The sequence below is a fragment of the Vidua macroura genome, assembly GCF_024509145.1.
Source record: "Vidua macroura isolate BioBank_ID:100142 chromosome W unlocalized genomic scaffold, ASM2450914v1 whyW_random_scaffold_30, whole genome shotgun sequence".
NCBI classification, from domain to species: domain Eukaryota; kingdom Metazoa; phylum Chordata; class Aves; order Passeriformes; family Viduidae; genus Vidua; species Vidua macroura.
In genome coordinates this window covers 3,543,947-3,616,035 of record NW_026530534.1, presented here as the reverse complement: position 1 = coordinate 3,616,035, position 72,089 = coordinate 3,543,947, and positions in this window count along the sequence as shown.

Sequence of the window (72,089 nt, the reverse complement as noted above, 5' to 3'; positions counted from 1 at the left end):
TTGGAGTGAAAGCCTGCCTCTATTTGTGGTCATTAGGGTTCTTCGAAGTTTTGATCGCTTTATGGTCCCTGGAGTTATTTTCTTATCCAGAAGTAGCTCCGGTATTGTCCCTAATACGTAGCTTTTGTAGCAGAGGGGCACTAACGAGAATATTTATCGGGCTGGGCTTGGCTGTAATACTTTGGAAGGGGCTTATAAAAATGTTGTTATCGGCTCCAGGAATGTATAACTCGTGGTTGTGGCTGTGTACTAAATTTGTTATGGGGGAGGAGGTTTTTCAGCCTTTGCTTTCCTTTTCCTCCTCCGAATTGTTTACATCTCTATTAGGAAATGTCCTGTCCTCCCTGACTGCCAAGGATACCATCTTTCTGTTATTTAATTTAATAACCTTTCTCTATACTGTCCGCAGTTTATATAAGATGAAGGCTGAGATTTCTAGAGGGGCTGGTGAGACCTCTGATTTAGGAGTACAGCCAAGGGTGAAAAATCCTGAGTGGTGCGGGAAATGGGAGGATATGGGCCAAATTTTAAAGGAGTTTTCTGATCCTGTAGTTTGGGACTTTCCATCCGAACACATCCAGAACCCAGCTGAGGTGGCGAAGTATTTGAAAGGGAAATGCCAGGATAACCCCAAGGAGAAAAGGATCATTGCAGTGAGCTGGGCCCTGGCATATGCTTATCGTACTCTGCTCGATACTGTAGGGCAGCAGACAGAGGAAGGGGGGCAGGGAGATAAACCAGCAGCAATCCCAGTCACTCAGGCTGCAGCCAACAGCCCAGGTTCGAACCCAGTAGTTAAACCAGACTGTAAGCCTCAACCAATGGCCGTGGCTACTAGCACACGAAGTGGAAAGTGCACAGAGAAGACTGATCGACCCGTGGATGACAATGATGAGTATGATGCAGGAGAAGGACCCTCAACACCTCCTGACATAAAATCAGGAGTCAAAGCAACTGGCACAAGATCAGAGACTAATATTGATTCCTTCTCCCTGAAGGACCTCCGAGGCCTAAGGAAGGATTATCGGCGACAGCCCGACGAATCTATAATTAGTTGGCTGGTCCGCCTTTGGGATGCGGCAGGGGAGGCTACCATTCTGGATGGCACTGAAGCAAGTCATTTGGGGTCCCTGTCACATGATCCTGTCATCGACCAAGGCATGATGAGGGGGGCTAGCCCTCAAAGCCTCTGGGAACGGGTCCTGGACAGCATAGCGCAAAGATATCTGTGTGCTGATGACCTCTATGTCCAGCAGACACAATGGAAGACCATAGAACAGGGGATCCAACGCCTGAGGGAGATGGCAGTGGTGGAGATCATTTTTTCAGAAGACGTAACAATTAGGAATCCGGACCTTGTACCATGCACACCTGTAATGTGGAGGAAACTGGTGCGACTTGGGCCACCTGAATACGCTTCTGCTCTAGCAATAATGAAGCGGGAGGAGGTATATGAGACTGTGCTTGATATGGCAAAGAAGCTTCGGGCATATGCGGATGCCATACATGGCCCGACCCATGCCAGAATTGCAGCTGTGGAGACACGACTGCAGGAATTAGAAGGCAAAATAGAGGAAAGCCGCAAGAAACTCAGGGAAGAGATTAAGGAGGACCTCCTCCAAATCTCAGCTGTGCAAATTAGAGGCCCTGGCACCCAACGCAGACGTTCCTTTGTTGGGGAGAGAAGGTACACCCCACGAGCTGAGTTGTGGTTCTTCTTGCGTGAGTCTGGAGAAAACATGAGGAAATGGGATAGGAAGCCTACTTCTGTTCTGGCACAACGGGTGCGTGAATTGAAGGAAGGTAAGAAAAGGAAAGCAGCCCCAGTTGCCCGTAGCCGAACAGCCAGGTATGATGATGACATGTCTGATCCCCTTGAGGGAACCTCCAAGACATATGCCCAAGGAAAGAAGGATAACCAGGCATAGAGGGGCCCTGCCTCTAGCCAGGTAGAGGCATGGGAAAACCGTGTTTTCTGGACGGTGTGGATCCGATGGCCTGGCGCATCAGAGCCACAAGAATATGATGCTTTAGTGGATACTGGTGCACAGTGTACGCTAATACCATCGGGATATGTAGGGGCAGAGCCTGTTTTCATTGCCGGTGTGACAGGGGGATCACAACAACTGACCCTGGTGGAAGCTGAGGTGAGCCTGACTGGGAAGGAATGGAAGAAACATCCCATTGTGACCGGCCCAGGGGCTCCATGTATTCTGGGCATAGACTTCCTCCGGAGCGGCTATTACAAAGACCCGAAGGGACTCAGGTGGGCCTTTGGCATTGCCGCTGTAGAAGCAGAGAGCATTAAGCAATTAAACACCTTGCCTGGACTGACAGAAAATCCATCTGCAGTAGGGCTCCTAAGGGTGGAAGAGCAACGAGTGCCAATTGCGACCTCGACAGTGCATCGCCGGCAGTATAGAACGAATCGAGATGCCGTGATCCCCATCCACAAACTGATTCGTGAGCTGGAGAGCCAAGGGGTGGTTAGCAAGACCCACTCACCCTTCAACAGCCCTATCTGGCCTGTGCGTAAATCTGAAGGAGAATGGAGATTGACTGTGGACTACCGAGCATTGAATGAAGTGACTCCACCACTGAGCGCTGCTGTGCCGGACATGCTGGAACTCCAGTACGAGCTGGAGTCCAAGGCAGCACAGTGGTACGCCACTATTGACATTGCTCATGCGTTTTTCTCCATTCCTCTGGCAGCAGAATGCAGGCCGCAGTTTGCCTTTACGTGGAAGGGAGTGCAATACACCTGGAATCAACTGCCCCAGGGGTGGAAGCACAGTCCTACCATCTGCCATGGACTGATCCAGGTTGCACTAGAAAAGGGTGAGGCTCCAGAACATTTACAGTATATAGATGATATTATTGTGTGGGGGAAAATGGCAGCAGAAGTGTTTGAGAAAGGAGAGAAAATAATCCAGATTCTCCTGCAAGCCGGTTTTGCCATCAAGAGGAGCAAAGTCAAGGGACCTGCTCGAGAGATCCAGTTCCTGGGAGTGAAGTGGCAAGATGGACGGCGTCAGATTCCTACGGATGTCATCAACAAGATCACAGCTATGTCCCCACCAACCAACAAGAAGGAGACGCAAGCTTTCTTAGGTGCCATAGGTTTTTGGAGAATGCACATTCCTGAGTACAGTCAGATCGTGAGCCCTCTTTACCTGGTCACCCGCAAGAAGAACAATTTCCATTGGGGCCCTGAGCAGCAACAAGCTTTTGCCCAGATTAAGCAGGAAATTGCTCATGCAGTAGCCCTTGGCCCAGTCAGGACGGGACCAGAGGTCAAGAATGTGCTCTACTCTGCAGCCGGGAACCATGGTCTGTCCTGGAGCCTTTGGCAGAAAGTGCCTGATGAGACTCGAGGCCGACCGCTAGGATTTTGGAGTCGGAGCTACAGAGGGTCTGAAGCCAACTACACCCCAACAGAGAAGGAAATTTTGGCTGCCTACGAAGGAGTCCAAGCTGCCTCAGAGGTGATTGGTACAGAAGCACAACTCCTCCTGGCACCCCGACTACCGGTGCTGGGGTGGATGTTCAGAGGAAAGGTTCCTACTACCCACCATGCCACCAGTGCTACATGGAGCAAGTGGATTGCCCTCATCACGCAGCGCGCCCGTATTGGTAAACTGAATCGCCCTGGTATTTTGGAAGTGATTACAAATTGGCCTGAAGGTGAAAACTTTGGTGTCACAGACGAAGAACAAGAACCAGTGACACGGGCTGAAGAGGCTCCACCCTACAACCAATTGCCAGCAGAGGAAACACGCTATGCTCTTTTCACTGACGGTTCCTGTCGCGTCGTAGGAATGAATTGGAAGTGGAAAGCAGCTGTATGGAGACCCACACGACAGGTCGCAGAGGCCACTGAAGGAGAAGGTGGATCAAGTCAACTTGCTGAACTCAAAGCCGTTCAACTGGCCCTAGACATTGCAGAAAGGGAGAAGTGGCCAAAGCTCTACCTCTATACTGATTCATGGATGGTAGCCAATGCTCTGTGGGGATGGCTGGAGAGATGGAAAGGGGCTAACTGGCAGCGTCGAGGAAAACCAATTTGGGCTGCTGAAGAATGGAAAGACATTGCTACCCGGGTAGAGAAACTGCCTGTGAAGGTTCGCCATGTAGATGCTCATGTCCCCAAGAGTAGAGCTAATGAAGAACAGCAAAACAATCAGCAGGTAGATCAGGCTGCAAAGATAGGGGTGTCAAAGATAGATTTAGATTGGCAACACAAGGGGGAGTTGTTCCTAGCGCGATGGGCCCATGATGCCTCAGGCCATCAGGGTAGAGATGCCACCTATAAGTGGGCACGAGACCGAGGGGTGGATTTAACCATGGACAGTATTTCTCAGGTTATCCATGACTGTGAGACGTGTGCTGCCATCAAACAGGCCAAGCGGGTGAAGCCCCTATGGTATGGGGGACGGTGGTCCAAGTACAAGTATGGGGAGGCCTGGCAGATTGACTACATCACACTGCCTCAAACCCGCCAAGGCAAGCGCTACGTGCTCACAATGGTGGAAGCCACCACAGGATGGTTAGAAACCTACCCTGTGTCTCATGCTACTGCCCGTAACACCATCTTGGGCCTTGAAAAGCAGGTCCTTTGGAGGCATGGTACCCCTGAGAGGATTGAGTCAGACAATGGGACTCATTTTAAGAACAGCCTTATCAACTCCTGGGCTAGGGAACATGGCATTGAGTGGGTGTACCATATCCCCTACCATGCACCAGCTGCAGGCAAGGTAGAGAGGTACAATGGACTGTTAAAAACCGCCTTGAAAGCATTGGGTGGGGGATCTTTCAAAAACTGGGAGCAGCATTTGGCACAGGCCACCTGGTTAGTTAACACCCGAGGTTCCACCAATCGAGCAGGTCCTGCCCAGTCTGAGTCCCTGAATATAGTAGACGGAGATAAAGTCCCAGTGGCACATATCAGAGGTTTGTTAGGGAGGACAGTGTGGATCAATTCTGCCTCGAGTACAGACAAACCCATTCGTGGGATTGTCTTTGCTCAGGGACCAGGTTGTACATGGTGGATAATGCAGAAAGATGGAAGAACACGATGTGTACCTCAGGGAGACCTGATTGTGGGGTGAGACTCATATGCAAACATCTCAATTTGCTGGATGTTACTGCCATTGTTTGTACATTAAACCACACAGACATGGGACAGAAGGAAATGTGTAAATGTCGAAAGTCAGAGCAAGTGAGAATGGAAGGGAATGTGTAAGTGTGGAAGGTTTGAGCAGGTGGGAAGGAAGTTCAGTAACATGTTCACGATATGGGATAAGGGGTGGAATGTCGTGGGGACAGGACATTTTCATGCTCATTATCCCAATCGTGGTTTCTGTTCCCTGTCCTCAGTTTGTTTTGTCTTCCTTCCCCCCCCCGGCTGGCTGCTGGCTTGCTGCTTAGCTGGCTTGCTGCTTTTGCTTGCTGCTGACTGCATGCTTTGCTGGCTCTGCTTTCCTCTCTTTTTTTCTCTGCTTTTCGCTGGCTTGCTTTTTTGCCATTTTTTTTTCCTTTTCCCCGGTTTCCGTTGTTCCCTTCCCCCCCCCCCCCCCCCCCCGAAGACATTGGACCTACTCCGGGCAGGAGCTCCCCCGGGGTCTGCGAAAGAAGCTCCGTACCCTCTGCGGCGAAGAGAGATACAGCTCAACCCCTTGGACTGGTGAAAACATCTGTGGTCATCTCGGGCTATTTCTCTTGTGCTGGGGAGTGTTTTTTTGTTGTGCCTTAATAAACAAGTTTTTTCCACTTCCCCTCTGAAGGAATTCCTCCCGAACCCGGTGGTGGGGGGGAGGTTGCGGAGGGTTTGGTTTCCTATAAGGGGCTCCTTTGGAGGTGTTTTCCCCTAATTTGTCCTAAACCAGGACACAACCCCAATGTGAATATTCTCAGCTCAGTCAGAGAGAAAGAGAAAGGTTTTTCTAACCAGGCGAGAGCCTGGGAAGCAGCTGGGAAAGAATGTAAATAATTCTCTAATCTATCTTGTTGTTCACTTTGTTTATAGATATGTTCTGCTACTGTGCGTCATTCACTGCACACCAGTGGTGTGAGATGTTTTTACTCTAAGACCAATGAAATTGGTCCGCACGATGTTCCCTATGTACAGAGCGGTGCATTTGAAATAAAAGAGAGTTCATTTTCTTTGCTTTCTAATCTGGAGTTTTCTGTTCCTGTCCTGCCCAACGGTGTCACCCCAAGACGCTGAATGACATCCAGCGCTTGCGCAGATCATTAAATTGGATCAGGCCTTGGCTGGGACTCACCAAGAGGGAACTATCTCCCCTTTTTGACTTATCAGCAGAAAGGGAGGAGGATGAGGGTTTAAGTTCCCCGAAAGTCCTGACCAGGGAGGCCAGAGCCACACTCAAGAAGGTCCAGACCACCATAGTGAGCAGGCAAGCCCATCGCTGTCAACCAGGGCTGCCTTTCCACTTCATCATCCTAGGTGAGTTACCCCATTTATATGGTATGATATTCCAGTGGGACAAGGGCCAACAGGACCCCCTCTTGATAATAGAGTGGGTGTTCCTTGGCCACAGACAGTCCAAAAGTATCACCAGGCCACAAGAGCTGATGGCGCAGCTCATAATACGGGCCAGGGCTCGTCTGCAAGTACTAGCTGGATGTGACTTCACATATATTCACCTCCCCATCAAAACATCCATGGGGAAAATGACCAAGGAGACCTTCGAACATCTTTTAAGGCAAAATGAGAATTTGCAGTTTGCTCTAGACAGCTTCTCAGGCCAAATTTAAATTGGACATCCTGGCCATCATCTGTTCAACACAGAATTCAAATTGTTACCAAAAGAATTAGAAAGTAAAAAGCCACTTAGAGCACTGACAGTGTTCACGGACGGGTCAGGGAAGTCCCACAAGTCAGTGGTGACTTGGAAGGACCCAGAAACTCAGTAGTGGGAATCTGATGTTAAGGTAGTGGAAGGTTCCCACCAGGTAGCTGAGTTGGATGCTGTCGTGAGGGCTTTTGAAAAATTTGACCAACCTTTCAATCTGGTAACGGATTCTGCGTATGTAGCAGGAGCAGTGTATAGAGCTGAACATGCAGTCATCAAAGAGGTCCCAAATCAGGTCATCTTCAGGTTGCTCACAAAATTGGTACACCTGGTTTCTAACCATGAACATCCCTTTTATGTGGTGCATGTGAGATCACACACGGATCTCCCAGGCTTTATTGCCGAAGGGAACCGCAGAGCAGACGCCCTGGCAGCCCCAGTACAGCTGGGAGGCCAGCCGTACATAGTCGAGCAGGCCAGGCTGAGCCATCAGCAGTTCCATCAAAATGACCCAGGTCTGGTACGCCCGTTCCATCTGCAGCGTGACCAAGCCAGGGAAATTGTGGCCTCATGCCCCAGCTGTCAGGAGGCAGCTTTACCAACACTGGGAGCAGGTGTGAATCCCAGAGGTCTCCACAGTTGTGAGGTATGGCAGATGGATGTCACCAAAGTCCCCAAATTTGGGAAACTCAAGAATGTCCATGTAACCATGGACACCTTCTCAGGAGCTGTTTTTGCCTCAGCCCACATAGGGGAAAGGGCCTCAGACGTGAGAAAACACCTCATACACGCCTTTGCCACCTTAGGGGTCCCAGACACAATTAAAACCGACAGTGGTCCAGCTTATACTTCCAGGGTGCTCAGTAACTTCCTGCAAGATTGGGGGGTCCAACATAAGACCAGGATTCCTCACTCCTCCACCGGCCAGGCCATAATAGAAAGAACACACCAGACGCTGAAGCAGGTCCTTCGGAAGCAGTGAGGGGATGTGCGAGTGCTGTCACCGCACGAGAGGCTCTGCAAGGCATTGTTTACCATCAATTTCCTAAACTGCTCTTTTGGCAGACCAGAACCGCCAGCCCTGATACATTTCAAAAAACATCAGGAGCTCCAACCGGAAGAGAGGCCTCCAGTGTTAGTGAGGGATCTGGACTCTAAAGAAATCCAGGGTCCATTCCCACTTTTGACCTGGGGACGAGGATATGCCTGCATATCCACACCCTCAGGAGTCAGGTGGATCCCCAGGAGGCATGTCAAACCTTACATTCCAGGACAGTCTGTGAGTCGGAATGATACAGTGCCAGTGGATGCAACCAATGATCCCACCAACCAGGGGGTTGCATCCAATCGCAGGCGCCGCAGAGAGGAAAGAGACTCAGCATCTGCCTAAATAACATTCTTCATACCACTACCTCAGTCCAGGTATGTCCCCAGTCCACATGGTTATAATAAAGTTGTTGCCCCAGTTCCCCTATCCCCAAACACCCAGCTCCAGCATCATCTCCAGGCCCTCTCCACCTGCAAAGCTGGGAGAGAGGCCACCGCATGAAGATCCAAGTCAAAGCAACAGTCTTTTTTATATTTTTTAAAGTGGGGATTTGTTGCATCCTGGATTTTAGGTTCAGATTTGGGGTTCTGGTCTTTGTTAGCTTACCGGTTCCATGTATCCTCGTGCATCCCCCGTGTTCCCCCACCCACGGAAGTTAGCCCCAGGCTGCCTGCCATTGGGTTTTCCCCCCTGCCACTCCTATGACCACTCCCCGGTCCAGCCCCGGCAGTTCTGTGCTCGTCACCTCATTCCCGCGATCTTACTCACCCTGAATCCCCGTGTCTGCCCCCGTCGTGTCCTCATTGGTCGCTGTGGCCACGTCACCACCACGGCGTCAGCGCTCATTGGGCGGAGGGTTCCTGTCCTCCCCTGTCCCACCCCTATATCCTTCCGCAGCTCCCCAGCCTCAGGGCCAGATCTGTCCACGCAAGGTTGGGAGCAGCTGCGGCTTCTCCATCGCGGCTTCTGCGACCAATAAAGCATCCAGCTACCAAGCAGACGGATTTGGACAATTCCCTGCCTCTTTGTTTCCTTCCCTCACGCCGATGGCAACGCGCGGCCAGCCCACCCCAGGGCGTAGCCTCAGAAGCACCCGGAAGTAGCGGCAGCACCGACCCTGACGAGAAGCCGAGGCGCCAAGCCGCACTATCGGGAGCCGACCGGGGTGGGAAAAGTAACGCGCAGCCGCTTATTTGTTGTAACACCCTTGATGTAAAATGCGTTCCTCTGTCCGAATCTATCCTATTAAGCATTCCATATCTGGGAATAATCTGTTCCAAAAGGGTTTTACTTACCACATTGGCTGTGGCCTTGGCAATGCGAACTGCTTCCACCCAATGAGTTAGATGGTCTGTTATTACTAATAAATACTTCCATCTTTGAACTTGAGGAAGTTAAGTAAAATCTACTTGGATACTTTGAAATGGTCGAAGAGCTAGCTCACGACCTCCTAATGTGGTTTTCCTCATTACCTTTTTATTTATCCTTTTGCAAGTTATACATCTTTCAGTTACTTGCTTTGCTACTCCAAAAATCCCAATACACCCATAGTTCCTTAAAAAAATGATCACACAAGGCCTGAGTACCCCAGTGGGTTTTCTGATTTATGTCTTCTAATATTCTCCTAGTAAGCATTTTATTAAGTAATTGTCTTGCATAAGGAAGTTTCCATTTCCCTGATTCATCTTGTTCACCTCCTATCTTGTTTAATTCTCTTTTCTCTGCTTCACTAAACTTCGGAATCTCCAATTTTTCCTCATTTGGAATTAATATTAACAGAACTCTCTCAGCTCCATTTTCTGCTGCATCCTTAGCTTCCTGATCTGCCAAATTATTTCCTCTTATTTCTGGGGTCACTCCCTTTTGGTGACCCTTAATATGTACTATAGCTATCTCTTCAGGCAATTTTAGTACCTCTAAAACGAGCCCCTCATGTATTAATCCTTTCCCCCTTGAATTAAGTAATCCTCTTTCTTCCCAAATTTTTCCAAAGGTATGTACCACTCCAAAGGCATACCTCGAATCTATATATAGTTCCCTTCTTGTGTGCTAAATATTCCAGTGCCCTTTTTAGAGCATATAATTCACAGGTTTGAGCTGATCAGTTTGAGGGTAATTTTCCTTTTTCAATAGTTTGCATGTTTTTTCCATCAACTACTGCATACCCTGACATTCTTTTTCCTTGTAGACATCTGGAGGAACCATCCACATAGATTATTTCCCCTTCTGAAAGGGCTTGTTCCTCAAGATCTTCTCGAATTTTTGTCTGGTATTGAATAATTTCTAGACAATCATGTATTAGGCTATCTGCTGGTTCTCCATATAAGAATTGAGCTGGATTTAAACTTCTATTTACTTCTAGTGTCAGGTCATCACTGTCTATCAAGATTGCTTCATATTTTAACATTCTAGAGTCTGTCAACCATTTTTCAGCTTTTTGATTTAACACATTTCGTACTGCATGAGGTGTGCACACAATTAGTTTACCTCCAAAAGTCAGTTTACGACTTTCTTCTACCAGGATTGCAGTAGCTGCTATAGCCTGAACACATACTGACCAGCCGTGACTTACTGGATCCAACATCTCTGATAAATAAGCCACTGGTCTCTTTACTCCTCCCCACTCCTGAACCAGAACTCCATATGCTACCCCATTTTCTACATTCACGTACAGATGAAAGGGTTTTGCTAGTGAAGGTAAGCTTAAAGCCGGTATTGAGGCTAGTTTTAACTTCAGTTTTTCTAATTTATCATCATCTTCTTTGGTCCATTTTATATCATCTCCCTCTGTCAATTTTTCATGCAAAATTTTTACTGCCTGTGTGCATCCCTCAATCCATAATCTACAGTATCCTAACAATCCAAGTAGTTTTCTAATTTCCCTCTTTGAAGAGGGAGGGGGAAGGGATAGAATTCCTGCGATTCAGTCTGGGTTGAGCTTCCGACTACCCTTACTAATCAAGTGTCCAAGATATTTTACCTCTGATTCTACAAATTGCAGCTTCCCTTTTGATACCCTTAATCCTTTTTCCCCAAGAAAATTCAAAAGTTTTATAGTAGCCTCTCTAACTTCACCTTCAACCTCCCCAGATAGTAAAAGATCATTCACATATTGGATAATTTGTATTCCAGGAGGAGTGGGGAAAGTTTGTAATATTGTTTCTAAAGCTTGTCTAAATAAGTTTGGAGATTCAGTAAACCCCTGTGGTAATTTTGTCCATCTTAATTGCTGTTTTCTCCCAGTTTGTGGATCCTCCCATTCAAAGGCAAAGATATCTTGGCTCTCCTGGGCTAATGGGCAAGCCCAAAAGGCATCTTTAAGGTCCACTACACTAAACCACTGATGCTGGGGAGGGACTTTACTTAAAAGAGTATAAGGATTTGGTACTGCTGGGTAGCGAGTCCAAGTTCTCTTGCTAACCTCCCTTAAATCTTGTACCAGTCTATAACTCCCATCAGGCTTTTTTACTGGGAGAATATGGGTATTATGAGGAGACATGCAAGGTTCCAATGTCCCATCCTTTATTAGCCCTTCTATTACTGGCTTTAAACCTTCCCGTCCTTCCAATGATATAGGGTATTGACGTATGCGTACAGGACAATTTTCTCTCTCAATTGTAACCCTTATGGGGTCAATATTTAATCCTCCCCTATTTCCTTCCCCAGCCCAAACTTCCTTGTTAATTTTTTCTTCATCCTCCTGGCCTAATTTTAAAACTGTAGCTGTCATCTTCCCATCATCTGGGATAACCCCTATTCCTAAATTCACTTGTAAATGTCGTCCCAATAAGTTGCTACCTGCCCCTGGGACCAATAAAACATACCCCATCCAAAATCTAGTTTCTCCCTCAATTACCACATTTTTAATGACAGGAACTGTGAAACTCTCTCCTTTTGCTCCTGTTATTTTTACAGTATCTTTGCTTATACTATAACTTTTTGGAATATTTAACAGACAGGTTCTTTCTGCCCCTGTGTCTACCACAAATTCCAATTCTTCTTCTTGGGGATCCACTTTTAAAGTTATCACAGGCTCCAGATGGTATTTGTCCCCTAAAAAATAGAGCCTCTGACATCCCTATTCTTCCTCTGTGCTCATCTCTTTGAAAATTTTCAGATCTTTTACCCACTTAGGACAATCTTTCCTATAATGTCCTTCGCTCTTACAGTAAAAGCAGACATTCCTGGAATGCTCCTGAGACCTGGTTTGTATTGGGGTTTTATTCTTTCCTGTTCTCCTGTCTCTACAACCGTCATATCTAGGAGTAGTGCCTATGTGTTTTTGATTTTTCTTGTAATTGTTTTCTCGCATGGTGACTGCCATAACTTTTGCTTTTAGTTTAGCTTTTTCTTCATCTCTCCGGACATAAACTTTCTGAGCTTCCTTTAATAAATCATCTAATGATTTATCATGCCAATCTTCAATTTTTCATAATTTTTTTCTAATATCTGGCCAAGCATTAGTAACAAAGTTAATCCTTAACAAAGCTTTTCCCACATCGGTTTCAGGATCTATTCCGGAATATTGTTTTATATTTCTCCTAAGTCTGTCTAACCATTCAGGTGGAGTTTCTTCTTTCCCCTGCTGTGCCGCAAAAGCCTTTCTAGCATTTTGCCCTCGAGGTGCTGCCCCTTTTATTCCCTTGATTATTAAATTATGATACTCATTCATATGTTTTCTCCCTTCCTCATTATTTTGACCCACTCTGGAGGTGCAGTTGGCATTTTCTCCTCTCCGGGAGGCCCCTGTGGATTTTCTTTATTCCAGGCTTTTATGCCTGCAATTCTGATAAATTCCCTTTCCTCCTAAGAAAATAGTATCTGAAATGAACAGGGCTAATGCCTTTATTAATGTTCAGCTCTTTATTAAAAAGATCAGCTGGGCAGGGGGCTCGACGCAGAGCTCGCCCCCGCAGTCGTAGCTTTCCCAGGCAGCCAGAAGGAAGGCGGCGTGCAGAGTCGGTCACTGGAGTCCCGAGCAGCAGCTGTCCTTTCTCCTTCCATGGCACACCGGTGCCCCGAGGATGAGGAGGCGTGGTGTGCAGAGTCTGTTGCTGAAGTCCAGAACAACAGCTGTCCCCACTCCTTCCGTGGTGGCAGCACCAGGGCTCTCTGTCTCTCTATCTCCCTACTTCTCAGAGCCTAATATAGTCTGTTCCTTCTTAGGTGATGGCGACAGTTAACAGTCAATCAGGGGATGTGTTTCCCTCTTCTTCAGCTAGGGCATTTGCCTGGATTTCTCTACTGTGTTCAGTTTCTGATTTATATTCTTTTTTTCCCTCCTAAAAATACTCCCATGATCCTAAGGGGTTTCTATTTGCATGTTAGTCTCAGAGTGGCAGCGTGGAGGGGTGGGGGGCCGGTTGTTCCCAGGTAGTTTAGAGAAAACAAACAGAGCAATTAGCTAATTAGCATTTCAATATCGGTACCTAGCTAGAGTTAGTAGTTTTCTTTTAGTGTTGCCATGGGAACTAGGAAAGCCCTGCCTGCGTTTCTGGGGAACACCTGGAAACTGTTCATAACAGTATCTTTAATATAGACTGCATTTCTTCCCAACTATAAATGTTTGGGCCTAAGAATTGGTCTAATTGTTCAGCAGTGCCTATGGGATCTTCCAAACTCCCTTTGATTTCCTTTTTAAAAATCCTGACCTCAGAAGAAGTCAAAGGAACATTCACAAACCCAGTTCCACCCCCTCCCATCGGGACCTCTCTTAGTGGAAATAGAGCAATTTCTTTATCCCAGTCTTTTTCTATAGCTTTTTTCCCGTGTTGTGAGGAAGAATCCAGAGAATGTTGCCTTCTAACTGAACTTCTTGTGTTCCTATAAGGGGCGTCCTCCAGAGAGAGAGTTTCTTTGAGCTGGAGCTGCGGTTACCAGGGGAACGAAGCTCCGGGAAGGAAGGGGGGTGAGTGGAGGGCATACCACCGAGACACGATCCTCCAAAGGCGGAGCATGGGCGGGGTTTGCTTCCGGAACCGCCAAAGGAGGGGGCATTTCCGGGGGGTACCAGCCGGGAGCGAGGTCAGCCTGCACATGGTTAATGGCGGCTGGGTCAGCGGTTCCCAGCAGAGGCAAAGCAGCAGCGACCGTGCCCAGCGCAGCTGGAATGGGCAAAGTCGCTGGGGATGGGGCAGAGAAAAAAGCCGCGGGAGAAGCGGTCAAGGATGGGACGGACGGGACCGATGGGAGCCCGCCAGGCGCGGCCGGCGGAGCGGCCACGGACCAGCCGGGCGGGATGGGGGCGGGGGCCAGCCGGGCAGCCGCGAGCAGCGAGACGGGGACTGGTACAGAAGCTGCAGGTGGCGAAACAGGGACCAGGAGGGCTACAGCGGGAGGCGGAGCGGGGACCAGCAGAGCGGCCACTGTGGGCAGTGAGCTCACACCCAGGACGGGAACCGGGGCAGGAGCAGCCACTGCGAGCAGCAAACCCGCACCTGGGACGGGGACCGGGGCAGAAGCGGGCGGAGAGCCAGGACCCGGGACAAGCGGCTCGGCCGCGAGTGGTGCGTGTGATAAGTTAAAGAAGACTTTTTGTTCATCAAGACAGAAAGGAGAAGCCTTGTGTAGATAACAGAAAATCAAAGGAGAAGCCTTGTGTAGATAACAGAAAACTGCCAGACAGAAACTAGCTAGTATGTTGATTACTTAAGCTAGTTGTGTAATTAGAACTTAGGTGCATATAACATATAACCTTATATGGAAAAGACCATTACAGGGCCGTGGACTTTCACCAAGGAAGAAGAGAGGAGCCTTCGTCAAACGACCACCAGAGAGTAGAAGACGACCCCCTAGCAACAGAGGGCGCAAGCGCAGAGTACACCCAGAGATACAGCAGACACGGAAGAGAGTATAAAAAGACTGTGGGAAGGGGGAAACGGGGTGAGCCGTAGGCGGAGCGGGGACTCCCCGGCTGCACCTAGCGCTGTTTGCTTGCCATCGCTTGCTGTAATCAATAAATTTCTGATTGACTCTTGAAAGGCTGAACAAATTATTCGCCTCTATTTAAAACAGTGCGGGTGCGAACAGGAACGGAGGGGGCAAAGCCTGTAAAGGATCCCACTCCTTTTCTTTTTTTCATTTTCCCACTTGTTCCCCTCCCTTTTCTTTCCCTGTTTTCTTTTCTTGTTTTTTTTTTTTTTTTTTTTCTCGGAGGTTTCTGATACTTTAAAGATTTTTATTTTCCTAAAATCTCCTGTCCAACATGTGGCATATTCTCTTTCTTCTGGATTAAACGGTTCCTTTGAATTTACAAATACATTTAGAGCCTGACAAATTCAACTTTTAAAAGTGCCATATCTAGGCCAATAAACGTGGTCAGATCTTATTTCCTTTGTTGGCCATTCGAGCATACAAAATTGTATCATCTTTACCCTGTCCTTTTTTCTGGTACAAGGGTTTTTTCCCCAGTTAGCTAACATAACTCGTAGAAGGCTATCTTGGGGTGTTTCCGTTGGTAATTTTTTACTCCTTTTTTTCTTTCCTGCATTCTCCTTACTGGATTTCTGTCTCATTTTTCTTTTTTTTTTTTTTTCCCAAGATCTTATCTAATCGTCCTCTGCCTCTGTTTCCCACTTTCTCTAACAACCTGAATACCACCTTCTTTCAACTATACAAAAAGTCCTTTCTCTCACAATGCCATTCAACACAATCCACCTCCCTCCACGGAGATAAAGCTCAAAATAAACAATCTACATTACATATCTTCCACTCATTTCCATTTATTCACCTTTATTTTCCACTCACTCTGGCACACACATTCACACCCTCAGGCCTGTTCATTCATACTTCTGCATTTCCCTTTATTTTATTGCGCAGAGGAAGGAAACATTAGCAAACCTCTTAGATTTACACAAAGGGATTTCTGTTGTCAGAGGGGGTTCGGACCTCTGCACCTTGCCGGATCTGGACTCCCCCCCCCCCCCGGGGAATGGGTTAAACGACTACCCTGCGCATCTGCGGTGCTAAAAGATCCTACAATACTGAGCCATCCTTGCTTTGGGGTCAGCCTCTCTGGGCTTCAGTACCGCTAGGCCTCTGGGAAGTGCCCTGAATTTGGTTGCCTCTGGTGCCAATTCACCTTTGAGGCTGGCTGCATGCGACTCACACCTTGTAGTCACAGCTTTCCCCACATGCCCAGGGGAACAAGGTTAGTTTTGCGGGTTTTCCTCTGCTCCCACCCGGAGGGACTTCTGGGTGCAGGACCCACCCTCACATACACAACAAGACAATAAGGTACCTTTCAATTCACCTAATTACACTTTTAGGTGTTAGTGGCCAGTGACGTGTTCTTGGATATCCCTCAATCTAGCTGTGTTGTCCAAAGCAGAATTTTTAGGGGCCCCTCCCACATATTTATGCCAGGAAAACCCTCTTTTTACCTTTTATTTTTCCCCCATGAATTATGCCAAGAAAAACCCTCTTTTTACTTTTTACTTTCCCCCCCCCCCGCCCAAAGGGGTCGCACTCTGTCCCGGAGACTCAGTCCTAGTTTCCCCCATGGGGGTTCTCTCACTCTTTATCACTCGCTTCGTCTCTTTACTGGCCATTTTTCTCGCGAAAAAGATGGAAACACAGCATGTGAGACTACCGCTCTTGCTTAGCAAGTCTGGGATAACCAGCCTGCCTCTCACTCACACACATTCATCCCCCCCTTATCCCCCCTTATCCGCTATGTCCCAACAAATACTCACCTATCCTTTGTCCTTGGGTCTTTGTTTGTAGTGTACACTGTAGTCTTAGGGGCCAATTACCGCGGTTTTAGGGAATCCTTTGATTTTCTTTGTTTTATTGTCTCCTTTTTGTCCCTGGATAGAAACCTGCATCTGTCGGTAACACCAGGGGAGCACAGTGAGGCTGCCTAATCAGGGCAGGACGTGTCTTCCTCACCCTGACTCTCCTAAGGCACCAGCAGAGAGGTGTTAGAAACCATCCTCTGCTACCATAATTGTGAAAAACGCCAATCACACGTTTTTTAAAATTTTAAAAGTTTAATAATAATAAAATGGTTATAAAAATAGTAATACAATTAGAGTAATAAAAATTTAGAGTTAGGAAAATTACAAGACAATAAAAAGCAAAGACATACGGATGTCCGGATGCTTTCGGGCACTTAAGCCACAACAAGCATGCCTTGCAAACAAAGGAATCACCCTTAAAACAATACACTGTTGCATATTCATATATATTTTGTGGTTATGCATACATTCTATTTAAAACAAGAAACTCTGTATGTTATGTCAGCTGTTTCCTTTAATCCCCACAGCGTCTTCGAGTCTGAGCAAGGCCTGAAGAAATTAGCTTCTTCTGATAAGAAAACCATAAATTCCTCTTCTCTGGAAGATTTAGGTGTTCCATGACGGTTACCTTGAAGCAAGTATCTCATTCCTTAAAAAAACCCCACATACATAGTTTCTATTTTAACTACAAAACTACATTTACCATACTATTAAAATGTTAATATGCACAACTAATCAATATAACATAATACATATAGTAACTATCTGCGTAGAGCCATATAATATGAATTTTTCACACTCTTCTAGGTCTGGCCTTATTACATCTTTCCAGTGCCTTTCTTTTAACTTCCTTAATCCTTCTGCTTTTCCTCATCTCTTCTCATATAAACATGTGCTTCTCTCAATAATTCCTGTAATCTCTTGTCTTGCCAGTTTTCTAATTTCTTAAGTTTTTTCCATGTATCTCCCCAAGATTTCGCTACAAATTGTGTTTTTAATAATACTTCCCCTACTGGTGAATTTGCATCAATCCCTGAATACATTTGCAAACCATTTCTTAATCTTTCTAACCACTCTGTAGCTATGCTCTAACAATTTTTACAGACGGCTCAGGGTCATCCCATAAATCTGTAATGACTTGGAAGGACCCTAAGACTCAAAATTGGGAGTCTGATATCCAGATAGTGGAGGGATCTCCACAGATTGCAGAATTAGCAGCTGTTGTCAGAGCCTTTGAGAAATTCAAAGACAAACCCTTTAATCTGGTCACAGATTCTGCATATGTCGCAGGTATAGCTGTGAGAGCAGAACACGCTCTTCTCAAAGAGGTTTCCAATCCAAAGTTACACCAATTGATTTCGGCATGAACACACTTAATCTCTCACAGAAAGAAACCTTATCATATAATGCATGTGAGGTGGCACACTGATCTCCCAGGTTTCATCACAGAAGGGAATAGGAAAGCGGACGCATTGGCCATGGCAATACAAACTGCTAACGTTCCTGACATCTTTGCCCAGGCAAAGTTGTCACACGCATTCTACCATCAAAATGTACCAGCCCTTATTAGAATGTTCAGGCTTTCAAAAGATCAAGCAAAAGCTATTGTCGCCACATGACCGAACTGTCAGAATTACCAGATACCATCGATGGGGACAGGAGTCAATCCTCAAGGACTGAACAGCTGCCAGCTGTGGCAGATGGACATAACTCACTTCACACCTTTTGGAAGGTCAAAATACGTGCATGTATCGATCAACACATTTTTGGGAGCAATGTTTGCATCAGCTCATCCAGGAGAAACTACACAGCACGCCATAAAGCACTTCCTCCTTGCATTCGCCACCCTGGGAGTACCGAAACAAATCAAAATGGGCAATGGACCTGCCTATACCTCTCGAAAATTAAGAGAGTTCTTCAGTGAATGGGGAATAGAACACAAGAGAGGTATACCAGCAAATCCCACAGGAGAATCAGTCGTGGAAAGGACACATCAAACCCTCAAAAGAGTCCTCAATCAGCAGCGAAGAGAGGCAAAAATCATATCTCCAGTTGAGAGACTTTGCAAGGCTCTCTACGTCATCAGTTTCCTAAATGGTACAACATCAGAGCCTGACCCGCCAATACTTCGCCCCTTTGCAAATACCACCCAAGCAAAGCTCACTGAGAAACCACCAGTGCTAGCTGAAGGACCCAGAAACACATCAAATTTCTGGGCCTTTCCAGTTGATTACTTGGGGTAGAGGGTATGCATGTGTTCTACTACCATCTGGTCCAAGATGGTACCCAGGAAAAAACATAAAACCATACCTAGGCACTGCAAACACTACTTCCACAAACAGTGACAAGAATTCTCCGGAGTCAAACACAAGACCTCCTCAAAATCAGACAAGTTCTGCCTGGAGACAAAGGCGTCGCCGAATGTCCACATACAGAAGAAAAGACCATCCCATTACGCGACAGCAGACAAAACAGAAAGTGGAACAACATTCTGCTGTAGCAGTTAAGCCATAAGCTAGAAATAGCCTGAACACAAATTATTCTCTGAATGATATGTTATTACCCTTTGTTTACCCTAAAAAACCCTATTGCTTTCCCTTCCTAACTTGTTAACTCTTACCAAAAGCCTCTAACCTTACACCCACTCCCCCATCCTTAGCTTATAAAAAAAAAAAAAAAAGGGGGGGGAAGGGAAGGGAAGGAAAGGATGAAAGGAACAAGGGAGAAAACCCTCTCCTACCACCATAAAGATAACAAATGTTCCTTATATTCCCTATTAGAAGCCCCATCCTTATCCAAAGATGAAAATTATCTCCATCGGTGCTGTCGTCACCGCTGCCTGGATGTTCTTCAACATACCGTATGCCTTTGGGTGGATTAGCCCACAGCCTAGCCACAATGTTTGGGTAACCTTAGCGAAAACATTAAAACAGGATAACATGTGCTTATCCATGGGAAGCATTGATAACCCACTTTCCACATGTTTAGTAGGGATTCCATTCGTAGGAGACGATTGGCCCGTCTACAATTCAGAGCTTCTCCACACCACAGGTAAGAGACCCAACATGGTAGATACTTGGGACGAGTGGACAAAAATGTTGCCCAATGCTCAAGAGGAACCCCAAGAATTGGACCTGTTGGGGTCCTCCAAGGCAACATACTGTGTCAAATTTTACTTTAGACATCCAAAGAGCAATTGGCCAGAAATTGACCAGACAAAAAACACATACAGAAAGGATGTATCACCCATTAATAAAGCCTATAACTATCCAGACTGGTGCAATTACACTGCTCGGGTGATCTCTGTATCCTCTCTCCACCCCAAAGTATTACCCAAGGGAACGTTTCTCATCTGTGGTGACAGAGTATGGGCTGGGATTCCCTCCCGCCTTCAGGGAGGTCCCTGTAGCCTTGGAAAACTTTCCACCCTCACTCCAAATATTACCTTGTTACATAATTGGAAAAAGAAAGCGAATTAAACGCCACAAAAGATCCTACATGGAATTTGATGAAAATTGCGATCCAAAATTATACGATTGGAACAAAACAAAAAAGATTGCGGTCTCCCTATTCCTACCCTGGGTAGCTGCAGCTAAAGCTCTTGGGGAAATAAATCACTTAGGGTGCTGGCTCAGCAAGCAAGCCAATGCTACCTCTGCCACCCTAAGCGATCTTATAAAGGAAGAAGAAACCACGAGACATGCATCACTTCAAAATCGAGCAGCGATCGGCTTCCTACTGCTAGCCCACGGACATGGCTGAAAAGACTTTGAAGGGATGTGTTGCTTCAACCTCTCTTCACGCTCGGAATCCATCCATGCAAACATCCAGAAACTGAAGGAACTTGTGAAGGACTTAAAAGTAGAAAGCAACCCAGACTGGGTCAATGACCTCTTCGGTCAGTGGGGATTAATAGGATGGGTTGCATCTTTGGTTAAGGGAATTTTGTGGATTTTCATTGTAATTGTCATTGTGTTAACTATGTTCTCATGCCTTGTCCACTGTTTCAAAAGAACTATAGGACATGCATTTTTACTAAATACAGAAAGTGGAGTTGTAGCAGTCAGAGGCCCTGCAAGGCCTCCATGGCGGTCACTAGCCTAAGATAAGAAATGCAGAGTCATGATGAGTGGACCAGAGCTGCCCCTCTTCCGCACTCAGACCCCTGTTATCTCTCTGCAAGGCTATAGGTCGTATTCTCCTCGACCCCAGCCATTGGACAATTTCCAATCCCCCAGTACCCTACTTAAACCCACACCTTTGCCCTGTTCAGTGGAAGACCTGTCACTGGAACCCTTTGCAGAAGCTGCCAATAAAGACATCTCCGCAGAACTCCACACAGCCTTCGCCTCTCTCCATCCCTGCGTCTGCCGAGACACTTTGCGAGCACAGAGCTGAAACCACTAAGAGCTGAAATCACTAGAGCTGAAATCACTCCACAAGTGCTCGCTAAAGATGCCTGCGGCTCAGAGCTAGCTGGAGGGCCCAGACAGGCTGCGCCTCATCAGCACAGTGCTCTCGGGGACACCTACGGCAGCTGCTGCCCCAGGGGCCAGACGGACCCCTGGGACCCCAGGCCGCGATAAAAAAATATTGCCCAGAAATTAGTAAAAAAGGAAGTGACAAAGGAAAAAGAGGGCAAGCCTGGATTGACCACTGTACTCGCCACCAAGATCATATGCACCTGCTATGGTTTGCAACCCCATAGGCAGGGAACGTGGGGGTATAAGCCATACCAGACCTCTATTGTTCCTTTTTCTTTCACTCATTTGTTGTCTTTTCCCTTTTGGGATACTGGCAAGATCGTGTCACAAATGCTACCGAAAGCATTACATGGAAAGAAACCAAAGTTCCTCTTTTATTACACACACCCATGTCAACAGTCACTGTTATAACCCATCCAAATTAAATACCTGCAGACAAAATGGGGAAAAATATTGGATTACAAGAAACTTAGGAAAAAGTGGTAATAGATGGAGAATTGAATGTCCAAAAGGAAAGAGATGGATATGTTTTACATTTGATCTTAGAGATATAGTCCAAGATTTGGTAAAAAAGCAATTAGTAAACAAGAAGGTAAAACAAGCACAGCAATCTAACTCTGTATGGGCCCCAAATTATATGCTGAATCGTATTATAAGACTTCAAGCAGTTAAAGAGATGATAACAAACAAAGCTGCTCCAGCATTGGAATTAATATCCAGTCAGCAAAGCCAAACAAAAACTGTAGTGTATCAGAATAGGTTGACTTTAGACTATTTATTGGCTAAAGAAGGGGGTGTTTGTGGAAAGTTTAATATATCAGATTGTTGAAAATAGATGACAATGGGGATGTCATCCTTGAAAAAGCAAATGAGAAAAATAACCCAGGTACCAGTCCAAAATTGGAAAACAATGTTTAAAACTAGCTGGTGGGGTAATGTATTTGAGATAGGATGGTGGAAGAAATTAGGATTCTTCCTTCTATGTGTTACAACTCTTTTGATATTTCTTTCTTGTTTAATCCCCTGTTTTATTTGATTACCAGCATAGTCCAAAGAATGCAAGTGAACTAGAAATATTGCTGAAGCCAAATGAATTATAAAGAATAAGAGGGGGGATTGTTATATATGCATATTATATGATTGGCTTTTCGCAAATATTAAAATGAATACTATATGTGTTATGTTGGAAAGTTATGCTGTATTAATCTCTTTTAAGTAGTGTGGTAAATATAGTTTTTAAGCTATAGCATAATATTAAAATAGAAACTATGTGATGTAAGATACTTTTGTAACTAGCTCAAGAAATGGACAAGATAACCAAGAAATTCTTCCCATACTGACATAAAAAATTCCAGGACAGGAATTATGACCTCCTTATTGGGACTCTTCAGACTTCTTCCAGACTTCTAGAAGCCAAGAAATTGATTTACAAGATGAAGGAGGGTGTCGCCTTCTGCTGAGAAGGCAGGCGACCTGGTATCAAGACACAGCACGGCGACCCGGCCTCGCCCGGGTCACTCGGTCCACTGACATGCACAGACACCAATGTGGTGGATGGTCAAATGGCATTTATTATCTCATCTCGTGAGGTTAAATAGTCAAGGGGGCTTTACTACGTCAAAGGGGGACGGTGGGTCCGGCTAGGGTTAGTAAGGAGTGGAAAACTACTGGAGTTAGGAGGGGCTGCATGCTTCAGGGGTGATTGATCATCTATAGCAGGATGAGGGGGGGAGGGTCTTGCTTTCCGTCACATCCCGAGATTTTCCGTTCGCCTGTCCCTATCTACCACAGGAGGGGGGGCAGAAATTAAGCAGAGGACATCCTTTGTTTGAAAAGAATGTTTGCATCATGTATGAGATATATGAATATGCCACAGGCTATTGCTTTTAAGGGTCAATCCTTTGTTAGTGAGGTATGCTTTTGCGGCTTAGTGCCCAAGAGCATCCAGATGTCCATAATTCTTTGCTTTTTATTGTCCTTTATTGTCCTAACTCTGATTGTCCAAATTCTTATTGCTCTAATTTTTATTACTATTTTTATAACTATTTTATTACTATTAAACTTTTAAAATTTTAAAACAAGTGATTGGTGTTTTTCACATTCTCCCTTTCTCAAAAACTTCCTCTGCTGTGTTGCTGCACATGATAATGTCATCAATGTTTTACAGATGTTCTAGTGTTGCAGTTGAGATGGACAAGACACCTTTTTTCATGCAGCAATAGCCCATCTTTATTCTTCTCAGCTCATATTTATATGGTTTTCTAAAATCATGGTGTTTAATTCTAATTGGTTAGTAAATTGTTACTACCCAGTTCATTGGTTAGTAGTTGTTAGAGTATGTGCTTGTCAAAAACTTTCTTCCCTAAAGATGTTTACATTCTTTATTCATGGGTACAAGGATGGTTCTCACGGTTACAAATTCCTTTCACATGGTAACTTGTCAGGCCAGCTCTTATCCGTGCTTAGCCAAAGTAGCAGGCCTGAGCCATGATTTTACAAGGGTAACAAGGCTCTTATTTTATAAGGCTTTACCTATATGCAACATTCTAGAGCTTTGCATTGTTCCAGTGCAGTCAGGATCAGTCCATGGCAAATGGTGGGGCTGTGTTTCCACCCCTGGGGCAGTTGATTCAAGGTGTACTGGACACCCCTACAAGTGAAAGCAAACTGTGGCCTGCACTCTACTGTCAAAGGAATCAAGAATAACATGTTAGAAATATCAATTGTTGCATGCCCTTTGGCAGCCTTTGACTCTAGTTCATATTGGAACACTGGCATGTCTGGTATGGCATCACTCAGTGGTGGCATCTTGTTGTGGTTTAACCCCAGCTGGCAACTAAGTATTATACAGCCGTTCTCTCACTCCTCCCTTCCCACCCCCCTTCCTCTCACCGCAGAAAGAAAAGGAAAACCTCATGGGTTGAAATAAGAAAAGTTTAATATTTGAAACAAAATAACAGATAACTATACCAATAACAATGACGAAAAGAAGAGACAGAGAGGAATAAAACCCAAGAGAAACAAGTAATGTGCAAGTCAGTTGATCACTGCTTGCTGACTGACTGATATCCAGCCCATCCCCAGGCAGCATTTGGCAGCCCCCAGCCAACTCCCTCCAGTTTATATACTGAACATGATGTTCTATGGCGTGGAATATCCCTTTGGCCAGTTTGGGTCAGCTGTCCCAGCTGTGGTCCTCCCCAGCTTCTTGTGCAGCTCCTCATTGGCAGAGTATGAGAAACTGAAAAGTCCTTGCTTTAGAGTAAGCACTGCTCAGCAACGACTAGAACATCAGTGTGCTATCAACATTATTCTCATACTAAATTCAAAACAAAGCACTGTACCAGCTACTGAAAAGAAACTACGTCTATTCCAGCCAAAACCAGGTCACTCACTTCATTCAGGCCTCAATATTCCACTATTAGCCTCCAATCTCCATTAGATTTTTGCACTGGTCATGTGGGACTGTTAAAGGGTAAATGAGTGTTACTGATCACTCCCTGACTCTCCAGTCAATGGATCAGCTTATGGATGGGAACCAGGACATCTTGATTGGTGTTCTATTGTTGCCAGTGCACTGTCATGGTAGCAATTGGCAACTACTGTTCTTTAATTCACAGCAACCCCACAACTGAAGGATCCTCTGAGAGACTGAGCAAGCTAGACAGCTGTTTAATCTTCTCCATACTCAAGACAGCTATACCAAAATCCAATCAGTACTCTTTTGGGTACCCTCTCCTGAGGTAATCTATGCCATGAATGCATGGAGCCTCCAGGACAGTCACAATAGGATGCTTTTGTCAGTCATTCACACTTAGGCTTACCTCAGCCTCCAACATAGACAGTTCTTAGAATCCTGTCACTCCAGAAATACAGATGGATTCTGTCCCTTTGTAACCTGATTATATTAGAGTACACTGTGCACCACTGTCCACCAGAGCTCTATACTCCTGTGTGGCTGATGTGCCAGGCCATCAAACCCTCACAATCCAGTAAACTGTGTTGTTCCTTTCCTCCACCTGGACAGAGGCAAGGCTTCCCTATTGCTGGGAAAAGTACTGATCAGTTGATTTTTGTAACTGCAAAACAGAAGGCAAGGGGTAGTACATCGGAAGACAGGGCAAAAAGTATGACCAGCCCTTCTACTCTGCCCAACAGACACTGGAGGAGTAATTCTCCTGGATGTACACCTTTTGGCTGTTGCTTTTCCTTGAAGTTCCTGTACCCAAGCTTTTAGTCTCTAGGTAGGTTAGCTATCCCACTTTCTCATGTCCTCCCTCTGGTCATGCAGATAGAACCACAGGGTTGTACATGGTGTGTGCCACCAGTACTCTTTCCCTTGAGCAGAAAAAGGCTGAATCCTAATAGCTGAGACATTGGTCTGTATGAGTGAGGAAGACATACCCTTTTTTAAATTGCTGGGACAATTCTTGAGACAGTTTCTCCACACCCAAGACACAGGTTTGTAGGGAGGAAGTCAGATTATCTTCATATTCTGGGAGTTAGCTGACCAATTCATTCACAGCTAGTGCCTCCATGTCTGTCCAGCTCATTGTCGCCAGGGTGTTGGCTCATGACATCTGTGCACTGTGTACAAAATTTCGCCACATGGACCACCTGCACTGAATTTCAGCCAGGTCCTTGGATGCCTGGTTATTGTCCTGGGTGCTATTGATGCCTATTGATTTTTTGCCTTTTTTTCTTTTATATATTCTCTGCATTATTTAAACATATATTTGGAGCTCTGTAGCCTATTATTGCATTCATAGCTAGTTTTCCTAGTACTTTTACCTGCCCTGATAGGCAGAAAGACAAAACATATTCCAAAGTCCCTATCCTATCTTGGTTCTCTCTGGGAACCAAAGCCGAAAAGCAGCTCTTCAAGACACATTTTCATCAACAAAGGTCAGTTCCATCTGAGAGGGGAGGATTTAGAAGGGGCTTGAACTGGGGGGGGGGGGAATTGCATCACCACTTGTGCTCCTAATTGGTGCTTTTTGTCATTTATGCTAATTTGCTAAACTTATAAAACCTGTATTCACCCTGTGTGGGTGGGCTTTTGTGGATATTTTCCATATTTGCCCCTAGAGGCCTCCAATAAAGATCAACCTTTATATTACCTTCTATACTAATATTATCTCAAAAGTGTGTATTGTTTCAATTATAGGTTCTTAAGGCATCACCATAAATTAACTCCACCAAAGCTTATTCCCTGAAGTACTGCATATGTCCCTCAATGGTGGTCCACTTGCTTCAGCAATTTGAAACACCCTCCTTGAAGGGATACCTGTCCTTCACACGAGTTGTATCTGAAGTCTGAGGACTGCTGCTCCTTTTCCAATCCCTTTGTCAATGGCCTTATGCCTAGCAAGGAATCCCAGCTGTTAGGCTTCCTTACCCTCTAATTCCAAACTGTTAGCCCTGTTATTCCAGCATGGGAGCAGCCAGGTGATAATGGATTCACCTGGAAGATGGCTCAAGTTTTTTCATATATCCTGTAACTCATTTAGGGACAGGGATCAGGCAGTTTCTGACTTGTTTATGATTTCAGTCTCTTCCTCCTCCTGTTCTTGTGACTGATCTGATGCAGAACAGGCTGCCTTTTCTGATTCTCCCTCCTGCTCTTTGAATAAGCTTCTTGCTTCCTTACTAAACAGGTTGACATTTGCTTCTATTGTTTCTTCTTGATTATAAGGGTGAAAGATATAGCTGAGGGTTGTATCTCTGGTTTAGCCACAGTGTCTGTCTGTATGTCTTCAGATCAAAAGACACTCTCTTCTTGAGGGTGCTGAATAATGCTGAGCAGTGATCGGTAGGCATAGGCCAGACCCCAGCACATGGGGATAAGTTAAGCCTCTTTGGAATAGCCAGGGTATGGAAGCTCTCAGTTCAGTCAAAGAGAAAACAGAGAGAGTTCTCTCAGGCTTCGGCCTGGGAAAGTTAGGAAAAAGAATCAAAACAATTATTGTCTCTGTTCATGTGTTGTGCTCATGTGGAATGTGTTCTGAAGATTGTTTACCCAAGGTGATTGCTTGATTGGATTCTGGTGATGGTGTTTGGATTCAATGACCAATCAGATCCACAGCTGTGTCAGGACTCTCAGGAGAGAGAGTCATGGGTTTTCGAGTTAGTAGTTGGTGAGAGCTCTTGCTACTGTAATATAGTGTAATAGAAGTATAATATAATATACTATAAGATGATATAATAAAGCAATTGATCAGCCTTCTGAATCATGGAGTCAATGCTAATTATTACCCGGCTGGGAGCCTGCAGCAACAATTGGTGACCCCTTGTGTGGATGAACACGCTGCCTTGATTTTTTGATGACTCCTTTGAAGTGTGTCCGAACATTGGCCTGACATTGCTGACCCCTTTGAGGGTACAGACAGACTGGGTTGATTATTACTGACCCCAGCCATGCGTCTGGCATGAACTGGAGACCATCTGAATCTCTCAGTCGGAGAAACTCAGGCTGACCTCCAGCATTCCCTGCAAGATGGATTGGACACCTTCTGCCCTCCTAGAGAGGTAACTGTGATCGATCTCCAGGGGTGACAATTGGTGACCCCTCGTGTGTTGCATCGATCACCCCTTCGTGGAGTAGCGGGACAATTGGTAAACCCTGATGCTGGGTGCAGCTTAGGCTGTAGAACCAAGACCCTAATAGGATCCAGCCGGTTTCACAGCTGAGGCTGAACATGGGAGGGTCTGCTGAACACTCACAGAAATCACGTCCAGCAACCCGTCGTGGAGTTGCAGGAGAAGCAGGGACCCCGCCAGGACTCTGCCAGGATTCCTTTGGGATTTCTCCGAGAGGTGTCAGACCCCTGCTAGGACCTGCGGTGCCCCACGCAGCCCACTGGTAACCGGACATCTTTCTGCTTCCCCGGGAGAAGTAAACAATAACCTTTCTCCGTGTCTTCCTAGAGAGAAGATTGGTCCCTTCAGACCACATTTGGCCCCGTAGACTTAGAGGCTGGGGCAGGGAACAGATCTCCCACCAGCAGCACGGCCCGCAACCCGGGGTGGGGCACGGTTGGGAAGAGGTGCCTGAAAAATGGGGAACCAACTTTCTACAGAAGAACAACAAGTTCTGACAATATGGAGAGCTTTCATACCTCCCATGAAAATTGCAATATCAGATCAAGCACTCTGCAATCTGCTGAGCTGGGCCAGAGACCATGGGTTTCCAGCAGATTTGAGCACAGCATTGAGCCTGAGAACTTGGGAGGAAATAAGTGATTCTCTGTGTGAGGAGATTTCCAGGAGAGATGCACGCGTGTCCGCTCTGGGTCCCACTTGGAGACGCATTTCTAAAGCCCTTCGGGGCAGGACCCTGGGGAACAGAACAGTGCCAAAGCCGACGTGTTTTTCACCTCTGATGGCCCCGGCGCTCCCCTCGCCACAGGAGGTGGTGCCTTTGCACTCATGAAAGGGATGGTCCAAAGTTTCCTTCATTTGCCTCACGACCGTTGCAAGGACCCTGAAGACCCCTGACAGGAGTTCTGGCCTGGCCGAGGTGAATGCTTGCCAAGTGACTGTTAGCAGGTGCGCTCACTGTGCTTCCACAGAACACTGCTTCAAACAGGTTCTGACAAGCAGTGGCTTGTCCTTGCATGCCTGCACCCGCTTCACAGACCAAGGGGTCTCTTCACAATGGCCCATCAATCTTCCCCACCTTCTGTCCAGATGACACTCCCTTTGGCTAAAGACTATATAAATTGCAACTTTCTGAGATGACTTTGGTTAACCCCACGGACAACAGGGAACCTATGTGGCTGGACCATTGAGGATTTCGTCTCGATGGTGGTAGCTATAACCCCCTTCCCCTCTTTTTCTTTCTATCCTTTATTTCCTTTCTGTCCCCTCTATCGCATTTGCTGTTGGCACTCTACAATAAAGGTGCATTTGTTGTGATTAAACTGATAGTCCCCTGCCATTTGTCTTTTGCACTTTTGGGATCGGTTAACGAACCATCACTGAAATGAACAGGGCTAATGCCTTTATTAATGTTCAGCTCTTTATTAAATGATCAGCTGGGCAGGGGGCTCGACGCAGAGCTCGCCCCCGCGGTCGTAGCTTTCCCAGGCAGCCAAAAGGAAGGAGGCGTGCAGAGTCTGTTACTGGAGTCCAGAGCAGCAGCTGTCCTTTCTTCTTTCCTTGTGGCACACCGGTGGCCAGAGGGTGAGGAGGCGTGGCGTGCAGAATCTGTTGCTGAAGTCCAGAACAACAGCTGTCCCCGCTCCTTCCATGGTGGCAGCACCAGGGTTCTCTGTCTCTCTATCTCCCTGCTTCTCAGAGCCTAATATAGTCTGTTCTTTCTTAGGTGATGGCGACAGTTAAAAGTCAATCAGGAGATGTGTTTCCCTCTTCCTCAGCTAGGGCATTTGTCTAGACTCTTCTACTGTGTTCAGTTTTTGATTTATATTCCTTTTTATCTCTTAAAAATACTCCCATGATCCTAAGGGGTTTTTATTTGCATGTTAGTCCCAGAATGGCAGCGTGGAGGGGTGGGAGGCCAGTTATCTCCAGGTAGTTTAGAGAAAAGAAACAGAGCAATTAGCTAATTAGCATTTCAATATCAGTACTCAGCTAGAGTTAGTAGTTTTTTTAGTGTTGCCATGGGAACTAGGAAGGCCCTGCCCGCGTCTCTGGGGAACACGTGGAAACTGTTCATTACATATCCCTCCTCTATTTCTTTGATCGGGCTTAAGCCCGCATCAACTTACAGTCTTTGGCTTTTGAGGGCTAACTTCTTTTGGCTTTTGTATGCTTTTACTCATGTCTGATGGTAATTCTAGTGTTCTTTAGAAACGAAGTAAGAATTAATAATATTCTAATTAAAATTTTTTTCAGTTAACTCCTTTGGCTAAAGGACACTTAGTCTTATTAAACAATTACCAAGTACTTAAACCTTTTCTATGGTACTTTAACTCAGAAACAGTTATTAACACCTTACTGTATATCAGCCTCTAGCAAGTCTTGTTTAAAGTTAATTTTAAGTCCTCTGGTTTCTTAATTACTGTCCATGCACAAGAGGAGGCGGGTGACACTGTTGGGTCTGGTCTGGCGTCTGGGGGTGGCACTGGTCCTTTGACTCTGGTGACGTGGGTCCAGCCTTTCTCTTGAGTCCGTACCGCAGTGTGTGTGGTGAGTAGTACCTGGAAAGGTCCTTCGAATTTGGGAGTTAATGGAGTGGTAGTGTACCAGGACTTTATCAACACCCAGTCCCCAGGACTGATGTGGGCATTGGTGTCCAGAGGGGAAGTTTGGGAGAGATACCCCTTCTTTCGGAGGCCTTCTAGGGATTTTCCTATGACCTCTAAATATTTCTGAGTTGCTGCCTCCCCTTCCATATAATCTGCTGTACTGAAAGGGGTGATTAAAAAAAAAAGGAGTCCAAGCATTATTTCATAGGGAGAGACCCCTATGTCAGACCAAGGTCTGGTTCTGATGCGCAGGAGAGTGAGAGGTAAACACCTGAACCAATTCATCTTTGTTTATTCAATTAATTTAGTTAACACATTTTTAAGAGTTCTATTCATCCTTTCCACTCTTCTAGAACTTTGAGGATGCCATGGGGTGTGCAATCTCCACCTTATCCCCAGGGCTTTTGTTACTTGATGTAAAGTTTGAGTGACAAAATGTGGACCTTGGTCCAAGTCAATGTTATTGACTAGCCCATATCGTGGTATGATGTTTTCTAAGATTATTCTTGCAACTTGTTGCGCAGTTTCCTTTTTGGTTGGGAAAGCCTCCATCCAGTGAGTGAGGTGATCCACGATCACTAGTAAATGTTTGTACTTTAATTTTCCCTTGCAGGATCAACTTTTGGGCTTCTTTTATCAGGATAGCTGCTGCTGCTGCGATTACTTGCAGGCAAGTTGGCCATCCTCTGGCTACTGGGTCTAGTAGTTTTGAGAGGTAGGCTATTGGCTTTTTTTTTTTATCTTTCCCACTTAAATACATTCTTAGGGCTTCTTTGAGCAACTCATTCATGTTCTTTTCTTGCCAGTCCTCTATCTTTTCTAGTTTTTGTCTAATATCGGGTCAGGATTTGGTGACAAACTAGACCTTTAAGAGGACTTGACCCTCTAGGCTATCTGGGTCTATATTTGAATATAACTGGAAATTTCGTTTTAGTCGGTTAAGCCAAATAGCCGGGGTCTCATCCTTCTCCTGAGTACCATCAAAGGCCAATTTCGTGTTGCTTCTCCCTAGGGATACTCTTTGATCCCTCTTATCATGAGGGCCCTATAGTCTCTCATGTTTTGCCTACCTTCTTGCTGGCTGGGACTCCAGTTGGGGTCCACCAAGGGCATCCCCTGGTTCCCTGGGGGCCCCAATCCACCCTCTCTTTCCCATATCTTCACCCCTGCCGCTCGGATCATCTGGACCTCTCTCGGAGAGAACAGAATGCTTAGAATAGCTCAGGTCTCCCCAGGTACAAATACTCAGCCCTAGAAATTGGTCCAACTGGCTAGCTATTCCAACGGGGTCTTCCACTAAATTTCTTAGCTCTTTCCCAAATCCCCGGACTTCAGAAGGTGCCAAAGGTGCATCCACAAACCTAACTCCCCCAGCTGCTCTACCTATAAGAACCCCTCTAAGGGGAAAGAGCCCCTCCACCCTTGGTGCTTTGGATTGGGTGCTACAATACGGCCCTTTTTCTAAGACACCAGGCAGGGAAATAGTAGTGGAGACAGACACTGGAGGCGAGGGGTCATGCCAGGTGGTGAACCAACCCTGGACAAGGGTGGCCTCAGCTCCCAAGTGGGAGGAGGCAAGGAAACTCCAGCTGGAGAAGGAGAAGAGTGAGGTGGGAAAACGGGGGAAAGGAATCAGGGACTCAATAGGAGGGGCTGAAGTACCAACTGGGGAAACTGTTGGGGAAGTAACAGGAGCAGAAGGGGGCAGGCAATCGAGGGGGTCCCATTCCTTTATTTTTCTAGTCTCCCCCTCTCTATTCTCTTGGATATTCTGTCTCATTATTGGTTCCACAGATCTCGGGTTCCATACCATGGTCACTTTCCCTGTAATTCCAACTTCAGCCATACTTCTATACTGTAATGTATCATCTTACTCTTGTCTAGACCCTTCGTGGCCTCCCGAGAATCCCATTAGTCTAACAGTTGCCCCAAGGGGCTGTTAGGGGGAATTCTCTTTACTTTGGAAGGATTTGCTCCTTTACTATAACCTCTTTCCATTTTCAGGCCTCAAAAACAAAAAAAATTATGTACCTTAAATGGTGCTTCTATCTAAAATGGAATATACTGACAGGCAGCTAAAGCTCATCTGGCCCCTCTCAACTTAGTATTTTGAATCACTTGACTAAACTTAATATCTTTTAACTAAATTCCCACTCTTGGTCCTACCCTCTTGGCATTTTACATTGTCTCTTGGCCAGGACAGTCACTAGTCACACTCTCAACTATTGCCTTCTGTTCTTTTGCTCTTTGGCCTAAGTTTTGAATTTCTTGATGCACTTTCTAGGCTTGTACCCCTGCTAAATCCCGCCCAAACTCTTACTTGGCCTTCTGCCTAACCTTCTTACTAGGCTTGGGAAGCTTGGTCTCCCTGCCGAGGTAAGGTCGAACGTCCTGCCGAGCCTTACACTCGAACTCTGGCCAAGCCCCCTTGCCTGACTCTCCTCCTAGGCTTGGGAAGCTTGGTCTCCCAGCCGAGGTAAGGTCGAACGTCCTGCCGAGCCTTACACTTGAATTCTGGCCAAGCCCCCTTGCCTGACTCTCCTACTAGGCTTGGGAAGCTTGGTCTCCCTGCCGAGGTAAGGTTGAACGTCCTGCCGAGCCTTAGACTCGAACTCCGGCCAAGCCCCCTTGCCTGACTGTCCTACTAGGCTCGGGAAGCTTGGTCTCCCTGCCGAGGTAAGGTCGAACGTCCCGCCGAGCCTTACACTCGAACTCCGGCCAAGCCCCCTTGCCTGACTCTCCTACTAGGCTTGGGAAGCTTGGTCTCCCTGCCGAGGTAAGGTTGAACATCCTGCTGAGCCTTACACTCGAACTCTGGCCAAGCCCCCTTGCCTGACTCTCCTACTAGGCTTGGGAAGCTTGGTCTCCCTGCCGAGCCTTACACTCGAACTCCGGCCAAGCCTCCTTGCCTGACCCTCCTACTAGGCTTGGGAAGCTTGGTCTCCCTGCCGAGGTAAGGTTGAACGTCCTGCCGAGCCTTATACTCGAACTCTGGCCAAGCCCCCTTGCCTGACTCTCCTCCTAGGCTTGGGAAGCTTGGTCTCCCTGCCGAGGTAAGGTCGAAGGTCCTGCCGAGCCTTACACTCGAACTCTGGCCAAGCCCCCTTGCCTGACTGTCCTACTAGGCTTGGGTAGCTTGGTCTCCCTGCCGAGGTAAGGTCGAACGTCCTGCCGAGCCTTACACTCGAACTCTGGCCAAGCCCCATTGCCTGTCTCTCCTACTAGGCTTTGGAAGCTTGGTCTCCCTGCCGAGGTAAGGTTGAACGTGCTGCCAAGCCTTACTCTCGAACTTCGGCCAAGCCCCCTTGCCTGACTGTCCTACTAGGCTTAGCTTGCTTGCCTTCCTGCCTTTCTGCTTACTCGGGTTCATGCCTGCTCTGACAGGGATATCCTGCCCTGCCTTCCCGGGACATTCCCCTATCTGCTCTGCCAGGGACCTCCGTCCATGCCTGCCATGGGCGTCCCACCTGCCCTGTTATCCTGTCCTGCTTGCTAGGGACATGCCCTCTGCCTGGCAGGACTTGCTGTTCCTGCCTGCTAGGACATCCTGCCCTACCTGCCCTGTTATCCTGTCCTGCCTGGCGGGGACCTGCCCTCTGCCTGGTGGGGACATGACACTCCTGCCTGCTTGGACATCCCACCTGCCCTGTTGTCCTGTCCTGCCTGGCGGGGACATGCCTTTTGCCTGGCGGGGACATGCTCTCTGCTTGCCAGGGATATGCCCTCTGCCTGCCAGGGACATGCTCTCTGCTTGCCAGGGATATGCCCTCTGCCTGCCAGGGACATGCCACTCCTGCCTGCTAGGACACCCCACCCTACCTGCCAGGGACATCCCACCTGCTGTCCTATCCCATCCTGCCTGCCGTAGACATGCCCTCTAGGACCTCCACATCCCACCTGCCCTGCTGGGGACATTCCCCTTGCCCTTATTGCCAGGGACTTAATTTGCCCCTAGGGCACCTCCACACACTCGGAGGAGGGCCTGCTTTACTTCTAAGGAGACGCCTCAGTCACTCCTCTATTCCACTCACTTCCCCCCGTTCCCGGCCGGTCCCTTCGCCGGAGTCCGGAAACGCGGTACTAGCGGTTCCCTCTCACGTCGGGGGTCCGCGCTGCCGGCCCCCGTCTCACTCACTCGTCTCCCGTTTTTTCTTACCAATCCAGCGCTCCTCTGCGTTGCTCATCTCATACGGTTCCTAGGGTCAGAAGGTAGCCAGCGACTCCCGAGGGTCCCTTGAAGCAGGTGGTCGAGCTGTCCGGGGGTCCTCTTCAGGCGTGGCTATCCCGGACGAGCCCCCAATTGAAATTAACAGGGCTAATGCCTTTATTAATGTTCACCTGGGCAGGGGGCTCGACGCAGAGCTCACCCCCACGGTCGTAGCTTTCCCAGGCAGCCAAAAGGAAGGAGGCGTGCAGAGTCTGTTACTGGAGTCCAGATCAGCAGCTGTCCTTTCTTCTTTCCTTGTGGCACACCGGTGGCCAGAGGGTGAGGAGGCGTGGCGTGCAGAATCTGTTGCTGAAGTCCAGAACAACAGCTGTCCCCGCTCCTTCCATGGTGGCAGCACCAGGGTTCTCTGTCTCTCTATCTCCCTGCTTCTCAGAGCCTAATATAGTCTGTTCTTTCTTAGGTGATGGCGACGGTTAAAAGTCAATCAGGGGATGTGTTTCCCTCTTCCTCAGCTAGGGCATTTGTCTAGACTCTTCTACTGTGTTCAGTTTTTTGATTTATATTCCTTTTTATCTCCTAAAAATACTCCCATGATCCTAAGGGGTTTTTATTTGCATGTTAGTCCCAGAATGGCAGCGTGGAGGGGTGGGAGGCCAGTTATCTCCAGGTAGTTTAGAGAAAAGAAACAGAGCAATTAGCTAATTAGCATTTTAATATCAGTACTCAGCTAGAGTTAGTAGTTTTTTTAGTGTTGCCATGGGAACTAGGAAAGCCCTGCCCACGTCTCTGGGGAACACATGGAAACTGTTCATTGCAATCACGACACCCCGCTTGTCGAAGCGGATCGTGACGCACTCGCCAGCATTCCCGGCATTCCCCTCCCCAACAGGGACTGGTGGGCTCATTTCTGCCACCGCGCCCGCCTAGCCGACCACCGCCAGCAGAGCCCACCCCCTCTCCGGAAGGAGCAGCCGGTTTTTTCGTGTGTCGGCCGCCGCCGCCGACCCCGGGACCGACGCAGTTGCCAATGCCGAGAGAGACTGCCGCGGCGCTTCTTCGCGCGACTGTGGACCCTCGCCGGTCGGCCTCCATGCGCCGCCGCCCCCTTCCGCCACGCCGGAGGAGACTGCGCTCTCCGCTCCGCGACCTGCCCTTGCAGCGGCTCCGCTCTGCACCCCGCTGCCTGCAACGGCTCCACTCTCCGCTTCGTCGCTTGCTTCGAAGCCTGCACCCAGCCCAGCCCCCCCCTCCGATTTGTTCAGACTGTCCCGAGCCGTGGTCCTCTGAGACAGAGGCTGGAGCAGCAAGAGAGAGCACCAGCTTGTTCCGCAGCAGCAGCGCCGCTCGGCAGCTCGCTGCCGGTGCCGTCCGGCTGAGGGCTCTGAAACTCAGTGACTTTCTGGGGCCTCCCCTTGCTCCGTGGGGTTCCCGCCGGGGCTTGGGGTGCCTCGCCTCCTTGCTCGCGTCTGCGGGGCGGGAGGGGCAGCCTCCACGAATGCTGCCGCTGGTCTCGTGCCTGGGGGGCATGGGAGTGGGGCCGCGGATCAGGGAGCTGGGCAACAGTTGATTGTATCGCGGGGGAGGGCAGACACACTGGGAGTGAGGATCAGCCGCTTGCCCTGGGCAGGCATGGGCAGTGCCAAGAACCCCAAACCCAGGGTGGAATTTCACATTCCTGGGAAAACCTCTCATTTCCATTTGCCAACATGGACCAGTGGTCCTGGAGGGAGTGGGGGGAGGAGGAGGAAGTGTTTTGTCAGGGAGTCCATCCCTTCAGCTACTCCTGCAATCCTCACTCTCCGCGTTTTGGCATGGAGGGTTGGGGGAAAACAACAGACCAAACATGTGTGGTCTCAACAGAGAAATTGCTGCAGCCCGCAGTGGCCAGGGTCAGGCCCCCCCTGGCCCCTGGCTTCTTGACCTGCTGCTTTCTGAAAAAAAAAAAAAAAAAAAAAGAGAAAACAAAAAGTGGAAAGAGCTACATCTTCACTGACAGCTCAAAGTGCTGGAAAGTCACGAGCTAGCCTCGGCCCAGGTGGTTGAATTAAGGGCTGTGGCCATGGCATTCCAGAGATTTTTTCAAGTATTTTTGAATTTGGTCAATTCTACTCAATTGTTTTGAAAACTTTGAGGATGCAATTTCGACCTGAGTTCAATTTTATCACTCAAGTTCTTCATTCAGGATATGACTGCATGGACCAAAAGCCTTACATGATTCTTCTATCAAAGTGCACATGCCCTGCAAAATGCAATTTCATTGAATGCCAACCAAGGCTTGACCTGCTGCACCTAACTGACTGGGATAAATTCCAGAGGCCTACGGCTTTGTAGCTGTGGCAAACAGATGTTACTCATTTTGCCAAATTCCGAATTTGGCTGATTTGGGTATGTGCACGTGTTTGTTAATACCTTATTTTCTGCCATGTGGGCATCTGCTCACACTGGGAAATGGGTTTTGACAAGTCGGACTGCCAGTCCTTTGGCAGACTGACAATGGGTTGTTACTATACTAGAGTTGGTAACTGATCTTTTGGAATTTATAATATAAGTTAGAGATCTCTTCGACTGTTCTAAGCCAATGTCTGTTTGAAGTTTTGATTGACAATTGATAAACCTCTTGAGCTGTGTTTGTTCTCCTTCCTGCAGGGAGTCCTGCAGAGGACTACAAACGCCACCTCCTTCTCTAAATGAAAAGGGGGAACTATAGAAGCTCTCAGTTCGGTCGAAGAGAGAATAGAGAGAGTTCTCTCAGGCTTCGGCCTGGGAAAGTTAGGAGAAATAATCAAAACAATTATTATCTCTGTTCATGTGTTGTGCTCATGTGGAATGTGTTCTGAAGATTGTTTACCCAAGGTGATTGCTTGATTGGATTCTGGTGATGGTGTTTGGATTCAATGACCAATCAGATCCACAGCTGTGTCAGGACTCTCAGGAGAGAGAGTCATGGGTTTTCGAGTTAGTAGTTGGTGAGAGCTCTTGCTACTGTAATATAGTGTAATAGAAGTATAATATAATATACTATAAGATGATATAATAAAGCAATTGATCAGCCTTCTGAATCATGGAGTCAATGCTAATTATTACCCGGCTGGGAGCCTGCGGCAACAGCCACGTCATCTTTTTTTAAAAAAAAATTCTTTCACTTCATCAGGATGTCCCACTTGTTCAGGAGTGAAGTTCTGAATCATTGGATGTGACAACCTTTCTAGATACCTGCCCATATTCTCCCACAAACCTTGCCACCCATAACCACATTGTCTCAGGGCCTGGGTGATATTCCTAAAACATCAGCTAACCATAAAAACGCCAAGAAAATATTCCTAATAAGTACCAATAGCAGTATTTTGGTTACCCAAGGATGTTAAAGATACTGAAGAGTTATTATAATGAAGGAGAAAACATCACAGAAGCAGGTGGTGAAGGTGCCATTCTGTATTTCCTCCACCACAAACCTTTCAGAGGAAGAAGTATAATTGTTAATAGTCTCCATAAGATGGCTTCCAAAGTATAGAATGATAGAATCATAAAATTGTCACTGTTGAGGCAGGACAGGAATGAAATGACTCCATCATCAGAAGGCAAAGAATGAACTGTTTATTAACAAGTACATCGCTCTTTATAGAGAACATTGTGAGGACAAACTTCATTGGTCCTAGAGTAAAAACATCTCACACCCTTGGTGCACTATGAATAGCACACAGTGGTAGAACGTATCTATAAACAATATGAACAGAAGGAGAGTTAATAAGCTGTTTACATTCCTCTCGGACTATTTCCCAGGCTTAGCCTGACAGAAATCTCTCCTTTTCTCTCTGACTGAACTGAGAATACCCATATAAAATTATTTGGGTTGCAAGGGAGCTTAAAGATCATCTAGTTTCAACTGCCCTGCCATAGGCAGGGACACCTTCCACTAGACCAGGTTGCTCAGAGCCCCATTCACTCTGGCCTTGAACACTTCTGGGGATGGGGAGCCCACAACCTCTCTGGGCAACCTGTTCCAGTGTCTTACCACCCTCCCAGTAAAGAACATCTTCCTAATATCCAATCTAAACCTTCCCTCCTTCAACTTAAAGCCATTACCTCTTGTCTTGTCACTGCATGCCTTTGTGTCAGAGACTGGAAAAGGTAATCTGTTTTGAGAGTGTCGTGGTTTGACATGGAAGTGAATTTTTTCCAGGAAGTTGGGTCAAACCAATCAGTGGTCAGGTTTGGATATTGGCACCTGGAGTGACCACTGAAAGTATGGACACGCCTCTGAGAACACAGGGGGTTAAAAGCAAGAACTCCCAGGGGAACTGTCTCTTTGGTTCCGGTCGTCAGAGAGTGCAGACTCTCCCCTGCCCAGCCTTAGGCTGGGCGGGGGAGGGGAAGCCACGCGGCCTTGTCCAGGTAGGCCGAGGGGCTGAAGGTCTGGAACCGAGCCAGCTCCTGTGGACGGAAGGGTGGAGAGAAGCGGAGATGCCTTTGTTCCCCCCCCACAGAGGGAAAGTGACAGAGAGCCTGGCGGCACCTGGAAATTTGCCATCAGAGGAGAAGGAGAAAGGGGGGGGGGTGATGCCCAGCGTGGGAGGCGGAATGCTGGACCGAGATATCAGCCGTCCAGGGAGTCTGAACTTTTAACCCTTTCCAGGAAATGAGGGCTTTGTAAAATATTACTCCTCCTTGATTTGTAGTGGAAGAGAGACAGTCCGGGACCTGAGATGTTAGAAGAAGAAATATTTAGGTGGGAGGAGATGATGAAGTAGCTTTTGGCTGGACTTTTCTTGTTAGCCATGGACTGAACCAAAATCTCCTGCAATAGAGACTGCATTTTAGGGGGATGCAGTGGTGACCCAAGGAGACCTGCTTCAGCTTCTAACAGCACAGGAATGGGAAGAACAGAAGAAAGCTGAGGAGGGAATGGTGATGCCCTCTGTCTTCGGGAAAGAAGATGATTTCTGTTCTTGGACCCTTGGCCCCAGGGGAAAATGAGGGGGACTGTAGTCCCAAGATGAGAAGCTGAACTGTTGTATCTTTGGGTCCGTGGCAAAGCATCCTTAAAGGAGCCCTATGAGCAGTCTGTCCATGCACGGTGGTGAGAGCACTGTGACATGGAAAGGAGAGTGTCACACTGGCAGATTTTCTCCGGGCGGTTGCCATGCGTGACACGGAAACACAGGAGGTGGCAACTGTGTTTCCTGGGGGGTCTGTGGTGCAAGAGAGACTTCTCTCTCCCTTGATAGCTTGAGTATTGATTATCTGAAGGGTGGTAATTTGATCAGGAATCCCGGGTGATGTTTCATGGTGGGTGTTTTAGGAACTGGGAGGAGGAGGGGTGTTTTAAAAGGTCTTCATCCTGGATTTAGTTTATGTGTTTTCAGTAGTAGTAGGAGTTTAATAAAGTTTTTTTCCCCTTTGTTATTAAGCTTGGGCCTGCTCTGCTCTGTTCCTGATAACATCTCACAGCATTTATTTAGGGAAGGTGCGTTTTCATGGGGGCGCTGGCATTGCACCAGTGTCAAACCATGACAGAGACATCTTGGGGGCTTGGAATGTGTGGTAGGGGGTGGGTCAGACTTTGATCTGGTGAGGTAGTGCTCTGCCTCCCATACACCCCAGCCCCACAGTGTCTGTAAATCATGGCACACTGGAGGCAGGCCCAGCTTTGCCCAACCCAATCCCTAAGTGGCCAAGTGACCAGAAGTCCCTCCTCGGAAAAAGGCCCAAGATGGGCCAAAAAGGTTTAAGAAGGGTCACCACCAGGCAAGCACATTGTCCTTTAACCCTACCTTCATCTTGGAGTTTTACATCGCTGGAACCCAGGAGTTGGTAGCTATATGTCTGTTTTTCTATATATTTTCTCTCTTTCTGTTTTTCTCCCTTTCTTCTTCTTCTAACTCTCTTCTCACAGAACGTAACATCCAATTGGTTAAAGGTTTTCTATGTTTGTGGATATTCTCACTCAATCAGAGAGAAAGAGAAAGGTTTTCTAACCAGGCGAGAGCCTGGGAAGCAGTTGGGAAAGAATGTAAATAATTCTCTAATCTATCTTGTTGTTCACATTGTTTATAGATATGTTCTGCCACCGTGCATCATTCACTGCACACCAATGGTATGAGTTTTTTTTACTCTAAGACCAATGAAATTAGTCTGCACGATGTTCCTTATAAATAGAGCTGTACATTTGAAATAAATTGGAGTTCATTCTCTTTGCCTTCTAACTTGGAGTTCTTCTGTTCCCATCCTGCTCAACAAGGACATATGTTCAATGGGCTAAGTCTATGCTGCGATAAGTGATGCTATGTTGTATTTACTCTTTTGCTAATGTTCCTTAATTTTCTATATTTTGCCAGTAAACCTTTGTGTGCTTTTACTTCTTGAGAATGTTTGGTTGGGATTTTCTTCTTTCCATATACTCAGACCAAAAGAACCTTGGTTTAGCCCTAGGTTTGAGTGACTGGCGTGTAACACCTTGTGAAAAGTTCCTCTCCAGCCTTCTTGTAGACCCTCGTTAGGTACTGCAAGGCTGCTATAAGGTCTTCCCAGAGCCTTCTCTTCTCCAGGTTGAATGGCCCCAACTCTCTCAGAGTGTTGTTAGGAGAGGGGCTCCAGCCCTCTGATCTACTTAGTGGCTCTCCTCTGGACTCGTTCCAACAGGTCAACATCTTTCTTGTACTGAAGACCCCAGACCTGAACACAATACTCTAGGTGGGGTCTCATCAGAGCAGATTAGAAGAGGATTTCCCAGTTACTAGGCATGGTTCACCAGTCCTTCACTGTGACAGCTTCCCCCATAGCTGATGTTTTGCAGACTTGGATGATGGCAAAGTATTAGGGTAACTGGTGATGTATCTGTCGTGATTTGACACTGGCCAAACACTAGGTACCTACGAAAGTGGTTTGCTTACCTTCTTCTGCTACAGTTGAGCAGAGGGGGAAAAAATTAATGAAGGGCTCATGACTTAAGTACTGGGAGGAAACATTCCAAAGGCAAAACAGGTTAAAATTTAAAGGTATAAAGTAAGTTTATTTTTAGCGGAGTCAGAGGAGGATAATGAGAAGTAAAATAAGCTTTTAAAACACCTTTTTTCCCCCCAGTTACTCCGTCTTTCCCACCGACAGCACAGGGAGACAGGGCGTGGGGGTCTTGGTCAGTTTGTCATTCGAGATCTTTTTCTGTTCACTCAGGGAGAGGAGTCTTTTCTCTGCTATGCCGTGGGGTCCCTCCCACGGGCAGTCTTCCCAAAACTGTTGTGGTGTGGGTCACTCGTCCAGAGGGTGCAGTCTTTCAAGGCTAGGCTGCTCTAGTTTGGAAGCAAGGACCCTCTCTCTCGATCACTGGAAGCAGGGGCCCTCTCTCTCTATTTGGGTCTCCCACTAGACCACAGCTTTCTCTGGCATCCACCCAGTCCAGTGTAAGCACTTTTCCCATGGGCTGCATGGATCTCTACTGTTGCAAAGACAGAGAGTACATTGGACCTGTTTAGCATAAGAGATTTGATAACCAGGATGCCTTGGCAAGAACAAACAGAGCTTTGAAGATTGCAAGAGGATTGGATCAGACTGGTGACAGGAAAGAAGATTGAATCAATTTTTGCAAGTAGAAGAGATGTTGCAAAAATTGATGTTTGCGTGATGATTAACACAATCATTGTAGTAAAAAATTACTAGCCTTCCTAGAATGGTATATAAGCCTATGTAGTCCACAGTAAATTTGGATTCTGATCACCAGTCAGTTGTCCCCGTTTCTCTCTCAATCACCGATAATTGGTGCTCCATGTGAGGAGAAGGACCAGCCTGCCTGGAAGCAATCGGTGAACCCCCAGAACTGATTGTGGCAGTTAGAGAACTGCGTCTGGGCCCACAGTCACCTGTTCTGCTGCAACATGACAGGTGAGCCGGGGGAACTGAACTATGGGACAGAACATGTCCAAGGAGAGAGACATCTATGAAACCACGCTCGCCCTTCTGGGCAAGCATGGCTCCCCCATCCTAAATCATGACCTTAGGTCACTTTTACTATGGGTGTCATGCATGCTTCCCACTGCCACTCCCTCTATTTTTACCCTCTGCTTCTGGGACAAGGTTGGCATTAAGCTCTATGACCTGGCCACACTCCCTGGCCATGAGCCAGAGCTACGAATTCTTCCTGCTTGGAGGGCAGTCATGGATGAGATTAAAAAGGAGGGGGAGAGTGAGGCTGCCTGCAAGGCTACCTCTGAGACAGCCCCAGAACCTGTGCCAGACTGAAACCTACCCATGTCCTATTCCCCCTCTCCCGTCCACATGCCCTCCCTGACAAGCGCCAGGGATAGACCCCAGTTGCCACTTCCAGCCCCACTGCCATACCACCAGCGATCCCAGAGCTGCCAGACCTTTATCGCTTATGCAACAGACACTGACTCTAGCAGTGAAGGGGGACTGGACCCTTTTGACCCCGGCTCTGGAAAAGATCTGGACTTATTCCCTTCAAATACGTATAATAATTGGTTATGGATAAAAAAGAAAGCCCTTAAGGACAGAGACTTTGATACTGCAGCAGAAATCTTTGTGGCCCCCGTGCGACTTGGCCCAAGGAGGGGAAACCCCCAATGGGATCCCTTAGGTCACTCAGAAATTAAGGAGCTGCACCATACTGCAGTGGAATATAGTATGGGGTCCCCTTCAGTAATTTATTAAGAGCAACTTTCACTACTCACCTCATGATGTTAAGTTTTTGGTAAATCTTTTGCTCACACCGACGCAATATGCAATATTTATGGTGCAATGGAAAAAACAACTGGAGAATTTAATTGCAACATATGCAGGGCACACAAACCAAGCCCTGACTGCCTTAACCATTGGCCACCTAGCATACCGATCCTAATGGGCAAGCCTTACCGAGAGAAGCCCTAGAGGGGATCACGGAGGCAACTTGTTTGGCATTTCTCAAGGTTCCTGATGCCAGAACCCCGCAACAGTCCTTCATAAATATTAAATAAACTCCCCAGGAGCCCTATATGCAGTTTGTGGACAGAGTAAAACAAACACTGGAGAGACAAATTGATAATGATCAAGCAAGGGAGGTTGTATTCCTCAAATTGGCCATAGAAAATGCTAATGATGACTGTAAGCGCCTCTTGAAATCCTTGCCCCCTGAACCTGAGCCCACGTTACTTCAAATGATACAAGCCTGCAATCTCTTGGGAACATTACAACATACTATGGCAATCACCTATCAAGCCATGGGGCAAGGCATAGCTGATGCTTTTGCTGCCCTGAAATTAATCCCCAGAAAGCAGTTGGCTTGTTTTGGCTGTGAGGAACCTGAGCACATTAAAAAAGACTGCCAAAAAGCGCAAATACAGAAACCCAAGGCCCCGGGTATATGCCCTCGTTGTTGGAAAGGCCCTCACTTCACTAATCTATGCCACTCTAAATTTCACCATGTTGTGAAAAATGCATATTTTATGATTGGCTTTTCGCAAATATTAAAATGAATATTATATGTGTAATGTTAGAAAGTTATGCTGTATTAATTCTCTTAAGTAGTGTGTTAAATATAGTTTTAGGTTATAACATAATGTTAAAATAGAAACTCTGCAATGTAAAATATTTTTACTAGCTCAAGAAAAGGGATAAGATAATCAAGAAACTCTTCACACAAAGATAACAGTGACAGGGCACATAAAGAGTTATGGCCTCCTTATCAGAAAAGACAAACATTCTTCCATGCCAAAACAAGTGATTGGCATTTTTCACAATGTTATAAATACATATTATGTTATTGGCTTTTTGCAAATATTAAGATGAATGTTATATGTATAATGTTAAAATAACTTTGCTTTTATTTCTGCTATTAACAAAAACTTAGACATAGTAGTAGTGGTAGCTGATACAATTATGAGTGAACTGTCTGTTTGGTCGGGATAACATCCAGTGAACATGTAATGAGGACCCTGCTATTGATAAGCCAACTATCAGCACTCACCATCTGAAGAAGGTATGGACCAAGGCCCAAACTGGAAGCGATAAGGAGGAGCCAAAACCACAGCCAAGAAACACGTATGCTCTAAAAAGGCGGACCAAAGGAGGGGCCATGTAAAATAGTTCCTGGAAAATGTAAACTAGTTTATGTATATGCATAAGGGCCTATGAATATGCAACAGGCTGATGTAAGGGAAAAGGTATTTAAGGGGTATCCCTGAAGGTGACAGTGTGCTCTTGGCTGAGTGCCGATGCACCCAGCCGTAATCTTTTCTTTACTGTCTTTTGTCTGCTATTGTCCTTTATTAAACTTTTAAATTTTTCACAGGAGAGTGAATGTGTTTTTCACAACCAGAACAGCCAGCCTTTACAGGGAAACTCATCTCAGAGTGCAGGATGGCGACGGGCGCAGACACAAATCCCACAGCTGACAAAGCAGCTGATGCAGCGATCAGGAGCAACTGTCAATTTTCAACCAGCCCTGCCCCCTGCCACTGGACTGTCACCGACCTATGTGCAGCCACCCCAGGCAGTGCAGGACTGGACATATCAACCAATAACACAGTAATGTTTTCTGATTGCTCAGGTTTTTGTCTCCCTACAGGAATCTATGCACACTTGAAACCTGGTTACCATGCTTTGCTTATAGGTAGATCATCTACCTCAATAACAGGGTTGTTTGTGCTGCCAGGAGTCATTGACTCTGACTCGGTTGGGGAAATAAAGATTATGACTTGCACCACACAGCCACCCTGTGTGATCCTGGCCGGGAGCAATATAGCCCAACTCATACTTTTCCCAGCAGTACCCCTATCTGCACCCTCCATGGCTGAACAGAGGGGAGGCAGATTTGGTTCCACGGGGATCCCGCAGATTTTTTGGACACAACATATCACATCTCAGCATCCCACATGTCAATGCAATGTGACTCTGAAAGGCAGGGACAGGATGTAATCTTAACAGGACTCTGTGATACTGGTGCAGATGTCACTGTTATCTCAAAAAGCCAATGGCCCAGTGATTGGCTATTAACGACTGTGCCTCAGATGCTCTCAGGCGTGGGTGGGAATAGCCAGAGCCTGCAGAGCCAACACTTGGTGCAAATTACAGGACTTGCGGGGCAGATTGCTACGGTTAAGCCTTTTGTGCTGTCAGTCCCCCTGGTTTTGTGGAGGAGGGATATGTTGACACAGTGGAGAATTTTTATGCATTCAAATTTTTGTATAGGGGTCATTGGGATGCACGGCACCCCCAAATTGACTTGGAAAACCTCTGATCCTGTGTGAGTGAATCAGTAATCAGTGGCCCCCGTCATTAGACAAACTGCACGTATTGCAAGAACTTGTACAGATACATCTGGAAAAAGGACATATAGTCCCATCTAATAGCCCTTGGAATTCACCCGTGTTTGTGATCAGGAAGCAATCTGGAGGGTGGAGGCTATTGAATGACTTGCGGAAAATAAACGAAGTAATAGAAGAAATGGGAGCCCTCCAACTGGGGCTCCCTTCTACTTCCATGATCCCCAGAAATTGGCATATGAGAGTAATTGATTTAAAAGATTGTTTCTTTGATATTCCGCTGCATCTGGACAATGCACCAAAATTCAGCTTTTCTGTGCTGAGCGTTGTGAAAAACAACTGCTCACTTTGAAAATTTAAAGTTTATTAAACCTTAACAAAAATACAACAAAAAGACTACATAAGGAAAAAATTGCAGCGCTGGGAACTGCCCTTGTTGGGTACCATGTGGCAGGTTCCTCTTCAAGATGGATGCTCAGTCTTTTATACCCCTGGGGGTTGCATCAGCCAACCCTGGCCCCTCCCAAAGTCTGTCAGTCAGCTCTTCTTTGCCATTTATTGGTGGAGATTGCTTTCTTCTAACTTGATTGGAGGTCAGGTGTTGCCATGCTGCGCCCCCTTAGCAACAAGCTTTTCCATTCCCAAGTGCCCCATGGAAGGGGCACATGTGCACGCCTTCTTTTTACCTGTCCTAGACAATCCAGGCTGTCTGATGGCAACAATACAGAGGGGGGGGGAAAGGGAACTATGGGGAGAACAGAGGACATCTAAACTACAATAACATAACTATACATCACTAAAGCTTTTCTTAATATTCACACAATAGTCATCCCTTAATTGTGAGAGCCAATCATCTCATCCATCTATAACAGCGTTAATATGCAGGTGCCACTAATTCAATATGATTGGGTCGTATTACCCCAAGGCATGAAAAACAGCCCCACTATTTGCCAATGGTATGTTGCAAGGATCCTGAGCCGGATCCGGGAACGTATGCCTGATGTTCTATTGTATCATTATATGGATGATATTCTTATTTCCGCAGAAACTGCGGTTCAAATGGAAGAAACAGTGCTGGCCGTCAGTCAGGCTGTTACATGAGAGGGTCTAACCATTGCTTCTGAAAAGGTTCAAAGGACATCCCCATGGAAATATCTGGGCTGGCACGTAGGAATGCACTCTATTTCAGCACAACCTTTGCAAATTTTAACTGAAATCAAAACTCTGTACGATGCACAAAAATTGTTAGGGACCATAAATTGGATTCGTCCCTTGCTCGGAATCTCAAATGCAGATTTGGAGCTATTGTTTGCCGTATTAAAGGGAGAGCCTGACCTCTCATCGCCTAGACATTTAAACACAAAGGCACAAGCTGCACTTCAAAGAGTAGCTGATGCTATCTCTCAGAGGCAATCAGCTCGCTGAGCTCCAGAGTTACCACTATGGTTAATAATTTTAAACCCTGACAGGCAGCCACGTGCCTTGATATTTCAGTGGGACTCAGAAAAAACAGACCCTCTGTTAATTATCAAATGGGTCTTTTTGCCTAATAATATGCCCAAGATGAACTTATGGCCATGTTAATTGTCAAAACTCGTCAAAGACTGACCTCCTTGGCTGGAAGGGATTTTAACCATATCTTTTTACCTCTTACAATGTTCTATTTGGATTTGTTGCTACAGAAATCTGAGAAATTGCAAATTGCTTTAGCAGATTACCTAGGGCAGCTATCTATCCACCCGCCCAAGCACAAAATGTTAAGCTGTTCTTTTAATTTGGTCCCGAAGCCAAGGAGAAGTGCGATTCCTTTGCAAGCTATGACAGTATTCACAGATGGCTCTGGAAAGACCCATAAATCAGTGATTGTCTGCAGGCAGTCTGACACCAGAACCCGGCAATCTGACATTTCGGTTGTCGAAGGGTCTCCGCAGATTGCAGAATTAGCTGCCGTGGTCAGAGTGTTTCAGAAATTCAGCACACCTTTTAATCTAATAACTGACTCTGTCTACATCACAGGAATTGTGTCTAGAGCAGAAGCTTCTGTCTTAAAACAAGTTAAAAATTATATTCTCTTTTACTGGCTGAAACTACTAGTTTTTCTTTTAGATCAAAGGACTGCTTCTTCCTTTGTGATGCATGTAAGTTGGCATTCTAATTTGCCTGGAATTCTTACAGAAGGCAATGCCCAGGCAGACTTGCTAACCCTACTTGTGCAATATGTTGCACCAAACAAAGTAGAACAGGCTAGAGTGAGTCGCTCATTTTTTCATCAGAACGCTGGGGCTTTAGTAGGACTTTTTGAGCTCATTCCAGCACAAGCTTCTAGTATTATTGCTATGTGTCCTGATTGTCAGCATTGTTCTCTTCTTAATGTGAACACAGGGGTCAACCCGAGAGGTCTACAGAGCCTACAAATCTGGCAAACAGACGTGACCCACTTTCCTGAATTTGGCCGTCCGAAATTTGTGCATGCTTCTATCGATACCTTTTCAGGTGCTCTGTTTGCCTCAGCTCACACAGGAGAAACAGCAAAGGACGCTTGCCGTCATTTCGCTGATGCCTTTGCCACATTAGGAATTCCACAACAGATTAAAACAGATAATGGCCCTGCATACATTTCCCATAAAATTGCCAATTTTTTATCCTTATGGGGTGTCCTGAATTAGGGCAAATTTGGGTGAAAACCTCCAAAAGGGGCCCCACAAGAAAGCCAACCCACACGGCCCCTCCCCCCAACCGGTTCAGGAAAATTTCCTCGGAGACAAATGGAAAAAAACCTGTTTATTTAAACAGGCAAAACACTCCTCAGCACAAAAAATGAACAATACCGGGTGACAAAACTCATTCACCACTCTGAAGAGATGACAAATTCAGAAAGTCTCTCCTGGGAGTGGTTGCTTTGTTATCAGTCCCTCCAGCACTGGGAAAGGCTGCTGCTGCCCAGACTAGGCCCCAGTAGGCCACAAAGTGCGAGCTCTCAGTGTTTCCCCGGGTCCCAGTCCAGAGCAGGTTCAAATGGTTCCAAGAAAAGGGAAAGAAAACCAGTCCAGGGAACATTTGGACTGCCTCAGTTAGCTAAACTAACTAAAAAGCAAAGGAGCGCTGTGTTATGCCCTGTCTGTGCCCAGACAACACCGTGGAGATCTGTGTTCCAGCAGACTGTGGAGGAGTGAGTGAGGCTGATAACAAAACTCCGTGCTTCTTCTTCTCCCCGCCTTCGCTCTCAGAGCCAGTCTTGAAGGCACAGAATATAATATCCAGCATAAACAGAACACACGATTGGGGATACAAGCATCATAACATCACCCTAGGACATGGGGTATTGCCCACAAGATGGGCATACCCCACTCACCCACTGGGCAGTCCATTATAGAGTGGGCCCATGGCTCCCTCAAGCATCTCCTAGTTCAACAGAAGGGGGGAGCCAGAGACACACCTGCTGAAAGACTACAGAAAGCCCTATATGTTTTTAATTTTTTGAACTGTTCAATGATGGACTTAAATCCCCCTATGACTAGGCATTTTGCATCATCCACATCACTTTCCCACAAGGAGAAACCACCGGTACTGATCCGTGACTCAGAATCTGGTAAAATCCTTGGCCCTTACCCTTTGATCACTTGGGGGAGGGGCTTTGCTTGTGTCTCTACAGAGAAGGGACCACGCTAGATCCCCACAAGGAATGTGAAACCATTCCAGGAACCTCTACCAGCAGCTGACGGAGGCCAGTCCCTGAATGAGCTTGGGAAAGGACAAAAAGAGAATGTGCTAAAATATATGCTTGGAAACTAAAATCCAAAAAGGGTTTTTTGCCACAACATAGTTAAGAAAAAAGCATGATGTTAAATTGAATGCTCTGCTTATGCTTATTAGCATTTCTTGCTTCTACTAGCACAGCCTGGCCTGTTGACCAGCCCAAAACAAATGTTTGGATAACTCTGGCTAATGTAACAAAGCAAGATACCCTATGCTTGGCTACTGCATCCCCACAAAATCCATTTTTAACCTGTCTAGTCAGCTTGCCATTAGATGACTGGCCAATACCAAAAAATACCGAAAGCGTTGTGCAGAGCTTAAATACTGTTGATGCATGGGTCCCCTCGCTTCAGTGCCCTGCCTGTCATGGTTTATGGCCAAATCCCTCTGCAAAAGCATCTGAGGTAAAAACATCAGCAGGGCAAGATCCCATAAACCAGAATATTTGTGAAAGAATAGCAACTAATTAGGCATGGTTTAAAAGGAATGCAAATTATAGCTCTGAGTAATGAACTTGAACAGCACTTAATTGAAGAACAAGAGGTGATGGGTTTATGCCTAATATCTAAATCTAAGATTCTACTATCAAAAGAATTGTTATGAAGGTTGTAGTTCATCTATAGGTCAAAGGACGGATTGAAGTACTAAGGCCTGAACAACAGGCCCTCCCTGAGCCAAAGTAGACCTCTAGATGAACCTTCCAACCAAATGTTATATATATATTCTCTCATTAACAAAGTACTGTTATATGTGTTCATTTATTGGCAAAAATTGTATTTACTTTTCCGTATCTAGAAACCGGATAAGGCCACATCTGACCTAATTAGGGGAGGATAGGATGAAAGACAATTCTCTTGGTTCCTCCTTGAGCCCTGGCCAGGCTTTGAGAGAAAGCTGTGGATATTCTCAGCTCAGTCAGAGAGAAAGAGAAAGGTTTTCTAACCAGGCGAGAGCCTGGGAAGCAGTTGGGAAAGAATGTAAATAATTCTCTAATCTATCTTGTTGTTCACATTGTTTATAGATATGTTCTGCCACCGTGCATCATTCACTGCACACCAATGATGTGGGATGTTTTTACTCTAAGACCAATGAAATTAGTCTTCATGACGTTCCCTATAAATAGAGCGGTACATTTGAAATAAATCGGAGTTCATTCTCTTTGCCTTCTAACTTGGAGTCTTTGTTCCCATCCTGCTCAACGGCGACAGAAAGCCAACAGGAGAATGAAATTAGAAATTATGCCAGCTTGTTTGTTTAACAGTATAAAAGCTGGGCTACTGTCACAGCAAAGTGGAGGAGCCTTGTGACCTGAAAAAGTGGATGCAAGGCCAAGGATTTCCCAATTACTGGGCATGGTTCTACAGTCCTTCACTGTGACAGCTTCCCCCACTGCTGATGTTCTGTAGGCTTTGATGATGGTAAAGTATTAGGGTAACTGGTGATGTATCTTTCTTAATCACTATAGGCATTATTTCATATTAATGATTATGTGCATTACTTAGCTTATCCTTTTGTAATTCTTTGCAGTTTTGCGTTATAGTAAATTACACTATTCCTTAATTTGGTATCTGTGTCTATCTCTGACTCTACCCACTGGCAAAACAGCAGGACTACACAACTGAAGGATGTGTGGAGTGAAGCGAAAGCCTCAAGGTCTGATGTTGTTTCAGTGAGACACAGAAGAGCACCCAGGCCTCTGCACCAGTCATTGGCCTCATTCCCCTCATTCCCACCATGCAAAACAAGCCTTGTAAATCTGGTTCTTTAAGAGATAAAGATGTACAAAGAGACTATCTTGGTGTAGGTCAGTGTCTTGGTTTGGAAAGACAGGTGTCTGCTAAGGAAGGCAGGAGCCTTCCCTGAGATGGAAAAAAAAAATTAGACCCCGTCCCCCCGAATTGTTATAAATTTGAAATTAAGGGGGACTCTCAGGCAAAAATATGGGAGCAGGAATAACAGTTCTTTATTAGGGAAGAAAATAAAAAGATAAAATAATGCAGTGAACCAAACCAACACTGACAGAGTCAGAATACAACCTGACACCCTGTTAGTCAGGGTGTTGGCAGCAGTCTAACTGGGAATTATGGCTGCAGTCCTCCTGGAGTGTCAGGTGTTGTTCTGTTGGAGCAGTGATCCTGTAGAAAAGGGTGTAGTCTTCTTCTGAAGATGCAGTGGAAGAGGCAGCTGTTCCTCTCGGAAATCAAGTGTAGAAAAAGCCTGAGTCTGGTGTTCCAGAAACTCAATATTATATCCAGGTAGAAATACTTGGCTCCTCCCTCTGGGCGGAGCATCTCACAATGGGATGCTGCAACTTTTATCAGTCATGCAGTGACATTCAATAGGCCATTAACAGCAGATGTCTCCCCAGGGGGGAGGATTGGTTTGTGGAAGAGATAAAGAAAACTTCCCAATTAAGTGAAGATAACTGCCACACCGCTAACAGATGGCAATTGAATACATCTTGCCTTGCAATCTAGGACAGTCAGACAGCCTTTACTGCTGCCTCAGTGCATGGAGGAGGACTGAATTGCGGTGAAAAATCAAGACCCCACAATTCCTATAAAGATTTGTAGGGACGGTATGTTTATTACAGTGCTGGGCGCATGTGGGGAATCATTTCCCTTCAAAGGACATGCGTGCCCCTGAAAACTCACGATCCTTTTTTATTACTCTAGCTAATTTACATATTCATAGAATTTCACAATAGGTTCATGCATATTCATTCTTCTGATTGCGCATTACAGCTAGTTACACTTGTACTCAGTTTTTGTCAGAAAGTACAGAGAGAACTCCTGGGTCACTCTGCGCTGTCTGTTTCAAGGTCCGAGGAGTCTTTCTTATCTCTTATCTCTTTAACTTGGAAATTTGCATTCTTTCTCCTTAGCTGGGGCAGTTTTTCTAGTGCTGCAGTTACCAGACTAAACAGCATATTTTACTTATGTTAGCAAGCTCAAAGCAGCACATTTCACCTAAATCCAAATGGATTTCTACCCTGTTAAATTTTTACTCTGTCTCAGGACCAAAGTATTTATTCTACCTTTTATGTCAACTACAAATTCTGACTGAAAGTAACTGAGACGCTGCTTAAGCTCTGTTTACATATTGCTTTTCACAGTCCTTGGGATTCAAATGAGGAAAAACATGAAACGTAATACATATATGACCAAAGTAATCAAACCCCACCTATAACATGTGATTGTTCCATCCCATAAGGAAGGGACAAAAATTTATAGCACAGAAGGGGGACTTGAGGACAGAAAGAGTCAGAGAGGGAAAACACCTCTGGCCTGCTTGGGATCAGTCAATGAACTGCGTCTCTCTTCCTTTGCTGAATGGACACCTTTATGGGAGTTTTGCACCTCAGATTGCATTGAAGCACACCTGGGAATATTAATTTATATATATATAGGTCATAGATTTCTGTTAATATACTTTCTGTCGCAACAGATATTAACACTCCATATTACCATATTTATCACCAGCAATCCTAAACTTCCTTTCCTGCTGCTACAATAAACTGTACTATTTGTGAATCTGGATTGTGCCAGTCCTTATTGAATGGGATCAGACCTATAGTACTGAACTGGTAAACTGCATTGTTTGTGAATCAGTGCTTGTAAAAGTTCTCCTTATTGAACTTGACCAGATTTATAGTGCTGAATTGGTGTGTTGTTTTGCACGGCCTGGGTTTTTTGTAGCAGGGGGGCCATGGAGGTGGCTTCTGTAAGAAGCTGCTAGAAGCTTTCACCATGTCTGGCAGAGCCAATCCCTGATGGCTCTGAAGATGGATATGCTGCTGGCCAAAGCTGGGCCAATGAGAGAGGTTGGTAAGGCCTCTGTGATGACATATTTAAGAAGAAAATCAGAACAAACTCACATGGTTTTGCTTCTAGTCAGACAAGAGGAGGAGGTGAGAACATGTGAGGGAAACAACATGAAGACACCAAGGCCAGTGAAGAAGGAAGGGGAGGAGGTACTCCAGGCGCCAGGGCTGAGATTCCTCTGCAGGCAGTGGTAATGACTGTGGTGAAGCAGGCTGTCCCCCTGCAGCCCATGGGGATCCACAGACAATGCAGAGATCGACTCACAGCCCATGTGGGACGTGCCCACGCCAGAGCGGGTGGATGTCTGGAGGCGGCTCTGATGCCATGTGAGACCCAGTAGAGACAGAAGGGCCCCTGATTCCAGGCTGGAGCAGCCTGTCCTTGGAGGACTGCACCCCATGCAAGAGTGACCCATGCTGCAGCAGTTGTGGGAGGACTGTCTGCCCATGGGAGGGACTCATGTTGCAGTAGTTTTGGGAGGACTGCTGCTTGTGAGATTGGAACCATGCTAGAGAAGTTCACAGAATGTCACAGCAGAGCTGGTCTGTAGCTGGACAGATAAATCTGGCCATAACAGAAATCCAGTTCAGCTAGCCTAGTTCATTATAGAAAAGAAGTAAACAAGTCCCCGGGTATGGTAAGGATAGGCTGGATTAAAACTGAAACAGGGGGCCCCAGCCAATCCCATTCAGTTCTGAATGCAAACATCTAACTGGCTAGTGAGCTGGGCAGTGCCAAGACCCCAACCAATCAGTTGTTAAGGCATGGGAATTTTGAACCCCCTATAAAAGGGGGTAGCCATAATAAATATTTGCTGTTTTATCGCATGATCTTTGGCGAGTCCTGTCATGTGTCTGTCTCCAACCCATGACTGTAACGTAATAATGGAGAACTGTCTCCTGTGCGAAGGGACCCCATGGTATAGAAGGGGAAGGACTCGTCTCCCTGAACAGTGGAAGATGGTGATGAACTGACCAAACCCCCCACATCCTGTCTCCCTGCACTGTCAGTGGGACGGAGGGAGGGGTTGGGGGAAGAAGGGGCATTTTTAAGGGTTTATTTTACTTCTCATTATCCTTTTCTGATTTTGTTATTAATAAATTTACTTTGTACTTTTAAGTTGAGCCTGTTTTGCCCTTGGAGTGTTTTCTCATGGTTATTAACTCATTAAGCCTTTACTAAATTTTTCTCTCTCCTCTGCCCAGCTGTGGCAGGGGAGGGTGACTGAGTGACTTTTGTGGGTGCCTGGCATTTGGCCAGTGACAAACCACAACAATTGACTATAATCAGATATTAAGCCCAGCATGCACCCAGCCCCTCTGATCTCTGAGGACCAACTGGAATGAAAGGGGCTTTATTTTCTGCTAAATCTCTATACCCTTAATGCAACAGTTGTCACAGATGTGTCCTCTCACAACTTCTTGTACCCTTCCAGCCTACTCATTGTCAGGGCAGTGAGAAGCAAGAAAAGGCTTTGATGCTGTGAAAGGATGGCTCAGCAACAACTTTAACGTCTCTGTGTTATCAACAATATGTTCAGCACAAATCCAAAACATAGCCCCATTCCAGAAATTTAACTCTATCCCAACTAAAACCAGTACAAAGAGATAGATCCTTGTATGACTGGATCCAATTGCATATGCTACAGGCTTCAGTTGCTCCCTCAACTCTTTTGTGAGTACCCCTCTTGTAGGTTGACAAGGAAGTGAGTTTTCTCAGGAAGTTATAGCCAAACCAATCAGTGCTCAGATTTGAATATTGACATCTGGTGTAACCGTTGAAGATATGGACACGCCTCTGAGAACATAGGGGGTTAAAAGCAGAGAACTCCCAGGGGAACTCTCTTTTGTTCGGTCAGTGAAGAGTTCAGACCTCCCCTGCCCAGCCACAGGCTGGGCGGGGGAGGGGAAGCCATGCGGCCTGGTCGAGGTAGGCCAGGAGCCCCGGACAGAGAAGGGGGTGAAGGGAATGGAACTGGGTCGGCCCCTGCAAGGAAGGGTGGAGAAACACTGAGATGTCTTTTGTTCCCCCACCCCAGAGGGAGAGAGAGAGAGAGAGCGCCTGTGCCACCTGGAAATTTGATATCATGTGCCGGCAGTACACTGGCATAGGAGAAAGAGAAGGGGAGGGGGAAGGTGCCCAGCTGTGGGAGTCCTGGGTAGCCTGCTGTGAGATTTCAGCCTTCCGGGGGGCAGTAGAGCCTGAGACTTTAACCTCTTCTTGGACAAGGAAAGCTTTGTGAAACATTAATCCTCCTTGATCTGAAAGAGAAGAGAGACGGCCTGGGACCTGAGATGTCAGAAGAAGATGGGAAAGAATCCTAGGTGGGAGGAGATGATGGAGTGGCTTTTGGCTAGACTTTTTCTTGTGTAGCCATAGACTGGACCAATTTTCCTGTAACACAGAGACAGCATTTAGGAGGATGCAATGGCTTAAGCCAAGAAAGTGACAGGAGTGAGAGTGACCTGCTGCAGTGATGTCATGTGCAGGAGTGAAGTGAACAGATAAAAGTTGAGGAGGGTGTGGTGGTGCCCTCTGTCTTCAGGGAAGAAGATCGCTGTTCTCAGGACCCTCGGCCCCAGGGGAGGAGAAAATGGGAGGGACTGTTGTCCCAAAATGAGAAATTGTGGTTTTTTTGGTACTTAGCAAAGCATCCTTAAAAAGAACCCTATAATCAATTTTGGTCCATAGTCGGTGGTGAGAGCACTGTACATGGAAAGAAGATGTCACGATGACAGATTTTCTCCGGGCGGTGCCATGTGTGACATGGAAACATAGGAGGTTTCAACTGTGTTTCCTGTGGAAGACTATGGTACAAGAGAGACTCCTCTCTCCCCTGATGGACTGAGAACTGATTATCTGAGAAGTAGTAACCTGAGTGAGAGTCCGAAGTTTTATCTCACTGTGCTTTAGTAGGAATTGGGTGGGAGGAGGAGGAATGTTTTGGAAGGTTTTCATTCTGTTTCCTGTGTGTTCCTTTTATTAGAGTGTAGGTTAATAAAGGTTTTTTTTTAATTATTTATTTCTAAGCTTAAGCCTGCTCTGCTCTGTTTCTGGTCACATCTCACAATAGCCATTTGAGAAAAATATATTTTCATGGGTACACTGGCACTGCGCCAGCGCCAACCCATAACAACCCCACAGGCAGTTCCTTCTCTTTCATGTACTTAATAGCACTCTCCGAGACAAACAGATCAGGTAAAAGACTACTCTGCAGCAAAGCAGGGTATCTTGGCATAGAGAGGGTGTTTCCTGAGTGCTGAAACATACCAGGAGCCAGCTGCTCACATGAGAGTAGCTGATGAGGTGCAAGCAAGGTCAGGAGTATGGAGGCCATCCAACTCTCCCACAAAAGGCAGCCCCAGGAAGTGCTAGTGATACCAAAATAGGCTAGAAAACAAACTCTTTAACATAATTTGAAGTATTAAAAAGCAGGCATTCTTTATTCTCAGCACACTGGACACCCAGAGGATACCTCCTCTAATTAAGTGTGCGTGACACTTTACAACAGGGTATTTATTCCATCATGATCATAGATATTCTTTGCAGCGTACTTCCTAGCTAATACATAAACATCACTTTTCCTAGAACTAATATACATGCCTCTTACTGGAAGTCCTTTTATGGTCATAAAGGGTCCTCTAAAGGGATTTCTGGTGATGGTACTCACTGAGTGTGACCAATGTTGCAGATGACCTTGCTTTGAACTTCTCTTAGGGCCTTCGCTGTTGCTTCTTGTTGCATGGCTTTGCCACAAAAGCCACTATATTCCTCATTATCTCTTTATCCACTGGTTCCATTTACTTTTAGCATCCTGTGTGTCTACTTTTACACTCTTTTATCTATTTTGTTAGTTAGTCTTTAAGCTCTATTTAACAACTTCAAGGGGAACTGAAAATTTCTACTTTCTGTGTTGTCTGTCACTAGAAACCAGGAGTGCTTTGAACAGAGCACTGCAAACAGGGCATGGCACATCAGCCAGGGCATGGCGGGGCAGTTAATGTGTGAGGGCACGCAGGTAGGGTGCTGATGCCTTGACAGCTCAACCAGGGAGCAATGGTATCCACCTGGCAGAAAGCCATGGCCTCTGCACCCATGACAACAGATGCAGGTTTCCAGACAGAGCTCTGGCCAGAACATGATGCTACCCAGGTGTCAGACTGCAGGACATGCCCTAATCTTATGCCAGTACCAGACAGCAGCAGTGAGCACACCTGGGGGAGGTGTATCCAGGTAGCGAACTCCTCTGCCTAGTCACAGAGCTCTGGGTGTAGGTGAGAAGGCTGAGAAGTATCAGGGAGTGTGAAAGATAAACTGCTGCAATAACACCCTACCTTCCCTGACACAGGCCCAACAAGCAGATGGGACACATGATACAGATTCCCTATCTTCTCTCTACCTGGCTGAACACAGTGACTTAAGGGATAGGCGACAATGATCACAAGTTCCTGCCCAGAGCAGCAGCAGGAGTGTCTCCTCTACAACTTCTCCACCTTCCCAAGTGCCCTTCCATAATAGGTATGAGGCTCTGCAAGTAGAACTAAACAATGAGGACAATGGTTCATCTAGCTTGGAAGTGTCGCTGAGGTTATGTCAGACTACACGCTGCATCAAAACTGCTTCCATAAAGAAAAAAAGATGGGTCATTGTCATAGAAGACTCCCTTGTGAAGGGAAGAACCAATATGCAGACCGACCCCACTTCTTAGGGAAGTCTTCTGCCTCCCTGGGGAACAGGTTAAAGATGTGAAGAGGATGATCCCTACTCAAGTTAGTCTTGTTAGTCTCTAAAAAAAGGGGAAAATTATGCCACTTTGGTTTTTACCTTTGTTTCTTTTATATTCTCTGTATTCTTTGCACATACATTTGTAGCTTTGTAGCCCATTATTGTAACTTAGCTTCAGTATTTTCCTAGGTAGAAAGACAAAACAAATTCCAGGACCCCTATGCTATCTTGGTTCTTATTAGAAACCAAGGTTGAAAACAGCTCTTTGAGACATAATTTTATAAAGAGGGCCTGGATCTCATTTGAAGCGGGGAGGATTTAGAAGGTGCTAGAACTGGGGGGATTACTTCACTGGACGTGCTGCTAATTGGGGGCTCTTGTCAGATATGCTAATTTGCAGAATCTATAAAAATTGTACACACATCATGTGGGATATGCATCTTTGGCATTTTCCACCTGACTGAACTGTGCAACTAAGGATCCTTACATAAAGGTATCCCCTTTTAATCACCCTAACTGTGTCTGGCTCATATTTTTAAGACCAAAGAAAAAGTCATCAGAAAGACCTCTAAACTAGATTTGAAGAGGGAAGGAGATTATAAAAGTCAGGCTTGCTTGAGATAAGGGATTAGTAACCAAATAGAAGTGCATCTACATCAATGCACACAGCATAGGCAACAGGAAGAGACAGAAGCCATTGTCAAGCTGAAAAACGATGACATTTTTTCCATCATGGAAACACAGTGGGATGATTTTCACAATTGGAGTGCTGCAATGGATGGTTATAAACTCTTCAGAAACAATACACAAGGAAGGAGAGGCAGGGGTGTAGCCCTGTATATTAGGGAGTGTTTAGACTGTCTAGAGCTTGATGACAGTGATGAAAGGGTCGAGTGTTTATGGGTAAGAATCAGGGGGAAGGCCAACAAGGCAGATGCCATGGTGGGAGTCTGTTATAACCCTACCCAACCAGGATGAAGAGGCAGATGAAATATTCTATAAGAAGCTGGGGGAAGTCTAATGACTGCTGGCTCTTGTTCTTATGGGGGACTTAACTTACCACAGAATCATAAAATATTCTGAGTTGGAAGGGACCCATCAGCTCTGCACAGGACATCCCCAAGAGTCACACCATGTGCCTGAGAGCATTGTCCAAATGCTTCTTGGACTCTGTTAGGCTTGGTACTGTAACTACTTCCCATGGGAGACTTTTCCAGTGCCCAATCACCCTCTGGGTAAAGAACCTTTCTCTAATATCTAACCTAAACCTCCCTTGACTCAACTTCAGGCCATACCCACAGGTCCTGTTACTGGTCACCAGAGAAAAAAGATCAGTGCCTGCCCCTCCATTTCCCCTCATGAGGAAGTTGTAGACTGAAATGAGGTTTTCTCTTCTCCAGGCTGAACAAACCAAGTGACCTCAGCCTCTTCCCCTCTAGGCCCTTGTGAGACATGGTCCGAAGTTTCCTTCATTTGCCTCATGACCGTCGCAAGGACCCTGAAGACCCCTGACAGGAGTTCTGGCCTGGCCAAGCTGGACGTGGATGCTTGCCAAGTGACTGTTAGCAGGTGCACTTGCTGTGCTTCTACAGAACGTTGCATTCTGTCGCTGTCGAGCAGGACGGGAACAGAGAACTCCAGATCGGAAGGCAAAGAAAATGAGCTCTGATTTATTTCAAATATACCGCTCTATATATAGAGGACATCGAGAAGACTAATTTCATTGGTCTTAGAGTAAAAACATGTCACACCATTGGTGTACAGTGAATGACGCACAGTGGCAGAGCATATCTATAAACAATGTGAATAACAAGATAGATCAGAGAATTATTTACATTCTTTCCCAACTGTTTCCCAGGCTCTTGCCTGGTTAGAAAACCTTTCTCTTTCTCTCTGACTGAGCTGAGAATATCCACAGCATTCAAACAGGTTGTGACAAGCAGTGGCTTGTCCCTGCATGCCTGCACCTGCTTCACAGAGCAAGGGGCTCTTCACAATGGCCCATCAATCTTGCCCACCTTCTGGCCAGATGCTACTCGCTTTGGCTAAAGACTATATAAACTGTAACTTTTTGGGAAGACTTTGGTTAACCCCAAGGAAGATGACGAATCCATGTGGCTGGCCCATTGAGGACCTCGTCTCGACGGTGGTAGCTATATTCCCCTTCCCCTCTTTTCTCTCTATTCTTTATTTCCTTTTTCTGTCCCCTCTATCGCATTTGCTGTTGGCACCAAAATAAAGGTGCATTTGCTGGGATTAAACTGATAGTCCCCTGCCATTTGCCTTTTTGCATTTTTGGGATCAGTTAACGAACCATCACGACGCCTCGCACGAGTGGATTGTGACATAAAATTGGAGTCACGGACAGGATTTCTGTCTAGACAGAAGGGTGCAGGTTCTGTGTAGTCTGTAACAGGGGAAGGACGTTTCTCTCCAGCCACACCTAGACTGCCAGCCCAAAAGGCTGAGTTGCTCTAGATAGCAAGGGCAGAGAATTTGAATTTCCTGCAGACTGCACATTTCCTAGGTGAAAAAGCACCCACACTGTCTTCGGATATTTGCAAAAGATCTCTTAGTGCAAAAGGCGGGACACTGTTGTTTTGTTGTTGTTGTGTGTATCTGGACTGTCTGGGAAGGAAGCGACAACTTGAAGAAACTAAGCAGGGCCTCCCAGGCAGATTTTGTCTCTTCACCCACCCAGGGAAGTGAAGGGACACACAGCGAAGGCTGTGTGATTTGTGTAACTTAAGTCTGTACCTCCCTGTCGTGGTTTTGGTCCCTTCACAAAATGAGTGATAACCTTAATGATAAAGTTAAAGCTGCATTTTATGCTCTACTAGCTAAACACAATGCCAAACCTTCTCCGGGAGGAGAGGAATGGGCACAAAGTAACTAGTTTAATTTGGAAAATGTGGTTGATAGAGTATGTTCTTTACAACATGACACAAAATTCAAATTGGGCAGAAATAAAACCATTCTCTGCTCAGTTTTGGAAGCTTGCCTTACAGTAGCTGTAGAAACTCGCTTCAAGTGAAGAAGTGAGGAAGAAACAATAATAGACTCCCTTCAAAACTTAGTTGAAATTTTGCAAAAACAATTAGATGAAGAAAGGAATGAAAAACGTTTGTTGAGAAATACCTTTAGAGAGGAACAGGTTAAAAATTCAAAGCACACTAACACACCAAAAGAAACAGAGGAGAATGAAATTCCCCACATCAATCATATTTATCCCCACAAAGAATTAACTCTAGTAAAAAATTGTGGGGAACCTTGTTCTCCTAACTTGAGACCTTTAATTAAAACAGAATATGACTATATTAATGATGAGGATTTTGACCCACACGTAACTGTGGATATTCTCAGTTCAGTCAGAGAGAAAAGGAGAAAGATCTCCGCCAGGTTATCCTGGGAAGAAGTCTGGGTGGAATGTAAACCATCTGTTATCTTGTTTTCTGTTCATATTGTTTATAGATATGTTCTGCCACACTGACCTAAGTCCAGTGTACCAATCAGGTGAAATGTTTTTAATTCAAGACCAATGAAATTAGTCTTCACAATGTTCTCTATAATAGAGAGATGTATTTTGAATAAACGTTCATTCCTTGCCTTCTGAACTTGGAGTAGTTTCATTCCCGTCCCTGCCTCAACAGCGACATCTGGTGAACCCCCACTACTACTGCAGCCTAGGCTGAAGAGCAGAGACCCCGACGCCTTCAGGGACGACTCTGCGGCCGAGGCTGAACGCCAGCAGCCTGTAGGCTCTGGTGGGACACCTTTGCCCTCTTGAGTGAGGTAACACAGAAACCCCGTGTCTTCCGGAAAAGACTTGGTCCTGTTTGGACCATGGGTCGGCTCTTAGAAGCCGAGAACTGAGCGGGATGGTTTTCCCTGAAATAGCGGACTGTCTGTCTCTTGGATGTCTGCTAAGGGAGGATTTCCTTGAAAATGGGGAACCAACTTTCTATGGCTGAACGGCTGGTTCTGGCCTCCTGGCAGGGTTATATCCCTCAGCTGGGGGTCCCAGTGTCCAATGACGAGCTCGTTGGACTCCTGGGTTGGGCTTGGGACCATGGATTTTCTGTGGATCTCAGATGCACCCTGGATCAGAGAGTTTGGCGCAATTTGGGTCAGTGCCTCATGAAGCAGTTGGACAAGGGGGACGCAATAGCGTCCTCAGTGTTCACAGTCTGAGGGCGCATCTACACGGCCCTACAGGGCGAGACCCCGAGAGGCAGTGATTCCGACTGGGAGTTCTCGGGAAGTGAAGATGCCATCTTGGTATGCAGCAGCATCTCAGGATTCAGCGGACAACAGGCGGGCAGGGCAGTGCCCAGTCCCGCCCCGGCGCAGCGCGGGGCTGTGAGAGACACCGGGACGCCCCACGGACTTTATATGTCACTGGGAACTTATGTCAAGCCCAAGTATTCCCATCCCCGTGACTACGTTCATCTGAAATATCCTTTGCCGACTGATCAGCTGCTGGCCGCACAACATTTTGGCAGACGCGCCCCGCCTAGATCGCGGTGCCGGTGACGTCATCTGCCTTTCAGGCGGCAGTGGGGGTTCCTTTGTCTCAACTATCAGTTTCGGCACACCTGACATTGCAGGGGTTGCACGGGGCGACCTCGGCCTGGCAGGAGCTGCCACAGCCTGCGGCTCCGCAGCCTGGGTGGCCGTCGGGGCTTTTTCCGTGTTTGCCATGGCGGACTGAAGACGGCCCATTTGTTGAGCAGGTGGCTTCACTGCTTCAGCCGCTTCTGGCCCCCTTCTCCAGATTGCACCTGGGGGGGAGGGCCGGCGCTGCCCGCGGCACGTGACGCAGTGGGGGCTGCTGCCCCCTTGGCTCCTTTGCTATCGAGTATGGAGCCTGCACAGCTGTACGGGTCCCACCCCCCCGTACTGCCGAGACTGGCAATGGAACCTTTGATCCATTCCCTGGCACGCCCCCCGCCACCCGCGGGGGCTCCGGCTTTGCTGATGGGACAGGCGCAACTGCCTCCCGTTCCACTTCCCTGCGCGTCGTGCGGACCGGCTGACCTGATATACTTTGCGGTGCCAGTGCCTGCTGTGCTGGCTTCTACTGCGCAGCAGCACGTCTTGGGTGGGACCTCCATGTCGTTCTCTGCCCTGCCCTCTGTGGGACTGGCTCCTGCGCCGGGGGCGGTGTCTGCCTTCCCCGTCCCGCCTGCCATCGTGCCACCCCTGCTGTCAGCGGGGTTCAGTGGCCCGCCTCTCTGCCTCTCGCTCCACCCGCTGCGGCTTCGGTGCCCGTCTTGTTTGCTGTGTTCCAGCAGCCCGCACCGTTTGTGCCTCTGATGACTGCAGCTTCAGCACCCACTCCACCCGCTGTGTCGCAGGCTACGGCTGATCCCTTTGTGCCGCTGCCTGCGATGGGAGGATCCACCGAGCCGCTGGTCATGGCTCCGGTCCCTGCCCCATCACCAGTGACTGCCTCCCCCATTCCGGGGGCTGTGGGCTCAGAGGTTGTGCCTGGTTCTTCTGTTTCACGGTCAATAGCCACTTCTCCTGCCTCGGTGCCTCTCACCAGCCTGCCCTCCCCTGCAGATTGCAGACTGTCCCACTCACCCCCATCCCAGGAGGCAGGCAGTGACAGCAATGATCAGCGATGCTCAACTCTGCAATGAGGGTGTGACCGAATGTCGGAACGCTGGCACCAACAGGGGTGACTGGCGTCTCAGAGGGATCTCTGGACACTGCCTCCCTGTTGGGTGTCTGTGCGACAGATAAATCCCCACTGCTTTTGGGAAGCGGTCAGAGAACAGGCTTTGGAAGCTTGTGATTGGGATTTGCTAGAGTGGGTGGGCAAGCCTGGTGGTGCAATCTTGAACCCACCGATCCAGGAAGAGAAGACCGTAGCTAGCGGTCAGCTGGTCCCTCTGGCCTCTCTGGAAGTGGCACAGGGGGATCAGGGTGACGATGCTTCACCGCAACATAAGCTTCAGGCCTTTCCCGTGCACAAAGCAGTCCTGAATTTGGGGCAACAGGACAGGCACGATGTTATGGCCTGGTGGGTTGTGCAGGATTTGCAAGATAAGGTAGCGAAATATGGGCTGGGCTCTGTTCAACTGATGCAGGTCCTCAGAGTGAAAAACACTGACCTGCTTGCTCCCTATGATATCAAACATCTGGCCTCTGTGTTGTTCCAACCTGTGCAGTTTGATGCTTTTATGAAGAATTGGAGGAGGATGGCCGAAAGGGTCACAGCTGAAAACGCGCATTTCCCTCAGACGGATCCTAGATCCTATGTGGGGGTGGATGTGCTCATGGGACAAAATGCCTTTTCTAATCCTGATCTTCAGGCTACCTGGGACCCTCTCATACTTGAGCAGGGCCAGAAGGTTGGCTTTGCGGCATTGCTGAAAACCACGGAGACAGCTGCTCCCAGGCTGTGAAGATAACTCAGGGAGCCAAAGAATTGTTTTTGCCATTCGTTGAAAGGCTTGTGTCCGCTTTGAAGAAGCAGATTGAGGATGACAATTTGAGGCAGGTTTTATGCAAAACTTTAACAAGGGACAACGCAAATGATGACTGCAGAAAAATCGTAAATGCCCTGCCAGGTGACCCATCGTTGACAGACATTGTCAAAGCTTGTTTCAGGGTTGGTACGGTGGACCATAAAATGTCTGTTCTGGCAGCAACCTTGCAGACAGGCCTGCCGTCCTCAGGGACTGGTCGACGCAAGAAGGGGAAAAAGAAAGGCAAGCAGGTACAGGGGATGAAAATAAGAAAAGGGGCAGACTCTAATTTCTTATGCTCCAGGTGTGGAAAGCCAAGTCATTTTGCAAACAAATGCAAGTCTACTTACCATGCCAACGGTAAACGTTTGACAGGTTTGGGAACGGGGGAAAGAGCGCACAGGGGAACTGCGCGCTGACACAAGTGATCCCCCAGGGCACGGCACCAGCACAGGGTGTCTCGGCCACCTCAGTGCAAGCACCCGCGGCTCTGCTGGGGAGGATGTACACACCGCAGCAGCAGTCAGATTCTAGTAAGGTGCATAAGGTTCCTCTGAATGCATTCGGGCCTTTAGGCCATGGGTTGAGTGCATTGCTGGTAGGAAGATCTAGTACTACCCTTCTGGAAATCTTTGTGTTCCCAGGTCTCATTGACTCTGATTTTACGGGCCAAATTTGTGCCATGGTTTCTACACCCTCCCCCCCGTCGTTATTCTGGCAGGGACTCGCATTGCTCAACTTGTGCCTTTCCAGTCATGTGTTCCCAGGGCAGATCAACAGACATGTGGAGATGGTGGTTTCGGATCCACGGGATCGCCGCAAGTCTCCTGGTCCACGGTCATTTCTGCCGACCGTCCGCAAATGAAGTGCTCCGTGATTTTGCCAAGTGCCAGCCTGTCTTGGATTCAGCTGCAAGGTTTGATTGACAACGGAGCCGACGTGACAGTCGTCTCCTCCTCTGCGTGGCCTCCTAAGTGGCCTCTGGACTCTATGGGAGCAGCCATTGAAGGGTTGGGGGGTGCAGCGCAGACCTTTATAAGCCGGCAGGCTATGTTGATCAAAAATCCAGAAGGGCAGACAGCTAAGGTTCGGCACTATGTTACTGCAGCTCCAATCACTCTCTGGGGACAGGATGTGTTGGCGCCTGGGGGGTACGGATCGGATGGATTTTTGATAGGGGTCACTGCGCTGAAGGGCGCAGAATATCCTACGCTGGCTTTACGATGGCTAGTGACCAGACCTGTTTGAGAGAACCAGTGACCCCTACCAAGTGAGAAGTTAGTCGCCCTTCATGATTTAGTCCAGGATCAGCTTCAGCAGGGACACATTGAGCATTGTTCTTCCAGTGGAGCGGGACACTTTTGAATGGTGTTTCATTAACAGCGTTCTTTTGCAAAGCGCGCTGCAAAACTTTTTAGGGCAAATTGTTTATCATCTGCCCAGTCACAAATTGCTGCAACTGGTAAGAATGATCCATCTGTCCTTACAACCAAAAAACAGTCGAGTGCCAGTGCGAGGACCCACCGTCTTCACTGGCAGTTCAGGAAAAATGGGAAAGGCCATTGTGACCTGGAAGGATGAGTCTGGATGGCAAGTGCTAGAAGGCCACGTGTCCGGCTGAGCCCAATTGGTTGAGCTGAAGGCTGTTGCTATGGCATTTCAAAAATTTTCTCAGGTGACTTTGAATTTGGTCACTGACTATGCTTATGTCACAGACATAATCCAACGGTTGGATTGCTCACTGCTAAAAGAGGTCAACAATGCAGCTTTGTTTCAATTGCTGAGAGCCTTGTGGTGTGCAATTCAAGCCCGGGTTCATCTGTACTACATCCTGCACATTCGGAGTCACACCACTTTACCAGGTTTTATAACAGAAGGTAACGCCAGGGCTGACAGGTTGGCTAACCCTGCGTGGGTGGCGCCTCAGCCTGACAGGACTGCGCAAGCCAAAGTGTCGCACGACTTTTTTCACCAAAGTGCACATACTTTGTGGAAGCAATTCGATTTGACGTCAACCGAAGCTCGTGACATTGTCAGCTCTTGCGCTGACTGTCATGGGTTTGCTGTGCCTTTACCAGCGGGGGTGAACCCCAGAGGCCTAAATGCCTTGCAGCTTTGGCAAAGAGATGCTACTCACATTGCCGAGTTTGGTCAACTCAAGTATGTGCATGTGTCTATTGACACATTCTCCTCTGCCATGTGGGCATCTGCTCACACAGGGGAGAAGGGTCGTGACGTGATTACCCATTGGAGGATGGCTTTTGCAGTTTTGGGAATACCTTCGAGTGTGAAAACTGACAATGGCCCTGCCTATGTCTCACAGAAGACCTGTCAGTTTTTACACTTGTGGGCAGTCTCACACAAATTTGGTATTCCGCATTCATCAACAGGTCAAGCCATTGTTGAACGCGCTCATGGCACTTTAAAGCGTGTTCTGGAAAAACAAAAAGGGGGAATGCTGGAAGAAACCCCACACAGTCAGTTGGAGAAAGCCTTATATACTGTCATGGTTTGACACTGGCGCAATGCCAGCGCCCCCATGAAAATACACCTTCCCAAATAAATGCTGTGAGATGTTATCAGGAACAGAGCAGAGCAGGCCCAAGCTTAATAACAAGAAAAAAAAAACTTTATTAAACTACTGCTACTATAAAAGACACACACACTAAATCCAGCATGAAGACCCTCTAAAACACCATTACTCCTCCCAATTTCCAAAACAACCACCATGAAACATCACCTGGGATTCCTGATCAAGTTGCCACCCTTCAGATTATCAATACTCAATCTATCAAGGGAGAGAGGAGTCTCTCTTGCGCCATAGACCCCCCCCAGGAAACACAATTGCCACCCTTGTGTTTCCATGTCACACATGGCAACCGCCCGGAGAAAATCTGCCAGTGTGACACTCTCCTTTCCATGTCACAGTGCTCTCACCACCGTGCATGGACAGACTGCCCATAGGGCTCCTTTAAGGATGCTTTGCCACGGACCAAAAAAGACAAAAGTTCAGCTTCTCATCTTGGGACTACAGTCCCCCCCATTTTCCCCTGGGGCCAAGGGTCCAGGAACAGAGATCATCTTCTTCCTGAAGACAGAGGACATCACCATTCCCTCCTCAGCTTTTCTCTGTTCTTGTCATTCCTGTCCTGGTGGTTGCTGAAGCAGGTCTCCTTGGGTCACCACTGCATCCCCCTAAAATGCAGTCTCTATTGCAGGAGAATTTGGTTCAGTCTATGGCTAACAAGAAAAGCCCAGCCAAAAGCTACTCTATCATCTCCTCCCACCTAAAAATTTCTTCTTCCAATATCTCAGGTCACGGACGGTCTCTCTTCCACTATAAATCGAGGAGGAATAATATTTTACAAAGCCTTCATTTCCCAGGAAAGGGTTAAAAGTTCAGACTCCCTGGATGGCTGAACTCTCTGCCCAGAACTCTCAGCTCCCACCACACTGGGCATCATCCCCCCCCCCCCCCCCTTCTCCTCTGACGGCAAATTTCCAGGTGCTGTCAGGCTCTCTGTCTCTTTCCCTCGGGGGGGGGGGGGGGGGCAAAGGCATCTCCGCTTCTCTCCACCCTTCCGTCCAGAGGAGCTGGCTCGGTTCCAGACCTTCAGCCCCCTCGGCCTACCTGGACCAGGCCGCGTGGCTTCCCCTCCCCCACCCAGCCCGTGGCTGGGCAGGGGATGTCTGCACTCTGAGATGACCGGAACCAAAGAGACAGTTCCCCTGAGAGTTCTTGCTTTTAACCCCCTGTGTTCTCAGAGGCATGTCCATACTTTTCAGTGGTCACTCCAGGTGCCAATATCCAAACCTGACCACTGATTGTTTTGACCCAACTTCCTGAAAAAAATTCACTTCCATGTCAAACCACGACATATACAATCAGCCACTTGACAGTGCTGCAAAACTCAGAGATTCCTGTTATTTTGAATAATTTTCTTTCGTTGCACCCAGCAGGTGAGACGCACCTGCCTCGGGCGAAGGTCTTGGTGCGGGACCTTGCCACCAATAAGTGGGAGGGCCTGTGCAACCTCATCAATTGGGGCCGCGGGTATGCATGTGTCTCCACAGGTACCAGGGTACGATGGATACCTGTGAGGTGTGTTCGCCCTGACTTGCGACATCAGAAACAGAATGTGGCTGGCAGATGACCTTCAAACGGTGACCATGGTGCCGACCATCCATCACAGTCTTCAGATGATGACCAAGATACTGACCATCAGCCAGCTGGCCCCTCTACAAGTGGGGAATGAACATTTATTCTTTTGTTTCCGGAAACAGACTGTTGACGAGTTAGACTGCCTGTATTACGAGCAGACTAACAATGTTTTGGGGTTGGTGACGGATTTCTTAGAATTAATAGTTAAGTTTATAAAGAGAATTTATAGTATAAGTTGAAATCTCTTTGACCGTTCTGAGCCAATGTCCAATGGAGGTTTTGATGGACAGCTGATAAACCTCAGAGTGGTGTTTGTCCTCTTTCCTGCAAGGGGCCCCGCAGGAGGGCGGCAAACACTGCCTCCTTTTTTAAACAAAAAGGGGGAACTGTGGATATTCTCAGTTCAGTCAGAGAGAAAAGGAAAAAGATCTGTGCCAAGTTATCCTGGGAAAAAATCTGGGAGGAATGTAAACCATCTGTTATCTTGTTTTCTGTTCATATTGTTTATAGATATGTTCTGCCACACTGACCTAAGTTCAGTGTACCAATCAGGTGCAATGTTTTTAATTAAAGACCAATGAAATTAGTCTTCACAATGTTCTCTATAAAAGAGAGATGTATTTTGAATAAACGTTCATTCTTTGCCTTCTGAACTTGGAGTCGTTTTATTCCTGTCCCTGCCTCAACAGCGACACATAACCACTAAAAAAGTCCTGTACTCTGCTACTGAATTAGCTAAATTGAAAAAGGAGTGCGGGCATCTCCCTCATGAAACTGAAACAGAATACATATTCCAAGTGTCTCTTACCGGGGGAGATCAAATACACTTGTCAGAACAAGAAGCCACTGGGTACTGGGGACATAGGGTATTCTTTAACCATGGGGGACAGATGTAGCCCATAGTCCCTAACTCAGCACGCAGCTTATTGGGCAGGGGGGCTTAGCACCTTGGAAAGGGGAGATCCTTTAGCCCTGGTAGGTACCCCCGACCAACTCCTAGAAAACATTCACAAAGCTGCCTGCTTGCAAATGATACATGAGAGAAAATTGTCTACAGGCTATGAGTCACCAATGCAATTACCAGAAAAGCCTGAAATTATGACTCCTTTAATTTGGGGTCTCCCAGAATCACTCAAACCTACAGCGATTCTCCTTCAAAAAACCATAGCAGCTATATCTCCTATAGAAAGACTGGATAGATTTCTTAATAACCAAAATGACCCCTCTGTTTCCACTGATCCTGGGTTCACTCCCTATGCTACCCCTTTCAAACCACCAAGTGCACAATCGCATTACTCCACTCCTACCAGTTGTTGGAACCCAAAGTGTCCCTCAGACACTCTTGGATGTTCCGGGCCCAGGTCAGAAGCATTTGAGACCCTGGCATACAGCCAGAAACCCCTGTGGCTTTGAATTTGATCCATGGAACAATTTACCAACCTTGCAGGAAGAACAAGAAATCACAAAAGTTTAGATATTATAGTAGAAGTAGTCACAAAGTGAAAGGAAGAATCTTTGAGTGCTGTACAGGGGGGTTTTAGGCCTTGTACAGAGGGGTCTGAGTTTTGTACGTGGGGGTCAGAAGTTCTAAGATGGAGGGATTTGGGCATGCCCTGTCCTCCTTTCTCCTTCCTATCCTCCATGTTCTTGGCGATGTTGGCACTCATAGATTGGTTTAGAGTAGAAAGTCACTATTCAGTATAGGTGATAGGCATTGGGGGAAAATTATAAACATTTAACACGTAATGTATGATATAAAAGATGGCACCAGCCCCTGGGGCGGGCAGAGAGGGTCAGACGTGGAGTGAGAAGGAGTCCGAGATAGTGTCAGGGTGTGTGTGCGCTTTTGCCTGGCCTGCTGAAAGAACCGCAGCAGTTCAGGAAGAAAATCTTTTAGATAACATACAATAAAGTACCTTGAGACCGGACGACTGAAGACTACTGAGTCTTTCTTTGAAGGCCCGGGTTGGAGGAGAGACTTTACCACCTCCCGGGGTCACCCCAACCTGGGGATGAGCCCTGTCACCAGTAAACATAAAATTTGGACATGGAGTGAAGTGGCAGAGGAGCTGATTAATTACAGCAGAAAATATAGACCTGTAAAGCTCCCAGAAGAAAAATCAGAAAAATCAGAAAAATCAGAAAAATCAGAAAAATCAGAAAAATCAGAAAAACCAAAGGGTGTTAGATACATTGCTTCTCCTAATGTAAAACCAGAAAAGGATAAGCAAATCTCCAACCGCCAGTTTTGGTGGTCACTGGGGATAAAAAAGGGTGTCCCTAAAGATGTTATGGATGGCGTACCACTTGAAAAACTGAGCAAAATAGTTTCTAATTGACACTGTCCCAGATCCACTGTACCAAAACCCCCCACTGTACAACCAAGCGCACCCCTTCTTCCACAGATTCTGGGCAGTGAGCCACAGCAATCACCTGTACAGGTACTTGGCAGTGAACCAAAGCCATCCCCTGCACAGGGTCTGGGCACGGAACCTAAACAATCCCTTTCACAAATTTCAGGAATTGAGCCAAAACAGCTTCAGCATCAGGGAAACTGAAAACTCCGTCTCTCAAGGGTGAGCGGAGAGATGGGGACTGGTTATTTTTAAGACTGCTCACTAGAAATCACAAATTGGGACGTATTAATTACAGCAATAGTTGGTCCTAAAAGGGCACTTATTACTTTTGTAGTTGATACCGGAGCCCAGATTTCTGCATTAACAAATATAGCTGCCCAGAAATGTGGAATTTTCCCAATTAGAAAACAATGTTATGTTCTGAATGCTTTAGGAACTACAGAAACTATGAATGTGGCTTTAGTAAAACTCATACTCCCTGGAGAGGAAATTCAGTTAGTTTTCAAAATAGTAATTGGGGACATTCCAAACAATTTACTAGGGATGGATGTTCTGCTGGGAGGCAGTGGGAAGATTCAGAGGGATTTTTGTGGTCTTTCGGTATACCACACCTGTCACGATCCGCTCGTGCGGGGTGTCGTGACGGTTCATTAACCAATCTCAAACGTGCAAAGAGGCAAACGGCAGGGGACTATCAGTTTAATCCCAGAAAATGCACCTTTATTTAGGTACCAACAGCAAATGCTATAGAGGGGACAGAAAAGGGAAATAAAGAATAGAGAGAAAAGAGGGGAAGGGGAATATAGCTACCACCATCGAGACGAGATCCTCAATGGTTCAGCCACATAGATTCGCCGTCGTCCGTGGGGGTTAACTGAAGTCATCCCAAAAAGTTACAGTTTATATAGTCTTTAGCCAAAGCGAGTGGCATCTGGCCAGAAGGTGGGGAAAATTGATGGGCCATTGTGAAGAGCCCCTTGCTCTGTGAAGCAGGTGCAGGCATGCAGGGACAAGCCACCGCTTGTCACAACCTGTTTGAATGCAATGTTCTGTAGAAGCACAGCAAGTGCACCTGCTA